General features: G+C 45.3%; 1 protein-coding gene and 1 pseudogene across 1 annotated transcript; both read left to right on the top strand.

Moving 5' to 3' along the window:
* The first annotated feature begins 2,333 nt into the window (after positions 1–2,333).
* Positions 2,334–40,351, top strand: DHX34 (DExH-box helicase 34). The gene is made up of 17 exons (XM_066581144.1): positions 2,334–2,424; positions 10,348–11,068; positions 11,155–11,466; positions 11,542–11,796; positions 13,314–13,416; positions 13,567–13,784; positions 13,864–14,038; positions 14,968–15,161; positions 18,178–18,279; positions 22,292–22,525; positions 28,944–29,117; positions 30,914–31,025; positions 32,378–32,487; positions 33,417–33,689; positions 36,611–36,787; positions 38,199–38,331; positions 40,018–40,351. Exons 2-17 carry the CDS (start codon positions 10,397–10,399, stop codon positions 40,155–40,157), a joined length of 3,384 nt encoding a protein of 1,127 aa, XP_066437241.1. The 5' UTR covers positions 2,334–2,424; positions 10,348–10,396; the 3' UTR covers positions 40,158–40,351.
* Positions 40,347–40,745, top strand: LOC136581072 (syncollin pseudogene; annotated as a pseudogene).
* The last annotated feature ends 31,344 nt before the right edge of the window (positions 40,746–72,089 follow it).

Genomic DNA, 72,089 nt, shown 5'->3' on the forward strand with positions numbered 1-72,089 from the left:
AGACCTCTGGAGGTCAGTCACATGGTCTTTTTTCTTTTATTAAACACTTTTCCACTTTAGCTGGGGCATCACAATAGTCACTGGCAGAGCTGGTCAGGGTCTGCAAGGACCCTGCAGCTCTGCTCTAACAGGGGACTCCCAGCGGTCATGTGATCGCCGACTCGCGTAGTGAAAGGAAAACTTTCACTTTTTAGTACATGGCACTCATGGCTTGGTCCCTAAGGGGTTAAACACTGTCAAATTTTTTCACCAATTACAGGAACTACAGGAATTTGTCAGTTACTTCCTTTACCATACTTATTCCAAAATGCCCATTTAAAATCCTTAGGGCTTATTCCGACGTGTGTATATCAGCCGGGTTTTCACACCTGGCCGATATACACTGTCTCTCTCTGCAGGAGGAGGAGGCGAGCCGGGAGCAGTGCACTGACCTCCCACCCCCTCTCCGCCCCTCGCCACAATCTGCAATGGTAGGGGGCGGGATAGGGTGGAACTTAGCTTCGCCCCGTCCCACCCCTCCCATTGCAAACAGTGGCGACAGGCATAGAGGGGGTGGGAGGTCAGTGCACTGCTCCCGGCCTGCCTCCTTCCCCTGCAGAAAGGGACAGCGTATGTCGGCCAGGCGTGAAAATCCGGCTGATATACGCACGTCGGAATAAGCCCTTAAAGGAAACTGTTCGCCAGTATTCCCGAACAGTAAACATGCTCTTCCATTGAGTACCTTTGTGGCCCATGCCTGTTCATCGTGTTTGAACATAACGCGTACAGTCCACCTCGCGGAGAGGCGTGATGGTTCTGTAGAAAAAATGTGAGATTTATGGAAACTGTCTAAAAGAAAAACTGTTTGTTGCCCATAGCACCCAATCACAGGGCAGCTTTCATTCCTTACAGTACTGTGGTAAAATGAAAGCTGCCCTGTGATAGGCTGGTATGGGCAACAAAGACAGGTTGTCTTTGGACAGTGTTCATAAATCTGCTCCATAATCTTCGTGCATCTGTTTTCATAGGGAACTAGTTAAATAAATCAGAGCCAGCGCTTCCTGGAGGTGGGATTTTTGAACCCCCTGACCAGCTAGCGCTGGCCGAAGTCTACGGACAAGTGTGCTGCAGCTGCGGAGGAGAAGTGCGGCGGAGCGGGCAGTGCCTGTAAGGTAGTGTATTGTTTTTTTTAAAAATGCAGCTAGGGGTTATTATAGGGGAAACAGTAGGATTTCCTACTGTATAAGTTGCACCGCTCCGCACAAAAAACGCGTTTTCGTGTGATGGAATACAAGGGAAGGCTCCATAGGGAAACATGGGCTATAAAATATCGCAAATCGCGGCTATACCAAACATGCTACGATTTTTCCCCCCGCAATGTAGCAGCCTACAAAACATCGCTAGTGTGAAGAAACCCGCTGGAATGTATGGGCTTCACATACATGCGATTTGTAGCGCTGTCACATCACGAGAAGATTGCATGATTGTCACCAGTGTGAAAGCGGCCTACAGAAAACTTCATGTTGTTAAGTGTGTTAACTTCTCCGAGCTTGTACTAACCTCACCTAATATGGCTCCCAGAGTATCTCTAATAGCGTAATTGTGGTAACACACAAAACGCAGTGAATAGAACCCATTGATTTCAATGGGTTCATTCACCTCGGTATTTTGTGCACGCATTTCGCTCGCACTAAAAAAAAAAAAGAAAGGCCATAATTAATTTTATGTGCATTTGCACACAAATTAAAATAAATGGGCTTGCGCAAATGTACCACTTATGCGCAGCAAACTTGTGTATTTGCAACATCTATAGGCACAAAATCATTTAGATTTTGTGCCTATATATTTATGTGCAAACGAGCCGCTAACTTGCACACACAAACCCCTCAGCGTCCGAAACACGCAAGCGGAATTGCGCCTTGCAAAATATTCCGCAGGTCTGCAAGGTTGCTTAGTAAGAGAATGACACTGTGTAATAATATGCAGTGCCTCCATAAACTGCAGTCATCTGAAACGACACACAAGCAGCCCACTGCTTCCTGCTGGGCAATGATTATACCGCTGCATGTTGACAGGCTTTCTCTGCTAGCCCAGACCACTGCTCAAACAACAAAAGAACGGAACTAGTTTTCACTATATTTGTTTCTGGTGGGACTGTAATTACCGAACGCAAATGCAGCTGAATGAGTGTGTGACGTCATTATCCAAGCCTCGCTTTGGAAGAATGCTGCATATATTTATATTCCACAACACTTCTGCTCGATTCAACCCAAACAACCAATCATTGTGAATCAACCAACCCAAACAACCAATCATTGTGAAGCAGCCAACCCAAACAACCAATTAGGGTGTGAATCGAGCAGAAGTGCTGGGGAATATAGATATATGCGCACTGGAACGCAAACCCGGAAGTAGGTGAGTTCGTGCAGGATTGTATGTGCACAGGTAAGTAATGTGCTGCTGACAGATCGGGTTAGTGTGTTTACGCCCCTGTGGTGAGGATATTCTGGGGTACAGTAATATAGTGGAGGCATGTTATGTGATTAGCCCAGAAGCTCCCTTCAGATGTCCTTTGCATGAGAGTTGTATGTTAGTATCACAGTAGTTATCACAGTTAGTAGCACAGATAAGACCCCCATCAACAGTAATTCAGGGACCATAAACTTTCACTCCCTTATCAGTATTTAGCCAAAAATGTTTGTGTATCTCTTATAACAATTCAAGCCTGTTGACCTTCCCCCCCCCCCCTCCAACAGTAATTTAGGGACCATAAAACTTTCACTCCGCTATCAGTGCCTAGACAAAAAAAGTTTGTTTTCTGGTTTGCAGAATTCCTTTTAAAGGGGTTGTCCCACGGCAGCAAGTGGGTCTATACACTTCTGTATGGCCATATTAATGCACTTTGTAATATACATTGTGCATTAATTATGAGCCATACAGAAGTTATAAAAAGTTTTATACTTACCTGCTCCGTTGCTGGCGTCCTCGTCTCCATGGTGCCGACTAATTTTCGGCCTCTGATGGCCAAATTAGCCACGCTTGCGCAGTCCGGGTCTTCTGCTTTCTTCTATGGAGCCTCTCGTGCAGGATGCCGGCTCCGTGTAGCTCCGCCCCGTCACGTGCCGATTCCAGCCAATCAGGAGGCTGGAATCGGCAATGGACCGCACAGAAGAGCTGCGGTCCACGGAGGAAGAGGATCCCGGCGGCCATCTTCACCGGTAAGTATAGAAGTCACCGGAGCGCGGGGATTAACCCTTTCCAATCCACTGTCTGACCTCTGAAGACATTATGATTCAAGGCTGTACAGCTCCAATGTTGGAAGACATCCGTTGGGGTTCTCTTACTGTATATTGCCAGCCTCTCTGCTGTTGGTGCCTATCTAATGTCTCACCTCATGCAGTACTGGCTGTAACCAGCATATAGCGCCGTTGTATAACGGTAGAAAAAGAGTAAGCCCCCTAGGAAAACCAGGATACAAATTGGATTGGGAAGGGTTAAGGTAAGCGCTCCGGTAAGCTTTCTTTAGGTCCCTGCATCGGGGTTGTCTCGTGCCGAACGGGGGGGGGTTGAAAAAAAAAAACCAGTTTCGGCGCGGGACAACCCCTTTAAGTGCGAACCAATCACATCCATATCTGTGCCTTGCCATAAGTATGTTATAAGTGTGTATAAATATCCATGCCTCTTCAGATCCAATCCATAAGCCTGAAGAAGTACCCTGCGTTGGTACGAAAGCTCGCTATTATTACATCATGTATTTTTGTTAGCCATTAAAAGGTATCATATCTACAAGATTACGTTGTTTCTCTTGCTGAGAACAATCACATTTTTAGTATCACATATAACATGCAGTTAATTAACCCATTAGCAACCAACTATTGCTATGTACTTAATGCAACATGTTTGTCCACTTGCAGTTATTGCACTTTATTTCTCATATACTGCAGTACTTTTCTTTGTGTTGTGCTGCACCCACTAGAAGCGATGCCTCCAGAGGGATTATATGGATTTATAACATCCGATAGAGCATGCTGGAATTTTTTTTTTACATTCGGACTCAACCGTGTACCTCCATATTGTATATATTGAAACGCACATCGTCTGTGTTCACGAGGCCTAAGTGTGCGGTGGGTTCGGCTCGGACCTCTGATTATCAGGAAGCTCGCTCATACACTTGCCTTTGGCTGAGTGGTCTTTGTATTGAGATTTATGTATTGGGAGAGGAAAAGTGATTTTGCGTGTCTGACCTTTAAAGGAAGTCCACCGCCTCATTATGGCAGTGTAAACTAATTCTACTGTAAAGGCCCCTTTACACTGGACGACTGCCGGGCGCATAAGTGCCCGATAGCCGATCCAGCGACCATCGCTCCTCTATGTCACGCAGTCATGACTATAGTCATTCAAGTGAATGGAGGCAGAGCGGGCCGGGGATTGTTCCAGTCCAATTAGCGCCCTGTCGGGTGCCATGTGTACACAGGCCAACAGTTGCCCAAAATCCCTCATTTTATCGGCCTGTGGAAAGGTCTTATTATCTTAAACAGAAACATGAATGTTGAGGTCGTTCATGCAAATGACCGGTGAACCATCCGATGGGCAGTTCACTTCTAGCTTTGGTCTAGGATCTCTCCGACGTCCTGCCTCAAAATACGCCACCTGGAGTGTTGAATGATATCAGCAGCTCTGGCTGGAGGAGAAGTCTTGCGTTTCAAGTATTCTGCTTCTGAGGGATGTAGCATATGTAGTGACGTCATTCGTGATGTGACCGGCCCAGAGGAAGTCCCTTATTGTGCCGGATCCTTTATTGCGGCGTAGATGCAGAGTACTTGACATGCAAGATGTCACCAGCATGACGTCATGCGTTTGAAGTATTCTGCGCTTGCACAGTATTGAGGTCTGTGCATGCTCGTGACGCCATTCATGATGTGACTACCCGAGAATGTTATTGTGCATGTAAAAGATCTCCGACCCGGACCAGAGCTGGAGGTGAACCATCCATCGGACAGTCCACCAGTTATTCACATACTGTGCGGGAAGGGCGTCAACATTTGTATTTCTGGATTGGAGCTTCTGTTCAAGATAATAAAGGTACCCTTACCATCACCAAGTCCCACATCTAATAATACAATTAGTTGACACTCCCAAAATGAGGTGATGAACTTTCTTTAGGGTTCGTTCACACATCACTGATTTACTGTAAATTTGTTACAGATTCTAGTACAGATCTGCAGCCGATTTCACCTTTTCAATTGAAGTGGTACATTCTGCTGCAGATTTGCACCAAAATCTGCAGGAAATCGGTGACATGTGAACGCAGCCTAAAAGACGCTTTCGCACACTTAACATTTATAACCCCTAGACACAGGGGACCCCCACAAATCACTAGACCGGAAGTACCAAGTCCCCCATTCTTCCTCAATATATAAATGGAGTGAGGAGGAGTTTGAATAGAACGGGGGTCACTCATTCGCCCACTGCCATTCCTTTCATTCCAGTGGGACTGCTGTTAATAGCCAAGTTCAATGCCATCTCTAGCAGTTCCATTGAAATGAGTGGAGCAGTGATGTGCATGTATATACACTGCTCTATTTTTTTGGGAACCTTCGACACCCCCAGTCTCGTGATTAGTGAGGATCCTAGCAGGCGTACCACCTCCGATCAGAGATGGCCCTTATCCTGTCGATAATGGATAACTTCATTTTCTGCGACAATCCCTTTAACCCTCTCTACACAGTTTAAATATATATATTTTTTTTAATAAATCAATATTTATTTGAGTTTTTTGACAAAATCTACTCCTAATACAATACAATACAATGGAGTTCTAGACTCTGAAGACAACGTGCATGACAGCCTTACAAAATATGCCCTGATAACTAAAAGAAACTTTTCAGGCCGACTCTGAACCGTCCAAACAAAATGAACCGGAGCGGTGCTTTCCTACTATAATGCAGGAAGCTACGTATGTTGGTCTCCACTACCTTTTAACAAAATGCAGAACTAACTAACACGGAACGAACAGGGGGGGGGGGTGGAGGGCACGGAAAGGTTGGAAGAAAAAAAGGGGGGGGGGGGGGGGAAGGGGATAAAGGCCCACTCCACCTAGTCACCAGGTTTCCACACCACTGCCCTCCAGGGGGACCATGTCTCGATAAACTAATCGTGTGTGCCCTTGGTCCAGCTCGATAACTCCTCTAAATTGGCAAAGAGGTTCACTCTGTCTCTCCAAAGCTCAATTGAAGGGGGATTTTTCTGTTTCCACAACGTGGGGATAAGAGCCTTAGCTGTATCAATGAGTAAAGCAACCAATTTGTGCTTAAGGGGATGAAAGGCCGGGGACGGCCTCCACAGGAGAACCGCCTCAGGGGAGAGCGTCAGACTCGGCAACATCTGCTTTAGGATCCCCTCTAGTTCCCTCCAAAAGGAAGTAATGAGGGGGCACTCCCACCATATATGTAGGTATGAACCAGTATCCAACTCGCATCTCCAACAACAATCCTGGGCCAGTAGTTTATGGTCAGCCAGCCATTGGGGGGTTCTATACCATCTTGCCAGAAGTTTATAATGCGCTTCCTGGGAGGTGACGCATGGGGAGAGTCCAAAAGCAGTCTTCAATATGAGTTTACTCTCGCTAGGAGTTAGGCATATCCCGAGCTCCCTTTCCCATGAGACAAGGAAGGCAGGTTTCGTCTCCCTCGGGGGGGGGGGGGGGGGGCAATAAAATGTTTGCGTATGTAGGAGACTTTTCTGGTAGCCAGATTAGATCCTTTCAGCGCCGTCTCGAAAGGGGTAGGGGCCTGACATCCCTATGTCTTCTTAAGAATCCGTTTATGATTTTTAACAGGTGTGTGGATAATAGGAGCGGGGTTGAGCGATTAGGGAGGATATCCTCCAGGGAGGATAAGGGAGCCTGATGTGCTATAGAGATCACATCCTGAAAGTTTTTGTTTTCTAGGAGCTTCCATACTCTCACTGAACAGGGATCTAACGTAATAGCCATATATCTGTATAGTGCAGATAGCGGTGTGTATGGTGAGGGGCTAGGAGCCAGAGTGTTCCCCAAAGTAGACCAGGTCTCAAGAGTCCCCCTTAGGAGCGGGTTCCTCCTCCTCTGCCCCCCCCCCGGGAACCAAAGGTCCGCGTCAAGGGTCGGGCCGTAGGCCCCTCCTGGCAAGAAGCTGAATCATGGGGTCCCTGCAGGGGCATGCTAGTTCCATCCAGTGGTCTAGATGGGCAGCCAAGTAGAACTCTCTTGGGCATGGTCGGTCCACTCCCCCCCCTCTGAGCGCCTCCTGATCAACATGCTATGGGCCAGCCTAGGCCTCTTTCCCCTCCAGATGTACCTGGAGAAGATTGAACGGAGAGTTTTGAAAAAACTGGAGGGGATAAAAATTGGTAGAAGCCTGATTTTATAGAGGATGATGGGAATAACATGATTTTAATATATTTTTTCTTCCCAACCAGGATATGAAGGGCTTATCGTAGGCTCTCAACAATTTTTTGATTTTGGGCAGAAGCGGGAGGAAGTTAGTAGAGTATAGGTCCTCGGATTTTTTGGTGAGCTTTATGCCCAAGAAGTCGATTGTTGAATCCGTCCAAATGAAGGGGGAATTATTTTTAATGTCCCTAAAACGGTTAGGGGGGATGGATATGTTTAAGGCAATTGATTTGGCTAGGTTGATTTTAAAATTGGAGAGTGCACCGAAGTCCTCCAGCAGCGAGACTAGGCGGGGGAGGCCCGTCTCCGGGTTAGTAATAAGAAAGATGATGTCGTCAGCGTAGGCAGTAGAAGAGAGCTTCTCCCTACCGACATTCAGGCCTTGTATCAAAGGGTCTACCCTTACTTTCTGTAAGAAAGGTTCAAGTGCCAAGATGAATAAAGTAGGGGAAAGGGGGCAGCCCTGCCTTGTACCGTTATTTATATTGAACGGAGGGGAAAGAGAGTCATTAACTTTGAGTCGAGCGTAGGGCGTCGCATATAAGGAGAAAATTGCTGCTATAAATTTGGGAGGGATGTTGTAGTACTTTAGGACCTGCTCCATGTAGGTCCAGTCGACCCGGTCGAATGCCTTTTCGGCATCTGTGCCGATAAAAGCGAGCGGGATGTTGTAAGTTTGGGAATAACTGGCCGCATGGAGCAGTCTAAGGCAGTTATCTCTACCTTCTCTGCCCTTAACAAATCCGGCTTGTTCGGGATTTATCAGATTCGTGATGTACTTTTCAAGTCGCTTGGTAAGTATTTTGGCCCAAAGTTTTATATGAAAATTGATGAGGGAGATAGGGCGGTAGCTCCCGCAAGATTCAAGATCTTTGTTCTCCTTATATACTAAGGCCTCCTTCCCACGAACGGATTTACGCCGCGTAAATCCGCGGCAAAAATCCGCTGCGTTGCACCATGCTATTAGGTTCTATTGAAGCGTCTTCACGCGATCTTCCGCTGGTAAGTATGGGGTCTCTGGGGGGGCGCCGTGACGGGCTTCACTGCGGAATATTACGCGGCGGAGCCCGTCACGCTCGTGGGAAGGAGGCCTTAGGTGATATGCGCCTCTTGCGCTTGCTTAGGTAGAGGAGTACCGTTCAACAAGGAGTTAAATAGTTTGGTTAGTTTAGGTATAAGTGTGGATTTGAAGGCCTTGTAGTAACTAAGAGGCAGGCCGTCAGGGCCAGGGCTTTTACCCGGTGGGGAGGAGTTTATCAGTTCTTCGACTTCTTGGGCAGTGATAGGGGTTAGCAGGTCAATCGAGTCCTCCTCTTTTATTTTGGGTAGGCTGAGTTCTTCAAGAAAAGAGTCTATCCTTGACTTAAAATCTAGGGTGGACTCTGGAGAGAGAGGGTCTCTTAGGTTATAAAGATTGGAGTAAAAACTTTGAAATTCCCTAGCGATTTTGGGAGTAGCGGAGACCGTCTGACCCGTTGTCGTTTTGATGGACTTTATAAGGTTTCTCGTACGTGCTTTCTTTAGGAGCGCGGAGGTATATTTGCTTCCCCTGTTCCCCTGAGCATAATTGACATGTCTAAGGTACAGATGCTTCTTATTGTATTTCGCCTCAAGGATGAGTTTAAGTTCTCTTCTGCGGGAAGCTAGTTCCTCAGAGGAGGACTTACTAAGAGTTTGTTTCGTCGCGCGTTCGAGTTTAGAGATTTGGGCCAGTTTATTGTCAATTTCTATTTGCTGTTTTCTCTTTGCTCTTGTCCCTGCTGCGATCAAGAGCCCCCTCATAAAGGCCTTGTGGGTCTCCCATATAAGTGGGACAGACAGGTCGTCCGACTTGTTTAACTGGAATAATTCTTCCATCATAATTTTTAGTCGCGTTCTTTCCTCCTCTTGATCGAGAAGGGAGGGGTTGAGTCTCCACCTCCACTCCCTGGGGGAGGCAGTTGGCAGGCGAAGGTCTAGGTGTATCGGGGCATGGTCAGTGACTAATATTGAGTCAATCAGGGCTCTCTCTACCTGCTGGAGGAGGGAGGATGATACGAAGACATATCAAGGCGCTGGAAGGAGGAGTGGACCTGCGAGAGGAAGGTGTAGTCCCTTTTAGTCGGGTTCCAGTATCTCCAGCTATCTATCAAATTCATCTCCGCTAGGGTACGAATCAGTGTTGCTAATTTCTTTTGGGGTATACGTGACTTTCCTGTTGAGGAGTCCACTATAGGGGAGAGAGTGAGATTAAAATCTCCCCCTAGGATGATCTGGCCATCCGCAAAGAGTTTGAGGACCTCTAACTGTTTGACAAGCCAGGTCACCTGATCAGTATTCGGAGTGTATAAATTCGCGAGGGTTACCTTGGTATTATTTAAAAGACCTCTCAAGAGGAGAACCCTGCCCTCCTCGTCTGAGTGGCGTGCCTCACCAGTTTAAATATTTTTAATGCTATTTAATATAAGAAGAACCCAAAGCTTCCCTGACGTATTCGTTTTAGGAAATACTCTGCATTGTTTAATTCCTTTGCTATTCCTCTTGGAAATGTAGGAATAAATTGACAATTGGCTGTAACCATTCGCTTTCTCAAAGCCCTGTGTCCCTCTATTCTGACATTGTATAATTAGTGTTCACAGTATGCAGGGACGCACTCTTTTGACAAGGATGGTAACGCCCAGTTGTCAGTTTAATCATACATTTCCAGGAGCAAGAAGAGAGGAATTCTTCAATACAGAATTTATGAAAGGATGCTCCAGAATTGTTATTTCATGAGGAATGCAAATATTTACTACAACAGAAAAATCAGGGAATATGGTGGGTCCTATTAAAGAAAAGCTGAGTATTGTGTATTAGTAAGGCAATAGAGCTGTATTCCAATGTCTGTGTATAAGAACACTGGATACCTCCTTTGTATGCCATTAAAAAATGACAATTAAGTTTCATTTATTTTTCAGGTTCGGCCTAGTGTTTGGTTTCATATCCTGGAAGAGATGAGTTGGTAACATGGAGAGTGACCATTGGGACTGGAATAACCTCCATACTCGCGCACGCCTTGAAGAGCTATTCTTTGATTCTCATGGCTACATCAAAGCTAATTCAGAAGAAAGTAAAGAGTTTTGGACATTTTTTGAACGTTTCCAAAGATTTCAAAATCTTCAAAAACATAACCGTAAAACAAATGAGGAAGGCCATCAGGAAAGACAAAAACATGAGCTCATGGACCTTCCCAAGGAGTATGATGCAAGATATCGGATCAACCAGACCATTGTTCTTAGCAGAGACGTTGAAAAACTTCTGCATGGACATCAAAGCAAGGGAGGTAAATCCAGAGATGTCCTTGGTGTACCTAAGGAGAAGCTGAATGAATTTAAGAAAGCTGTTCTTCATTATTTAGACTTCAGCCAGAGGCAGAGTTTTGGTAAATTGGCCAAGTTGCGTAAGGAGAGGTCAAGCTTGCCCATCTTTCAGTACAGAGAGAAAATTGTCCGTATGGTTAGAGATCATCAGGTCGTGGTGGTCGCAGGAGACACTGGATGTGGAAAGTCTACGCAGGTTCCTCAGTACCTGTTGGCAGCAGGTTTTGGGCATATAGCTTGCACACAGCCCCGTCGAATTGCTTGTATTTCATTAGCAAAGCGAGTTGGGTTTGAGAGCCTCAACCAGTACGGATCAAAGGTAGGTGGTTGTTTTTAGATGACAAAGCCAAGAGTAAAGCAATTGTATAACACAATTCTGACATGTACTTTTTTATCGTCTATTAGGTTGGCTTCCAGATCCGCTTTGAGAGCAGCCGTTCACCAGCTACAAAAATTGTGTTTCTGACAGAAGGCCTGTTACTGCGTCAGATCCAGAGAGACCTTGAGGTTCCTCAGTACCAGGTTCTTATAGTAGATGAAGTTCATGAAAGACATCTACACAGTGACTTTCTGCTCGGAGTGTTACGTCAACTGCTCGCTTTGCGGAAAGATCTGAAGGTCATTCTCATGTCGGCCACCATAAACATCAAGCTCTTCTCTGGATACTTTGACCAAGCTCCAGTCCTCCAAGTTCCAGGGAGACTTTTTCCTATACAGGTAGGAGAGTTTAACAAAATGTTTGTTCCGCTAAACTCTGCAATTGCAGCGATTTCACTGATTTTCATATCTTAGGTGATCTACCAACCGATCCCCCAGGAGGAAACCACAGCAAAATCAGAGAAGCTGGACCCCAGACCTTACCTCCGTGTACTACAAGCCATCGATCACAAGTATCCAGTAGATGAGCGGGGAGATTTGCTTATTTTTCTCAGTGGAATGACTGAAATCGGGACTGTTCAGGAAGCTGTACAAGTATATGCCACTCATACTCAGCGCTGGATTGTCCTCCCATTACACAGTACCCTGTCCATTGCAGAACAGGATAAGGTATGTTTGGAAAGGATCTCTTGTAGTATTCCTCTGCTACCTATGTGGAAAGAATGGGGGTTATTTACTTGGATAGGAATGATCCCCCAACTGCTTTGCCTCTATTCACTTGAACGACTATCGCTCTTGTGTAGGAGTGATAGGCAGGCAGTAGTCTATGGGATGGCTGACAGGCGCTTATGCACCTGACAGTCATCCCATGTAAAGGTACCTTAAGTAAAAGCAGTACCCGGCTAGAAGCGACAAATGTATTAAGAGGCGGAAGTCTCTTAAATGGCCGGATCAGGATTGAAATATCCCAATGAGATCGTGGGTGCCATGCGGTTGTCATGGTAGTCTGTAGCCATCTAAAGGCCCCCAGAGCCACCATACATGTTTAGTTATTAATACATGCTTGTGTCTTAATAGAATGCCTGTCAAAATAAGGCATAATGCAGTACTATAGCATTACAATATGCTATAGACATCAATAGTAGTTCGGTGAGGGTCCGCCACTTTTGTACTCCCACTGATCAGCTGGTGCATCCATTCACTGAGCGGATTTCTGCAGAAAGTTGGCAGCTCCATTTCCACCACAGTGGGCAGGCTTGATGTTTCATGTAAAGTTACCATTCTCTTCAAGGGAAACTTTGCCTGTAATACCAAGCCTGGCAATTGCAGTGGGAATGGAGCTGTCTGCTGCCTGCAGAAATCTGCTCAGTAAATTTTGGTTCCCTGCCATTCCTTTTTTGCCCACTTTCAAACCCGCCACAATGCTTTCTGTGGACTATATGGTGCATGATCTGTAGTCTCCTTGTTCTATGTGCACGCCATATAGTCCAGCGTTTAGCAGGTTTGACACCAGGGAAACGGGAAGGTAAGTATAAAACTTACATCCTCAGACTCGGCGTGTCAGCTACTTTGAGCTCATAAGCTTAGCTTATAGAGCTCAAAGCGTCTGACAGATTCCCTCTAAAGGGGTTGTCCGAGTATTACCTTTTTTTTTAAATGTAAGAAATGTGATAACATAAAAAATACTCTATACTTACCAGTTCAATTCCCGATTGCTGCAGCGCCGGCAATTTGGTCTGGTCCTTACATGGCTACCGAAGTGACGTGCCCATGTACCCATATGTGACCACTGTAGCCAAGCACTGGCCTCACGAGCCTCATGCCGTACACAACTAAGGCTGGTGATTGGTTGCAGCGACCATGTCGGTATAAGGGCAGATCACTCCTACAGCCATGTAAGCAAAGTCCGGCAGAGAGGACCAGAGCTGTGGTGAATCAAACTGTTGACTGTAGCATCTCACTTGATCACATTTCCTACATTTAGAAAAAAAATTTCGTCTTCAGTCCTAATGATTGTGAGGGTCATGTCTCCAGTCATATTGTACCAGATGCATTGGTCGTGCACCAAGCAACACAACTAGATCTATTCTGGACTTCTTTGCTTGGCATCTCACTGCAGTCCAGTAATTTTGCCCATTTCTGACATAACCAGGGTTGATTGCTTCCTTTTTCTATCCACAATACAGGTGTTTGACTTGGCTCCTCCTGGTGTCCGAAAATGTATAATCTCCACCAACATTGCTGAGACCTCTGTGACTATTGATGGAGTGCGATTTGTACTCGACTCTGGTAAGGACTTCGCCTGCCAAGTATCTACAAGTTTTCCTATGAAGGAAACACTTACTGTAAAGTACAGATGCTTCCATTGTGCTTGTCTTCAGCTGTTTACACCATCACCGCCAATGTTGTCCATGATCAATATTCTGCCTTCCACTTTAGGGAAAGTCAAGGAGATGAGTTTCGACCCCAAAGCAAAGATGCAGCGACTGCAGGAGTTCTGGATCAGCCGTGCAAGTGCTGAGCAGCGGAAAGGGCGAGCTGGCAGGACTGGACCAGGTGTGTGCTATCGCCTCTACGCAGAGTCCGACTATGATGCTTTTGCACCATATCCTGTGCCGGAAATTCAGCGTGTCGCCCTGGATGCATTAGTCTTGCAAGTAAGTTACGGCAGATCTTAATTGCATCTGTAATTACAAGATGATACGGGACTAACCTGTATATTTGTCTTACTGTCAGATGAAGAGTATGGGGCTGGGAGATCCGCGCACCTTTCCGTTCATTGAACAGCCTCCCATGTCGAGCATTGAGACGGCCATTTTCTACTTGCGTGACCAAGGGGCATTAGATGCCGCTGAAGAGCTCACCCCCATTGGGATTCTGCTGGCTCAGCTACCAGTGGACGTTGTTATTGGTAAGTCCTAAAGTTAACCCCTTTGTGGGAGGGTAAGGCAAAATGCTGTATATTCACGACATGTAGATGGCACCGGCTCATGTCATCCTCTGCAGGAGCCAGGTGTAACTGACAGCTGGGATCCTGCAGCAACGGCAGGGATCGTTGAGAACACTGACCCCCTATGTTACTCCTTATATGCTACGATCAATGTTGACTGTAGCATGTAGGAGGTTAACAGAGAGAGGGTTAAATCACAGTTGCTGATGCATAGGAGTCCAAACCTTTTTGGGGTATTAGTTTCTAATGTATTCCAAACACAGAAAAAAACAAAACACAAATACACTAACGATCAACCAAAAGCTTTCGGTGGGGCAGGTGCAACGCATTTTGGGGTACTGGCACCCCTTTTTCAAGCTTGCTCTTGTTGTAGATTCACTCATTTGTTTCAATTTTGCAAAATTACCTTGTTCTATAAATTTCCAGGGGTGTAATCCTTAATCCTGTCACTTGGTGCCCGGTGGATTACGCCCTTGGAAATTATAGAACAAGGTGATTTTGCAAAATTAAAACAAAAGGTACTGTGCTGGATTTATAGGATGAGTAGTTTGGTGCCAGGTGGATTAAATGAGGTTTTACAAAAAAATTTATTTTTCAGTGTTTGGAATAAATGAGTGCATACTGCAGCTCACCATTGTTCCTCTGGTTAAAGGGAGAGAGTTGGAGGGACGTTTCTCGAGGTGCAGCAGTCTGTTCCCAAATGGGGGGCTAGACCGCAGACACCAGGTGAGTCCCCTCCTCTTGAATGAATATATATATATAGATAGATAGATAGATAGAAATACCTTGAGCGCTGTTCCTGATTGATAGCTTTCTGAACTGCAACTGTCTTGATGTATTCTTTACACAAACCTTCAGTTACTTACTCAGTTACTTGTGTCCCCCTGTAGGAAAGATGCTCATATTAGGGTCATTATACAGCCTGGTGGAGCCCATCTTGACCATTGCTGCAGCCCTCAGTGTACAATCTCCCTTTGTCCGAAGTGCTACTAGCAATCCAGAATGTTCGACGGCGAGGAAACCTTTAGAGAGCGACCATGGAGACCCCTTCACTTTGCTCAATGTCTTCAATGAGTGGATACAGGTGAGTGGGCGGTTAATAAACTGCTGATGGTCCTTTTAAGTGGTTTAGAGAATGGGAGCTTTTATTATAGACTACATTTACATGTGACTTTATGTTGTTTTTTTAGTTTGCTCTCTCAAATGATTCAGAATAATTAAAGTTATCAGAACTTTTCATTTGGTCCAATAAGTTATGTTAAAAATTGTGCTTGGATAACCCACCGGCCTTATGGCACATAATGGGGTGGTCCTGCTAAAGGAAGGTATCCCCTATTCATAGGATAGATGATAATAAAATGATTAGTGGGGTCTCATTGCTAGAACCCACACCAATCAAGAGAACAGGGGTCCCTAGAGTTTTCCGTATGAATGAAGTAGCTGTTACATATGCATACTATTGCACTTGGCTATCCCCAGCAGTTTCGTAGAGCAGCGTGTTTGTTTGACATCTGCTCCATTTATATAGAGGGACATGGGACACCTTTTCTCATGATTGGTGGGATCTCAGTGGTTAAACCCCTCCCCCAAATAAGACATATAAACTATGCTGTGGGTAGGGAATAAGTTATTTTCTAGTCTGTTGTACAGCTGAAGACCGTGGGTATAACTGCTGCCACTAGGAGGTGGGCACTAAGCAAAAAAAGTGTTAGCTCTTCCTGCCAGTTATATTCCTCCTGCAGGCACCAAGCTAACCAGTTTTAGCTTAGTGTCTGTAGCAGGCAGACCTCTTCCTTTAACCGGTCTTCAGTTGTTTTCCTTCTGGATTCTTGAGAAACAGGGCAGGCATTAGACTCACCCCGTTTACCCCAAAGAAGAGGGCGAACAGACTGGAATTAACCAGTCTGTTGTGGTCTGACTCTCAGAAGAAAAGAAGGCAGAGTCAAGATTACTTTGACTTGATTAGCGGGGTTCCCAGCGGTTGGACCTCCAATGATCACGTAGGGGATAACTTCTTTTGATGGGACAACTTCTTTAAGGGGGCGTTATAGCTAAAAACTTGAATTGTTGTGGATTTGACTGTTGGGAAACCCATGGATCGGTAAAAGGTAAGGCACTCTTATCAACCACAGAATTAAGGAGCCTGAGTGGAGCAGCACTCAGGCATTCTGGTAATTCTGCAATCCATTTCCAGTTACAGCGGTACCACCCTGACTTGTCTATTCTGATAAGCATGTACGCAGGAAACTGGAAATGATAGTAATTAATATAATGAGATAGTGGTATTCTCGCACTGGAAACACACCAGCAGATTGCATATGATATGCTTATTTTTACTATTGTATATCAAGACTGTAACCTGTGCAGGACACCGATCGGCCAGATATACTGCCCCGTAGTAAGAATGCCACACCATGAAGAAATGCTCGAAATGAAATAAAAATGAGCACAAAGATAAAGGGTTATGAAATTAAAGGGGTTTTTCAATGATGGTGCATTTATTTCCAGTTTTTACCCATCCACTGGGTCCCGCTATTTCCCAAATCACCATTTATTCTCCCATTTCTGTAGTGTAGTTGGGAATGGGCCGCTAGTCGAACACGCACGGCAGGGGCTTTATTCCTCTCAATGGCACAGTCAGATAGCCAAGCGCTGCCCTCGGTTATTTTTCGTCAGCCCCATTGAAATGAATGAAGTGGTGTCACTCCATTACAATGAGACAAATGGAAATGACCAAGGCTTGGCTTTGTCTGTTTGCCCCACTGAAATAAATGGAGAGGTCAGGACACAAGTGCTGCCACGACTCTCTTCATTTCGTTGGGGCAGTTCATCTCCATTATGAGGCAGTAGGACAGCGTCCACTCCACGTCCAATCATGTCCTACAGATGCTAGATTGGAATGAGATCTGGGAACTGTGCTGGCCAAGGAATTACCTGGACATCTTGTAAAGCATGTCTGCTATGTTGGGGGCAGGTTATCCGGCTGGAAAGTGGTGGTGGGTATGTCCTGAAGATATGGTAGTGTCAGCGCCTCATCAATATAACCACTTTCCCTCAATGTGCCCCTAATGAGTACTAGAGGTGATCAGCTGCGGATGCTGACGGTACCCCAAGCCATGACTCCATGTTGATGAGCAGCTGCATGGCATTCCAGAATTGCGTAAGGATCAGTGCGATTGCCTTGCCGCTTCTAGACTCTCGCTCTGCGATCATCATTGCTGCCACAGAATCTCCATTGATTGCTGGACATGACACTGTACTATTCATCATGCAGATAGCTCTGGAGCGGCACTACTGCAAGTGTCAGGGGAAGTCTTCACAATGGCCAGCTTAATTGCAAAATTGCCTCAGCTAATCAATGACAAACTGTCATCGCCGATATTGGAGCATCCAACTCTGTCCGTACGCTCCGCAGAACGTCGCCAGCTGTAGATTGTGCAGCCGCTACTGTATGATGCTGGGTGCATCCATCTGTGCTTTGTGGCATTCAGCTCTGGCTCCAGTCCCACTCCGACAATGCGCATTTTGTTCTGCTGACCACCATCTCCAAATTTGTCCCGCTGTTGTGGCATCGCTTTGAGTTTCTGCTGCGATATGACGAACAACTGGCTATACATAACCCTATGATGGAACCTTTAGGAAACTTGTCCGTTTGCTGAAATGGTTCTAAATGGCGTCTTGGAGACATCTTCTCATCTTAACCCTTAAGGCCCCAGGTGTTTCGGTCCTAGAGGACCGGATACTTTTTTGGGGATTTTACCCGTGTGGTGGTTTTACTGCCCTTATTTTCTTCAGCTATCAAAATGATTTTTGCTGCATTTTTTTCTGTGACATATAGAGCTGTGTTTTTTTTGTATCATTTTTCACTGACTTTTTTTTTTTTCCTTTTTTTAGTTATATTGCAGGAAACCCAGGGTCTATATGTTGATGAGCCATGGCACTATTCACTGCTCATGTGTGTATTATACAGATATGCTAACATTATAGTAACATGCTTCCATTGCCGCTGTGCTGCATGTACTATCTCTCTCTGTAGTTTGTTACGCTTCCATCCTTTTGACTTAACAGTTTTATGTCTTTCCTTCCACATTGTGCATCAGATTAAATCCAGTCGCTCCAGTAACTCCAGGAAGTGGTGTCGCCGGCGAGGACTGGAAGAGCAAAGATTGTACGAGATGACAAATCTCCGGCGGCAGTTCAAAGTGAGTTCTAAGAAGATCTGATTACATGTCCTCACAACATCTTGTTCTGCAGATCTTGTTAAATGGGGGAGGGTGGTTTGGATAGTACAGTGTTTCCCTGAAAATAAGATCCATAAGAGGTAAAACAGGTCTTATTTTCAGGGGACGTCCTATTATACTTACCTAGCAGGCTCAGTCCAGGTCCCTCCCGCCGTTCTCCGGAGCTCCAACGCTTTTCTTGCAGTCCTTGGTCGCCAGCACAAGATCACTTCCTGGTTACTTGAATCAGGAAGCGATGGCTGTGATTGGTTCATTGAATGCTGCATTTATTGGCTCAGCAGTGGTCAAAGAACCAATCATAGCCATCGTGTTGTAGAGGCGGGATGTATATATTTGCTGAGCCGCAGCATTTGCCCATTCATAAATCCCGCCTCCACAACGTGATGGCTGTGATTAGTTCTTCGACCGCTACTCAGCCAATCAATGCAGCTCTCAATGAACGAACCGCAGCCATCGCTTCCTGGAGGCGGGATTTATGAATTCCGTAACTAGTAAGTGATATACTGTGGGCGACAGAGGCCTGCAAGAAGCATGTGGGAGGGACCTGGACCGAGCCTGCTAGGCAATATATTCCTTTTTTTTAATGTAATGCAGCTAGGGCTTATTTTCCAGAGTAGGAATTATTTCCAGCCTCCCTGAAAATTTTGTAAAATCAGGGTAGGGCTTATTTTCAGGGAAACCGGGTATGTATCTGGATCTCCTATGCATTTACCATTTTGAGGAGGTCTTCAGCAGTGGTGTACATAGAAAAGAGGGAGCACAATGGCAAAGATCTAAATGGGTCTCCTGGTATGGTACCTGTCTTGCCAGACAGGAGAGAAGGGCCGTTTGCTAACAATACAGTTCCCATTCCCCTGGAGGGAGTTATGGAAGGATTCATGCAAGCTAGTATTAAGATGATGGGACCAACCAGGACTGGGCCTCCTCTTTCCAAGGGCCCCATAGTAGTCATAGAATCAACCTTTATGATACACTGAATGGCCACTTTATTAGAGCTACCCTCTAATTACCCCTATCTACTAGTGCGTTGGATCTCCTTGGATCTCCTTTGTCCTCAAAACCATAGCAATTCATTATGGCATCCATCCGTAGGTATCGGAGCACTAGGATGTGCCAAAAAAAAAGCTTCCCCACACCGTTATTCCACCTCCACCCTCCTGACAGGAAGGGGTCATCGATTCATGCTGCTTGCACTAAATTCTGATCTCCCATCAGCATTGTGCAATAAAAATCTGGATTCATCTGACCAGGTGATGATTTTCCATTGCTCACTGATCTACTTTTCTGTGCTCTGTTGCCCGCTGGAGTCTCGTCTTTGTGATTCTCTCAGTCCAGGCCTGCACAACCTGGCAGTAGATGGGGGCCAAAATTATCATCAGCAAACCTCTTGGGCCCACATATAGGCTTTTAGCAGCTTACCTACAAAGTGAGCCACTAAAAACCTATCTATTCTATGGTTTACTGAATAAACTAAACATTTGAAATACTAACAATTTATATTTATAATAGACTAGCTTACCCATCGCGTGTTGCTGCGAAGACAGACAGACATACATTCATTCGTTTTTATATATCTAGATAACAACCAATCACAGCGCAGCTTTCATGTTACCTTAGCAGTAAGAGAAATAACAACCAATCACAGCGCAACTTTTATTCTGCCTCAGCAATATAAAAAATAGCAACCAATCACAGCGCAGCTTTCATGTTACCTCTGCGGAATTTATATATAGCAACCAATCACAGCGCAGCTTTCATGTTACCTCAGTGGTATAATATATAACAACGAATCGCAGCGCAGCTTTCATGCAACCTCAGTAGTACAAGAAGTAGCCACCAATCACAGCACAGCTTTCATGTTACCTCAGCAGTATAAGAAATAGCAACCAATTACAGCACAGCTTTCATTTTACCTCAGCATTCTCAATATCCAGCAATTGTCTTGCGAAAGGTTCGGCGGATGCATCATTTTCTGGTTGAACACTCATCCCGTTGCTCGTAAGGCCTTTTGCTTTCGTGCTTGACATGGAAATCAAACGATCTTTGTCTGGGGGGCATAACTGTCGACGATGCTCGCATGCGCGGCACCTATCGTAGGATAGTTGTGCTATGCCAGTAATCTTGCCAGGAGTGTACTCAGCAACTTCCCAAAGTCTCATGGCAATTGGATGAATGGTGTAGTAATGCATAAAGGACAGACAGACAGACAGACATTCATTTATATATATCAGGAAGTGAGAAAATTACATTCCATACGTAAAATTTGGACGCTAATTCTTTTGCGCTAGAATTGAATAATCGAGTTGGGACCCATTAGCTTTTCCTATTTATGACATATTCAATGCCCGTGTCAAATTTCAAGTTTCTATATGAGAAAATTACATTCCGTACGTAAAATTTGGACGCTAATTCTTTGGCGCATAGAATTGAATAATCGAGTTGGGACCCATTAGCTTTTCCTATTTATGACATAATCAATGCTCGTGCAAAATTTCAAGTTTCTATGACATTGGGAAGTGAGAGAATTAGATTCCGTATGTAAAATTTGGACGCTAATTCTTTGGCGCTTAGAATTGAATAATCGAGTTGGGACCCATTAATTTTTCCTATTTATGACATAATCAGTGCTCATGCCAAATTTCAAGTTTCTATGACATCGCGAAGTGAGAGAATTAGTGGCAGTGATGGAAATCAAACGATCTACGTGGGGGGGCGTAACTGTCGACGACGCTCGCACGCGCGCCATTTATCGTAGGATAGTTGTACTATGCCTATAATCTTCCCAGGAGTGTACTCAACAACTTCCCAAAGTTTCATGGCGATCGGATGAATGGTGTAGTGGCGCATAAAGGACAAACAAACAGACAGACAGACACGCATACATTCAATTTTATATATATAGATTTGGGAAACTAAGAAAAAGCCCGAGCAGAATCACTTATAAGTTTTAACCCTGCAATGCACTTACGGCAGCATATACACATGGCTCCAAATACTGTTGGTTGAAAGACTCTGCCGCGCCGCCACTTCTATAGGACCTTCCCTGAGTTGAATCACAGTCATGTGAACGGCCGCACTTCGCTGCGTGTGGCTGGTCATAGAGTCATAGAATGTTAGAGATGGAAGGGACCTCCAGGGTCATCGGATCCAACCCCCTGCTCAGTGCAGGAGTCACATGACTGTCACTCACTGAAGGTCCTTTATCTTGCACAGTCATGTCATGCTAGCTGCTAGTGATAAAGTTTAGGCTTTACTACAAGCGACTAGCGTGAAATGACTGTGCCACGAACTATAACCTAACTATGACGTCAAGAGGCTAGTGACTAGTCTCAAGACATCATAGTCATGTCACAGGCCATAGGCCACTAGAAATCCCCTGGTGGGCAACATGTGGCCCACGTGCCATGTGTTGTGCAGGCCTGTCTTACACAGTAAGGTTGCCACAGTTGGTCATCTGCTATTATATACCATCCGTGGTAAGGAACAATGAGTTGTGCTTTCAGATACATTAATTAGAGCTGCAGATTTCTTGACTGTGCATCGCCTGTTCATCAGAATGACTCTTGACATCCTCCTTTGATCCCTTTTGGTGATGAGTTTTTTCCGTCCACAGGATCCCCTTTCATTGGATGTTTTTCCTTGATCCGTTCTCTATATATTGAGGGCTGGGGTCTCTAATAATGTGGCTGCCCAGTGTGTGTAAGTTCTTGTCTCCAGTCTTATTGTATAATCAGAGTGATAGGTTCATGGTTTCCCATTGCTTTGAAAAGGGTACAAATGCACCATAAATTACCTGCTGCCTGCATTCCCTTGTTCTTCATTTTTCCAGGCCCAGGTTTTTTTTCGGCAAGTCTTGGCAGTTTCTGACTTTTCACCTGATCACTATTGTGTCCCTTTAGATGAGTGAGCGGTCTCTATCCATGCTCTCCCTCTGACTAACTGTCTGTATTTTTTGCTTTGCCGGTCTTCTCAGGGTCTATTGAAGGACCATGGTATGCTGAGTGAGACACAGACCCGAGTAGAGGACAGGTACAGCCGCCAGCAGCAGCACAAGGAGCGCAAAGAGCTTCACCAGCTGAAGAGGGAACATGAACGATCCGAAAAGCGCAAACGAAAAGTGCTCAAGCTCCACGACCAAGATGCAGGGTCTTCCAGCAATGAAGATGAAAGAGCTAATAAAGACAAGAGGGACAATGTAGACATCCAGGTGTGTCAGTCTCATCTCCGCACTTAGGTTCTCAACCTTGACTGCAGTCAAAGTTGACCACAAAATCCTGACCTAGTGGTCCTGAGACCATACCGACTCATTCAGCCCTCCATCCGTGTCAGATTTAAATCGCATTTGCACCGATCAGCTATTTAAAGGGGCCACAATGCTCAGGTGAATGCTGCGGCCCCTTCATTGTATACAGGGACAGTGCTGTGCATTGCGAAGCAGCTCTGTTAGGTATTGTACCTAATTTCCATTCACTTGAATTCGTCTGAGCTGCAGAAATGTCATGTGACTGATGAACATGATATCATAGGTCGAAGAAGAGTCCGCAGCTGTCACCCTAGTGCCGTGGCACAGTCAAACAGCTAATCCTGGGAGTATTGGGAGTCGAATCCCCATCGTTCTGATATTTATGACCTATTGTAAGGATAGATCATCCGTATTTCTCGCTCGTGTCATTGGGGTACACAGCAAAGACCGTGGGATATAGCTTCTGCCACTAGGAGGCGACACTAAGCACAAAAAGTTAGCTCCGCCCTCTGGCTATATCCCTCCTGCCGACACCCGGCTAATCCGTTTCTAGCTTAGTGTCTCGTAGGTGGGCGGTCATGCCCGTTAGGGCTAGTTTTAAGGGCCAGGGTTAGATGGAGAGGCAGGACGCTCCCCATCAAACCCAAACGGAGAGGAGGGCGGACAACCTCGGGTTTGTCCAGGTTGCTTCTTGCCCGGCCCGCCTCAGAAGAAAAGCTGGCACATCTGGATCATATACATCTGCATGTGGCCCGCCAGCGAGAGCCCCCCGTTTGGTGCAAAGGTCCACATCCCTTACCCGTTGGGCAGGCGATGTTACAGGGGTAGGCTGCTGGAACTGGGGAGCCGCTATTTCCACCAGCAAGGACGCAAGAGGTGAGTATGCTCTGGCGACCTTCCCTTCCCCCCTCCCTTGGCTCTCCCCGTATGTTGCGCTGTGTGTGTATTTGTTGTTTCGGGCAGCATGGCGTAGGGTAAGCGCTAGCGTGCCCATATTATAGTGCAGCGGCTGGCAGGTTAATCTCCTCCTCTGCTCCCTTTGAGCTCGCGGGCAGCGCGTGGGGGGGTGGGCTGTTTCTGGTTGATGACTTACCTAGTGGTGTTCTGGTGCCGGTATCAGGGCACGAGCACGTTGAGTGGGCATGGCTACACGCAGTAGTGTCCCGGCGTGGCACCTTAGTAGCACAGCGCGTTGACATGGTGCCGCTCGGGTCTTGGGCTCCTGGCAGGGGGCACTCTTGCAGCATATGGGGCACAATAGGGAACCTCTGTGCAGCCCTGGGCGCGGCAGCAACACTCTGGGCCTGAAGGGGGCGTGGCTCCGGCTTGGCCACGCCCTAGTGATGCATGGGACGTGGCTTCGTGGGGGTGTGGCCTCGCTGCTGGGGGCGTGGCCTCATTGTGATGCACGCCGCCCCTCTCTGTCCCCTCCCTTCCTCCCTCCTTCCCTTCCTCCCTTCCTCTCTTAGGATTGTGAGGAGGGATGATATAGTGAAGCAGCATATCGGGAGACAGTGCGCCAAAGATTGAGACCGCCCTGCGCCTCCACTCCTTGCTGCTGTGCTTGCTCAGGCTGGAAGCTCCAGGAGGCCTCTTCAGCATCTGCAGGCTCTCGATCCAGCGGCTCCCCGGACCTCTTCGGACCTCGACAAGGACCCAGGGTAAGCTGCCTGGCGGCTATCTCTCCCCTCTTGCTGCTCATCCCTCCTGCCGGCGGTTGGCTTAGTGGAGGATAGTTGGCAGCTTTTTGCCAGGTCGAAATCCCAGCACCATGCCGATCCCAGAGTTCTGGAGGCTGGACCAGGGACAGCAAGAGTAACGCACTTTGCTTGCTCACGCTGTACCCTAGAGTTCGCATGCGGACAGGCTGAGACGTTTCGTAGAGACTGTTCCCCAGCGAAACAAGTAACAGTGCAAAGCACCCCTTCCCCGTTCAGCCCCCATTTATGGCTGAGCCGGAGTGGGCCCGCTCCTTGTCCCTTGCGGTGTCGATCCTCACTCGGGCGTCTGGTGCGATTTTGGAGAAGTTGGAACAGGATGCTTCCGGTTCACGTGAGAGAAATAGAGATGGATCGCAGCGCGGCCGTCGGCGAAGACGGGACAGGCCCCCGGACTCACGGCGGTCCTCCCGATCTCCATCCTCCTCGTCGTTTTTGCGCTCCTCAGGTACCAGTTCGCATCGATTGTCGGCAGAGAAGGTCTGTTCGGACGAGGATTGGTCTGAATCCTCCTCAGACTTTGTCATGGAGGAGGATCAGGTCCTTAGATTTTCGGCGATGATGGAGAGCTTAGGGGATACGTTTCAGCTCACCGAGCAAGAGCCACAGGCATCTGGGATATTGTTTTCTTTTAGGCAGCCCAGACGCTTCCCGAAGACCTTTCCTGCCCATGACGCCTTTGACTAGGTCCTATCTAAGGAGTGGAAGGCACCGGGATAAGCGTCTTTTTCCAAGTTTGGTTACTTGGACGGGAAATACCTCTTCTCACAAGAGTTAGGAGAGGTGGTCGATCCCACCGCTAGTTGATCCGCCTATCTCTCGCCTGGCTAAGCCTATTATGCTGCCTACGGCGGAGTCCTCCGATCTCAGGGATTCCAAGGATCGAAAGGTCAAGGCGTTGGCGAAGACCGTTTTTGAGGCGGCTAGGTCGGCTCTTAAGTCTGTGTTTGCCTCTACCCGGGTCAGTAAGGCTATTACTGACTGGGCAAAACGGTTACGAGGGGGAGTCCTTGAAGGGGCTTTTCCTGGGAATTTGCCCAGCACAGCAGATGCAGCCAAACGGGTGGCTCGGGCCTCTGCAGCATCAATGGCAACTCGCCGGAGCCTATGGTTAAATTCATGGTATGCAGATGCTTCTTCAAAAGGGTCGTTAAGCAATATGCCCTTTGGAGGATCTCGCCTTTTTGGCGCCGAGCTAGTCGGGCTCATCTCGGAGGGTCAACGGGCATTCTAAGCTGAATGTTCCTGCTCTCATCAGATGGCGGACCCCAGCCAGCATGTCCGCCTGGGAAGCCCAGGTCCCGTTGACTTCTACGGGTGAAAAGAGCTTGCTTTTGCTGCAGAATCGTCCAAAGCGGTCATCCCCGCAGCAGAGACGTTCGCTCCTGTCGCCGGACGAGTCCTCGCAGGATGGAGAGGAAAGGTCCGCAGGAGCGGGAATAAAGGAAGAGGCCTCCCTTTAAACCAAGGTCTCTTGGCGTGGGCCTCAGCCTACGAACAGATCCAAAAGCCCTCTGCATGAGAGACTGCCCCCACCTGTTTCGGATAGGGTGGGGGGGGTCGGCTTCTCCAGTTCAGCCAGGTCTGGTTGACTCATGTCTCAGATACCTGGGTGCAGGAGGTCGTGGCCAGGGGCTATGCGATAGAGTTCCTGACGCAACCACGCGTCCACCCCTTTTTTCGGTCCAGAACCCCGGGGTACCCAGGGAAAGTGGCAGCTTTCCTCAAGGCGGTCCACACTCTCTATTTTGCAGGGGGTGGTGGTGCAATCTCTCCCCGAGCATCACTTTGCGGGGTTCTACACTAATCCTTTCGCGGTCCCCGAAAAGGATGGCTGTCTGTCCGATTGTGGATCTAAAGAAGTTGAACAAGTTGGTGGCGGTTCGTCATTTCCGCATGGAATCTGTACGACCGGTCATCGCATCCTTGGAGGCAGGGGAGTTCCTTTCCTTGATAGATATCCAGGATGCATATTTACAAATCCCCATTCGTCAGCATAGGGAACCTGGTGCAGGCAGGAATCCGGTCTCCATATAAATGTATTGGAGCTGCAAGCAGTATTCCGGACCTTGCAGTTCTTTGCACATCGGCTGGAGGGAATGCCAGTGCGACCGCGGTGGCTTACATAAGCCATCAGGGCTGGACCTGCAGCAGAGGAGTCACTTGATCGGATGGCATCCCGCTTCAAACAGAAGCTTCCAGCCTAGTTGGCCAGGTCAAGGGACCCCAGAGCACTTGCAGCGGATGCGCTAATGGCTCCCCGGACGGGTTGTCATTACCCCTAGGTCTTCCCACAAACTCCTCTCATTTCCCGGCTGCTCAGGAGAATCAGGAAGGAGGGCTACCTGTGATTCTCTTAGTCCCAGATTGACCATGAAGAACATGGTATGCTGAACTCATGGACCTGGTAGCAGTCGCGCCCTGGTGCTTACCCCTGCAAAAAGATCTTCTCTCTCAGGGTCCCCTTTACCACCAGAATGTGGCTACGCTGCGTTGGACGGCGTGGCGGTTGAGGCCACGGTACTGAGGGCACGGGTTTCTCAGACCCAGTTATTCAAACAATGATTAGGGCTAGAAAGCCGTCGTCATTGAGAGTATATCACCGGGTAATTCCAAAGAACAAACACGAGAATATGGTATGCTGCGCTGTCAGCTTGCTTCACTACTACTTCACTACCACTGACAAGGGCTCTGTGCAGCCAATACGTGTCTGGTTAGAGATGGGTACACCTGACAATTTTAAATATGACTAAATAGAGAGGATTACAAATTTTGCTCTGCAGGCAAGCGTGGATTACACTTTTTCCTGCATGGAATTTTTTGCTATATCACCGGGTGTGGAAAACATTCCTTCGCTGGTGCGAGCAGAGGGGGGCACACCCGAGGCATTTCTCGTTGGCCCGTCTTTTCTCCAGGACGGGTTGGACTTGGGCCTGAGCCTCAGCTCCCTTAAGGGATAGGTTCCGGCCTTTTCGGTCTCCGCTGCCACCCTGGGACCTAAAATTGGTTCTGGATGCCATACAGGCCCATCCGTTTGAACCATTAGCGGAGATACTGCGGCGGCTGATGTCCTGGGAGGTCGCCTTCCTGGTGGCGGTTACCTCCTTTCGCAGGGTGTCGGAGATTGCGGCGCTGTCGGCAAAGCCACCCTTTATGTTTTTTCACCAGGATAGGGTGGTGCTGCGACCGGTGCGGTCGTTTCTCCCAAAGGTGGTGTCAACCTTCCACATTAATGAAGACATTGTACTACCATCGTGTCCAGAGGCTGTCCCCCCCCCCCCCCCCCAGGGGACGGGCTCTACATACCTTAGACCTAGTCCGCGCCTGAGGACGTATTTGGACCAGATCGCATCCTCCCGGCGCTCGGGTTCCCTGTTTGTGATACCGGATGGTCCAAGACGTGGTCTTGCAGCATCAAGGGTGACAATTGCTTGCTGGTTTCGTTCGGCAGTGGTGAAGACCTACCCGGTTAGAGGTAAGACACTGCCATTCCAGGTGACGGCACACTCCGCCAGAGCAGTGGGGGCTTCGTGGGCGGTAAATCACAGGGCCTCAGTGTCACAAGTGTAAACAAATTGTAAGGAGGCGCCTTGATGATATAAAAATTGTTATATACTTATAACAATAATAGAAAAAATGAGAGTTAACTCACCTGGTGTCAAACGAGGATACCTTTCCCAAGGCACCTCGCTGACACCGTAATCCAAGTTCACTTATAGTAAAGCCTTTAGTTCCATCCGACCTCATTCGGAGAGCTGCAGGACCGTTTTAGTTTAAGCTCCACCGGATGACCGGGGCTTAGGTAGAGTATGCAGAGTAGATAAAATAAACTATCCGCGCTCCAAGGGAATAAAACAGCTTCAAAGTAGGGAACCAATGTCCTTCTTTATTAATATTCTTTGAGCAACGCGTTGCTCAAAGAATATTAATAAAGAAGGACATTGGTTCCCTACTTTGAAGCCGTTTTATTCCCTTGGAGCGCGGATAGTTTATTTTATCTACTCTGCAGTGTCACAAGTGTGTAGGGCGGCTTCCTGGGTATCCCTGCACGCCTTTTTCTAAGTTTATCAGATGCATACGTTTGCATCAGCCGACGCTTCGCTGGGTCAAAAGGTTTTACAGACGACTGTAAACTGACCGCATGCGTTTATGATTTATTTGTACCCACCCTTGGGGACGGCTGTGGGACGTCCCACGGTCTTTGCTGTGTACCCCAATGACACGAGCGAGAAAAGAGGATTTTTTACTCACCATAAAATCTCTTTCTCGTCTCGTCATTGGGGGACACAGCACCCACCCCTCTTTCATTTTATATGACACAGTTGGTGGTCCTGATCGGGCTCCGGATTCTGTAAGTTGCACAGGGTGCTGCGTGTTTCATTACAGTTATGATTTGTTGGTGTGTCATAATACTAACTATTGTTGTCTCTCTGTTCCTGCATGGCTACTCCAACTGCTGGCATGACAAACTGATTAGCCGGGTGTCGGCAGGAGGGATATAGCCAGAGGGCAGAGCTAACTTTTTGTGCGTAGTGTCGCCTCCTAGTGGCAGAAGCTATATCCCACGGTCTTTGCTGTGTCCCCCAATGACGAGACGAGAAAGAGATTTTACGGTGAGTAAAAAATCCTCTTTTAAGTCCCGGTTATCAATATTATTTTTGCAGGATGTGAAGTTCAAACTCCGTCACAATGTCAATGAGTTGCGAGAAGTATCTGGTGCAGGGGAGACGTTGTCAAGTAAACAGTTGAACTTGCTAAAACTTATTGTGTGCCATGGCCTGTACCCGCAGCTGGCACTGCCAGACAACTTCAACAGCTGCCGCAAAGATTCTGATCAGGTAGGTTCTTGTACTTCAGAAGTGATGAGAGCCACAAAATACATTTCTACAGATTCCTACTCAAGCCGCGTTCAGACAGCTGGGTGCGAGTTGCACCCGATATTCTTGGGTGTAAGTTGCATCGGACAGCACATAGACACCCTGTCTGTGTGCGGGAGAGCGGACATTGCATGTCCTACTCTCGTCTGTGGATCGGACCAGAATAGGACATGCTGTGATTTTATTTTTAACATGATCATTGCGCCATGAAAAAAATAATTTTAATGGGTCTGAGTTCTGTCCAAGTTTGCTCACTTACAGACTCTAATGTAAAACTTGCCTGTATGAATAGGGCCTTACGCTTCCTGTCTGCTAGTAGACTTCTATACAGTGATACACAAATTCTCCCATCTCAGGTGTAATTTGCAAGCAGCTAATCCTTACTTACACCTATTAATCAATAATATAGGCATATATCAAATTAAAGTGGCTTTCAGTGTATAGCCATAGTGGCCTATACTTAGGGTAGCCCGTCAGTTTGTGATTGGTGGGTGTCTGATCCCTGTTACGTCCACTGATCAATAGAAATTGACTGACACTGTGACATCTCCTCCGTGTAACTGTCTGGTAACTGCAGCTTAGCCCCAGGCTTGCTCTTTTCTAGTTAAAGAGCTATAGTAATAGACTCATAGGCACATAGTTGGTACTGTTTCATTTAATGCAACTATAACTGGGTTTTGAACGCAGGCAGAATTGAGCTCAATGCAAATTAATGGGACTGAATTGCAATACTATACATAACCACATGGGCGTAAACGGCACTGTGTTGGGTAATGCATGAAGGAGCTTTGTCTTCTTTGTTCTGTTGGTCATTGGGAGTATCAGGAGGTATAGTCAGTCATTAAAAAAGGCTATTGATGCACTAAATGCAGTTTTTAAAGGGACTCAGGGCAACATGAATCTAGTGACAATCTGAGGGCAGCATAGTGCCTGAATGCAGTTGGGTGGGGGTCACTTCCTTTTTATAGTTGCCACATTTTTTTATGCATTCAACCTTTATCTCCTATAGTAAACATTCTGGGATTTGCATGAGCTCTAGCTGCCCCCTTCATGGATAATTGACGACTTTCTTGCGTTTTGTTTTACCGTGTACAGGAAGAAAGCTGTCAATCAGTGGGGCTGGAGGTGGGGGCAGTGGAAGCCCATGAAAATTCTGTACTGCATAGTGCAAGCACAGTATTTTACACAGGATGATAATCTTTCAGAATTGTCGTTTCCTCGGGAATCTGAGCGGTGGTAGTTCGGTGTAAATGCATGCAGAGACTGAACAACTGAGTGAGAGTTGTTCAGTCATTCAGTTTCTGCATGCATAATACTGAATGATGCGCCGTTCAGTGTGAACTGCAGTCAGTCACTTCTGAACGGCTGTCTGCTTACTGTGAATGGAGGCAGGTGGGGGAGGACGCTCCCCAGCCGCTATGACTCCATTCTGGCACCGCTGTGAGCCATACCAAAGATACTCGCTCCTGTGTAACAGCACAACATCACTGGGACGAGTGTCTGGCATCGCTTGCCGACAGCTTGTCCTGTGTAAAAGGACCATAACTGCTCATGCTGCAGGAGATACAAGCTGATTGTGTGAACAGTGCTCCAGCTAACAAAGTAAGTGAACCCCTGCTACCCTAAAGGCTTATGTCACTACCTTTTGCTGCCCTCAGATAGGTTAGCCTAAATATGGCCATAGATGCACTTTCAAATTCAAAATTTAGTCATAATGCCTTTACATGTGTGCATTCGGCTTCTGTTTCCCCTGGTAGGTTTTCCACACCAGGACTAAGCAGGGTATTGTCCTCCACCCAACCTCTGTCTTCGCCAGTAATCCGGAGCTGCTGCAAGTAGAGGACGACAGAGAAGAGGCTGCGCCAGCAGGTGACTTATTTTGGTTCCTATACATTGTGCCTAAAATGTGACCGAGAGCAAAAGAATTCTGTAGGTGACCGAGACAGAACAAACACGATGTTAGTGAAAGGAGGATGATGATGAAATGTCGGCTCGACGTTTGGTCCCTCAAACTCAATATTTCTCCATGATTGAAAAGTTGTACAATAATCTTACGACTCCTTTATAGAGACACATTGAAATTAGTCAGTAAAACCATCCTCAATAATGAAAATTGTACGCATTTTGGATGCGTCCTTACTCATAGCATGAAAAGGTAAGAAGTGTGCCTCGTATATTCTATCAATAAGTAAATGGAAGGTGAATGTTAACTCACCTGGTGTATGGTGGGTTAACCCTGTCCTAGGTAATCCTACCTGCAGCTCACGTCCAAGTCAGCGTTGAATCAGATAACCTTTGTCCACAATCCGGTATTAGCTGGAGAGACGTCTGGAGATGGGGATAAACCAGGGATAATGGAAAAATCCACTCCGCGTTCCTTAGGACTCCGGTGCACTTAAAACAGGGATTGTGTTGACTGTGGTGATGATGACCGTCACTGTTGCACCTGATGGTAGGCCAGACAATTGGCTGATCTCTGGTGATCCTGAGCGGCAGATCCCTGGCGATCAACTATTTAAGGATAGGTCATCAATAGAATTTGCTCAGAAAAACCCTTTTAATAGTAAGGATGTAAAAGTGAGGACATAAAGAACTTTGACAGTCTAAAGGCACATTTACACGCAACAGTTATCGCTCAAAAGCCATCGTTTAATCGATAATCATTGTGTGTAAATTCTCCCATCTTTCACTCTTTGGCTGAACGATGATTTTTAGGTGAGCAAAAACAAACAAACCTTCAGACGGAGAGAAGATAACACAGACGCATGCTGTGTTTGCTGTCCATGGTGCTGTATTCTCCACATGAGTGCTGATTACATTGTAAGAACAAAGGAGCTGAATGAAGAGAACAGACAACCTGCTGTTCTCTGCAAACAGCTTCCGGAGGCTCATTTAGTGTCCATTTTTTTGCAAAACAATTGCTCAAAACCTATCTTTTGAATTATTATTTTAGCTTGTAAATGGGCCTTAAGGATTGTTGAAGTTTCCTAAGGACTGCTCCAGACATTGTGTGGACATACGAGTAGATGTATGGGATGCAGGCAGACGGTAGACAGATGATAAGTAGATGAATAGAAGAGTTAAAGGAATTGATTGGTTTATATCCTTTATGAGGACTGGGAGAGATCAGCCATGTTTCTTGTGTTCCAAGAAAGATTCATCCTCCATCTGGAATGTTATAATGTGTGAGTTATTAACGCTTATTTGTCTTCTTCCCATAGATGCAAAGAACAAGGGGCGCAGCAGCAAGCATCAAATTGTGGGTTTTGTCTCCCTTCTGGAGACAAACAAACCATATTTGGTGAACTGTGTGAGACTGTCAGCTCTGCAGGTGAGCTCCTGCTGGTCATGGAAGCTCTTACTATGTGATCACCTATGGTAGCAGACTGTGTAGTGTGGTCCTGTGGTCATACTCTATTTGTACTTTTATTTCTTGCTAACCCCTATTAGGACCTATGGACATCATACAGGAAGGCACCTGACATGGGATCCTCTATAAACCTTCTAAAATGTGGCATCTCTCGTAAACTTGGGCTGTTCATGTATTACGTGACAGCAGTTTATCTAAATGGCCACCATGGCATAGTATGTTTACGCTGCAGAAACCATCATGGCGATCAGTTGATTGCTGCAGTAGATCTCATAATAAAGGCGTTGTCTGTATTGAAGTCATTTTATGGTTGGTTGTCTAATTTGCATTCGACAATTGGAAACAATGTAGCAAGTGAGCAGATGAGTGGAGCGGAGGGACTACATCTGTGCTTATGGCTCTAAAGGTGACCATGCACATTTTGGCCAACTCTCTTTTGTTTATGGGGATGCGCACACCCCAATGTCAAAGAGGAACGAGTATGTTTGGTTTCAGCACACTTACACTTTGTTCTCACAGGAGATAAGCTCCTACCAGAGGTGTCTGACAGTGGCTTATTCCCTCGCACCATTGACACATGTACACTCGGTCAAACTGAGTGTGTATGTATGAATATGGAGGGAAGGGGAGTTTGACCGAAACCTGTTGAAACCGTGTGAGCTGTTATAATTGTTATAGCTGTTTACATAGAAATCAATGCAAGTGGCTGCATCCTTCAAGGTGCAAGCATGGATAGATACAGTAGGACTGATGACTCAAATGTCACATCAGAGAAGACCACCCTGAGAGGGGTTTAGCATACAATCATAGTTTTCAATTTTCTTCTATTTGAGAGAGAAGTATTAAAATACATCTGAACATTTTCATGGCCTTCTCCTATTGGCCTGCAGGGTCTCCTCCTATTGGCCCGCTCCTTGGACACAAACGCCGACTGTTGCCGCATCGTGTGTGACGGATGGATAGAGGTGAATGTGGAAGACCCTGAAGTAGCCCTTCGTCTCATCTCTGAAGCTGTACGTGTGCGACTGACCTGGGAGAAAGTACTGCGCTCACAGCTGGAGAACAAATCTAGTAGGCGAGACCCCGGTGAGGTGGACAGTCGGAGGAGGAGACGGGAGATTGATGAATTAGGCCGAAAGCTTGTGGATTTTGTGTGCACACAGGTGAGGTCTGATCTGATGACTTCCTCTTACTATGTCAGTAGATTTCTTGTCTTTGAGTCATCTAAAGACTGTTAAAAGGGTTGTATCAAAATTGACTTCTATCACCTCCTGTCTGTAGCATAGATATTAAAAGTCTGATCGGTGGGGGTCTCACACCGATTCTGAGAACAAGAGTCTCATGTCTCCCCTCCTCCCCACTGCTGGCTCATTGCGACCCCCACAGTGAGGAGGAGATTGAATGGAGCAGCGGTTGCACATTCGTGGTGCCGCTCCAGTTTCAGTTGGGCTGATGGAGGTAGTTGAGTATCTTGGCTATCTACGGAAGTGCCATTGAAGATGAATGGAGCAGCACTGCACATGCCTAACTGCCACTCCAGTCACTCTCCTCCATATGGAGCCCCCGTTCTTGGGATCGTGGTGGTTTCAGCAGTGAGACCCCCACTGATCAGACTTTTATCCTATGGATAGGTCACCTTTGGAAATAACCCTCTGAGGTTCAAGTCTTGGTGCAGACTAGTTAAAGTAGTTGTCCGCTCACAGGAAAAATAATTGTCTACAGGTTGGATTTCAACCCTTCACCCATAGGAGTCAGTTTTTAATTTGGGTAGAAACACTGCTCTGTCCCCCGGTCACATGAGAAATGCTATCGGGTGCTGTTTGTAATGGCATAACATTCCATTGCAGAACACATGGACTAATCTGCAGGTACCCCCACCCCATATGATAGGAGTGCACATTATGGGTAAGAGACACAATGGGCCTGTGGTTGTAGAAATTGCTGTCTAGCTTGTTCTATCTAAAGGGCCGGGCTACCTGCAGAGCAGCTTATGTTATCAGTAAATGGAACGTTATGCCATTGCAAAGGGCGCTGAATAGTATTTCTCACATGTCCGACGGAGAGAGCAGTGTTTCTATCCAAATTGAAAACTGAGTCCTACGGGTTCAACCCAGCCAAACACATTTAGACTTCTTTATCTATAAGTGAACAATCCCTTTAAGTCCTTGCAAACAAAATGTGTCCATCAGACTGTTGGATACTTCAGTAGGATTATGATGAGGCAAAACCCCAAAACGTGCATTATCTGATTCCAGAGCTGTATTTTCTCATTAAAGGCAAAGACTTAAAACAACCCTCCGGTTCGCGACAAAACTGTGTTCTGGGACCAGAGGGGACGGGGGGTAACATTATCTGCACTTGTTATTCTATGCTGTCCGTCCAGTATGCTCGTTTCAAGTCCCATTTTCAGTCCTCTAAGATGGCTAATGTTTTCTTCTGACTACCTAATCCCCATAGTGCAGTGGTAGTGTTAGACTACCAATGCACTCGACCTGCTCTCTGATTGGCCAGAGCTGCTCATGTGATCAACACTGGCCATCCAGAGAGCAGTGTATGTGCCTTATCTGGATAGAAAATTGCAATCTTGTGTGGTGGAAAACTGAGGCCAGAACCAGAGGATTGGACGGCAGAGAAAAACAAGTACGGGTAATAAACCCCCAACGCCCTCTATTCGCAGGGCAGAATTTTATGCTGAAACTGGAGGATTGCTTCAAAGGGAACCCATCACATCGCCACAGCACTGTAAACTATCTCAAGTGCTTTCTATACTCACCTGCTCCTGGGATCCAGCTATGTCCTTCCCTGACATTTTGGTGGCATACAAAAATCTGATTCCCATTTCTGCGCTCCCAATAGACCTGTATTGGGAGAACCACGTACGAGACTCGGAAAAGTCAGATTTTTGTGCACCGCCGGGACTACAGAGGAGAACAGCGCTGGATCGGAGGAGCTGGTGAGTATAAAAAATACATGACCCAGCTCCCTGTCACGTCCGCTATAGTTTATGGTGCTGTGGGGATGTGACCGGTTCCCTTTAAAGGGTAGCTAAACGTTTTTCAAAACTTCTGAGATACCATAGTGGTGTGTCAGAAGTTTTGATCGTTGGGGGGGGGGGGGGGGGGGGGGGGGGGGGACGGGACGACTGTGTGCTGAGAACCCTGCCGATCATTAAAATGAACTGCCAGAAGCTTTCAGCTGGGCGGTATGCCCATTCAACTCTTTCCACCACTGCTCAGAGCAGTGTATGTCTTCCACAGAAAGCCTGTGGAGTCCTTACGCCACTTACAACGACTGCCAAATGGGCAAAGCACTCAACTGAGCTTCTGCCAGTTCATTTTAAGAATTGGTGAGGGTCTCAGCACCCGAACCCTCACAAATCAAAACTTCTGATGTGTTCAGTTTTTAAAAAGTTTAGTTACCCTTTAAAGTAAAATTCCAGTTCAAGACATTTATGGCATAATTGTCTGATTGCTGGGAGTCCGACAGCTGCTGCCCCTCTGATCAGGGGAATGGTGGTCCGGTGTCCTCCATTGCTACTTGAAGCGAGAGCAAGAGAGATTTGTGTATGGGGGATGCAGAAATATCCGCTATAGACTCTGCTAATCTCCTCCCACTTTTATCCAGGAGAGAGAGAATGAAAGGCATGGGACCCTCATTCTCTCAATCAGCGGAAGTACCAGAAGTCAGACTCCTATTTAGCAAACCCCTATGGCATCAGTTTCTTTAGTTGGACTGCCCCTTTTGAAGAAAAGTTCCTTTCTTAGCTTACATTATACTTATAAGACACCAAATAGGAATGGGATATCATAGGAGGCGAAATTGCTGGTAGGTGACCCCACAAAAAGCAGGATACATCACGGCAGAGATGCAGTTCCACTGCATGCTCACACCACTCCACTACTAATGGGACAGGGCTATATTTCATTAAATGTCCTTTTACTAAAGGAGGAAGGCTGAATTCAGCTCTGCTGCATTGTGTAGAAGGATTGCTGAGTGGAATTCTATTACTGTAGTTCTTGCATTATACTTCCGCTTGTGGGTTGAACCCTGTACTTTACGGTGACCCTTTGTGATTGTTCGGCAGGTAATGTACAGTATGAGGAGACTTGCAGTTTTGGAAGCCCAGAACCTTTATGTCGGGCCTCAGATGGTTACTGACAGCCACTGCGTAAAGGGCTTATTCAGCACGGAGGATATGAAGCCGGATCCTGTAAAAGGAGGATACAGCATAACGAGCTTCCTGACATATAATTGTTTGCGGGTAAGTGGGAAAACGTTTCCAGCTGCAGTCATAGCCTGCAACAAAATTTGTAGAATTCAAAGAGCCTATAATGCTGCTGGTGCAAAAGAACAATGGTGTTATACCTAATGTGGGGCGTAGGGGGCGGTGCAGGACATAGAGATCCTCACTTCTTCACAGTACAGGTTACAAGATGAGAAAAATGCTTACTGGACTGCAGGCCGTACAGAGGTGCCGTTATGCACAGGTTCCCAGTAACGTATGAGACTGACTTGCTATAAGTGGCTGGAGGAGATACAGTATATACCTACATGCAGGGATGTCATTACTCTAGAAGGATCTAGCTCATATACACTGACCTGCCAAAAGTCATGGGATAGCAGTATGTAAATTGATAATGAAGTGATGTTACTTCAGGTGACGGCTTTGGAACTCCGACACCTGTATAAGTTATGGGATGGTATATTGTGAGTGAGAATGAACACTGGTTAGAGTGCTCATGGCAAGGCAACATGAAATATCAGAGTTTAAACAAGGCATGATAGTGGGTGCCTGATGGATGCGACACTCCACTTCTGAAGTTGTACAGGCATTTAACATTCCCCGAACCGCAGTGTCACATGTGTACCAGGAATATATTGTGCAAGGCATTACCACCCACAGTGGGGAGTACAGTGGCTGCCCATGGGTGGTTAATGATTGCAGCCAGCAGCATCTGATAGAGCTGACCATACAAATTGACAAGCGACTGCGACAGAAATCACATCCACGTCCAATGCAGAAGGCCCCAAATACACATCCCATCAGTGGAGCGCTCTGCAGCTTGCATGGTATACGGAAGAAAAAATCCACTTGAGTGCCTCTGTTAACATCACAACACTAGACGCAGCACCTCACCTTGGCTCGTGTGGTTGCTAACTGGATGCCAACATATGGCATGGTCTGATGAGTCACAGTACCAATTGTTTCGGGTTGATGGTACAATTTGTGTGTGATGCAGACCCCATGAAGCCATGGACCCCAGTTGTCAACAATGCACTGTGCAGGCGGTCATGATTCCATACTGGTGTGAGGTGTCTTCATTGCATGGGTTGAGTCCACTGGTCTGCCTAAACCCATTATTCACCTGACATGAGCCCAATCGAGCATTTATGAGATGTGGTGGAGAGGTCCATTTGCACCGAGATCGTGTACCTACAAATACCACAGAGCTGTGGGTAGGTATCCAGACAACATGGCTGAACATCCCTCCAGATGTCTCCTGTCCACTTGTAGAATCAATGTCACGCCGAGTTGCTGCACTTCTGCAGGCTACACAATATTATTTCCCGTCCCATGACATATGATACCTACAAAAATATACATATGCTGTTGTGCTAAAAGTAGTGAGTGTAACTGTTACGATATATCTTAGCATGTTTTTTGTCATCAGAGCGACACGGATTTCTACAGCGACTGTTTGCGCACGTTTTGGACCTGTCCTCACTGCGGTCTGTACATGCCGTTCACCCCACTGGAACGTATGGCTCATGAGAACAGCTGCACAGAGGAGGGGACTTCTCAGGGTATGTTTATAGGCTGCAGCCAGCAGTATATAGGAATATACATGACACAATGACACATCATTTCTTCTTGAAGGGGATTTCTGGGACATATTTTTTGAGTAGGCCATCCATATCAGATACATGGGGGTTCACCGCTGAGCAGCTCTTGGAAGGGGCAGTGGCGTTCAGGTGAGAGCTGCAGCTTCTTCACAATGCCCAGCGTTGTGTCATGGTCGTACCTGATATTCTAGCTCGGTCTCATTGACTTGAATGGTATTGAGTGTCAGGAAAGCGCTGTGATGGATGGATGGATGTGATGTCACAGGATGAAGAATAGACTGCAGCGCTCACCCGAGGCTCCTTCAAGCAGCTCATCGGCGGGTATGCAAGGAATCTGTCCTCACTGATCTGATATTGGTATTCTATCCTAATGTTAGATCATCAGTATTTAAGTCATGGAAAACACCTTTAGCCCCTATAAAGTCATCAAGTTAAAGGTGTTTTCTGCAACTGAAGTATTGATGACCTGTACTCCGGATTGGTCATGACGATCAGATGAGTAGGGTTTTGCCTTTTATCACACCCGCTGATCAGCTGATTAAAGTGGCTGTGGTGCTCGGTGTCTCCGTGGCTTTTTCCCAGGCCTGTGATGTCACATTCATCTGTCACATGACCTGAGAGCAGCTCATTCAAGTGATTGGGACTGAGCTGTTATACCAGGCACTGCTGCTATGAAATGTATGGCGCTGTGCCTGCTATGCAGCTAAGTGGTAGTGGAGATCAGCTGAGCGCCACAGCCACTTTAGACAGCTGAACACACGGCAGACCCCACAGGTCTGATATTGCTAGCCTATCCTGAGGATAAATTATCAATACTAAAATCCTGAAAAATCCCATAAAATGATAAAATTCCAGCATTGACCAATAGGAAGAATTTAAGTGCCTGGTATATACTAGGAGGATATATACTACCAACTGAGGATCTTACACCAGTCCTTAGCCACAGAGATGCATCAAAGTTATTAAGAGCCGGTTTGTGGCATAAATTATAGCAAATATTTTTGGCTGCTGGAGGCCACAAGCTTCACCCACTTTTTTTTGGTGTGCGCCATGGTTTACAACATTTGTATGCCACGGTTATGGCATACCCGTAACAGCCTGTAATAAATTACCCCATGCTTGGGGGGGTTTCTGGGAATCTACTATTGATTAGTGAGGGTCCACTACTTGGGATCCCTGATAATCAGCTGATTTCGGGCCAGTTGTCATTAAGAACAGAGTCAGAAGCAGGCAGCTCTGGCCGTAGTGCAGCCACCCGGGTTGGTAATGCATTGAAGTCAATGGGAGCTACACCTGCAATACCAACCTTTACACTATGGACAGAGCTTTCTGCTTTTGGCTCCGTCCACAATGACAGCTGACTCGATATCAGTTCATTGTCGGGAACCTTGAGCAGCAAACCTCTGCAATCAATTATTGATGACCTATCCTAAAGATAAGTTGTTAATAGGAAATGCCTGGACAATCCCTTTAGGTGCAATGTATAAACAGTATGAGCTCCCTCTAGTGGTGGCAGCTGGCAACCCGAATTTTATCATTTTAGATTTTTTTTTTGGCACTGATATTTTAAGAAATTAACTTGCACAAAATATTTAATATACTTAGATTATTCTAATGAAACATGTATTGTTTTTTCTTGTCTAACAGAAGCTGAAGACCCAGAAACTAAGGTGTCGTCAGTGACCTCTCTACATAGGACCTATCGCTGTGATGTATGTGACAAGGACTTGGTACTGACGCCCACCGAGATCCTCAAGCACAAGAGACAGCACATGGTGAATTCGTAGGTTAAGCACAATGTGGGAATGAACACATGTGAACCCCTCTCAGCTGCATATGTACTCTTTCCCAGCCTTATCACGTAATGTGAGCACATCATCCATATCACCCGCAGCCTTCACCAGCTGCACAAACACATGGGAAGTATATAAAAGCCATAGACATTGCATGGGCTGTCGTATTCATCTGCCACAACCATGAAGCTGCTCTGCTCGGTGCTCCTGCTGCCTTTCTGCTTTGGAAGGCTTCTGGCTCAGTGCCCCTTACCATCCAACCTCATGAATGAAGCAGGGGAGAAGCTCTGTGCCCGTATGTTTGAACACAGCAATATGTACTTTGACCAGTCTTGTAGTGGTGACCACCTGGATTCCAAGAATGGCGATGATTTCCCTTACATGCCTCTTGGATGGGGAAAGAAGATTTCATCCTTGGTAGTTGCAAATCGTTGCAGCTTGAAAGTGTGGAGTAAATCTGGCAAGTTGGGCAACAACCGCACCTTTAATGCTGGAGTCTTCTACCAGTTAAAGGACTACGCCAATGGACTTTTCGGAAACTGGAATGATGCCATCCAGTCTTATTTCTGTACATGCACATAACAAGATGCCATTGACTGCCGGGCAGGGCCAAACTGATGGTGGTGACTCAATAAAGGTCCCTTTACTATTTCTTGTAGTTGTATTTTTGATTCGCCACCATGGGGGCCTGGAAGGGGGTGGATAGTCAGCTCTTATTTGGTATCACAGAAGAGGAGTCAGGTCGGAAATATCAAACATTGATCCAGGGATTATTCTGACTGCCATTATGGAGTCGGGAAGGAATTTTTTTTACCCCAAATGGGCTAAATTGGCTTCTGGTTATTGTTTTTTGCCCTCCTTTGGATCAACAAGTTGGGTTGGAAACAGGCGTAACTTAATGGACGTTGTCTCCTAACCTACTATGTTACTATGTTTATATAACAAGGAAAGATTAGCTTAACCCCTTCAAGACTAGAGATTTTTTTTGCTTTTCATTTTTTCATCCCTGCTTTCTAAGATCCATAACTTTATTTTTCCATCGACATGGCTGTCTGGGGGCTTTTTGTAGCAGGACAAGTTATCTATTTTCAGTTGTACTATTTAATGTACCATGTAATGTACTGAAAACCGTAAACATTTTAAATGGGGTGGAATGAAAAAAAAAATACAACTGCACCAGTTTTTAGGCGGTTTAGTTTTTTAGGGCATTCATAGTACAATAAAAATGACAAACTTTATTCTGTGGATCAGGACAATTACAGTGATAGCAAATCTATATACATTTATGTTTCACTACATACAAAAAATTAAAGAAAACTTTTTTAAAAATAGAAATTGCTTTCCGTTTTGATATTCTGAGGCTTTTTTTTTCATTGATTGGGCTGTTTGAGCTCATTTTTTTGCGAGGTGAACTGTAGTTTTCCTTGGTACTATTTTGATGTACATAGATCTTTTTGATCTCTTTTTATTCCCTTTTTGGGGGGAGCCAGGATAACAAATAATACTCTGTCATTTCTTTGCATTTTGTTCAATTTTTTTTTTCACCGCGCGGGTTAAGTACTGTTATTATCATCGTGCAGACTTTTATGAACGCGGCAATGTCAAATATGTGTTGTGTTTTTTTAACTGTTTAGATTTTTATGGGCAAAGATTTTATTTTTTTAACTTTTTTAATCATTTTTTACAGGCTATAAAATAAGACAACATGAACTCGCCTCTTCGTTTGCAGCAAAACTCCTTTCTCGGATGCTCAATAAAGATAATAGCCTTACAATGACTGGAGTGTTAGTCCACTGACTTCACTGATTATTATAACCCACTATATCCGTTTAATGGTGGGACCCACCAGAATTCACATAAGAGATCCCTACCTTCCAAGTATATGTCAAATAAGAGGTGTTTGACCTATACTTGGAAGGTCGGGATCTCTTATGTGAATTCTGGTGGGTCCCACCAATAAACGGATATAGTGGGTTATAATAGTGATTTTGTCACCTACTTTATGTTGTTAGTCTTGAAGCCTTCTGATTTTAAGTATTATAATTAATAAAAGGTATATTTTAAGGGATCGATTCAGTGAAGGCATGTTTCACTCTCCTCTGATTCCTCTGCCGCGGTGACATGAGTATTAGTCCAAGAACTCCTTTCAGCACCATTTATAGTTTATATGTACATATTGATGCATGTTTATAGTGATGAGAGAACTTTTGAAAAGTTTGGTTTGGCCGGTTCGCTGAGCTTTTGCAAAAAGTTTGGTCCAAATTAATTTAAACCGAAGTGGAAATTCACCAAACCCCCTAAAACTGGTGTTTTATACGGACTAAGAGCCATATTAGTCCTGTATGAAGAGGGCTCTTTCACACAAGCGTATATCGGCCGCTTTTTCACTATCTTCTGGCTGGAATGCGGTGGCGGCTCCCATAAATTCCTATTAGCAGTGTGTCTGCTAAACTCCCACCCCCTTCCTTCCTTCTCTCCACTCCTTTCTGGCTGTCTGCAATGGGAGCTGGTGGGACAAGGCCGGAGCTAGTTGCTGAGCTCCTGCCTCCTCCCATTGCTGGCAGCCGACAAGGGGCGGAGAGGGGAGTTTAGCACACTAGTAGAGATGAGCGAACGTACTCGGTAAAGCCGATTTCGCAATCGAGTACCGCGATTTTCGAGTACTTCACTACTCAGGTGAAAAGTACTCGGTGCTGTGGGTGAGCGGGGGGTTGCAGAGGGGAGTGGGGGGGAGAGGGAGAGAGAGAGAGCTCCCACCTGTTCTGTGCTGCTACCTCCCTCCCCACAGCGCCCCCGAGTACTTTTCACCCGAGTAGTGAAGTACTCGAAAATCGAGGTGCTTGATTGCGAAATCGGCCTTACCGAGTACGTTCGCTCATCTCTACACACTAGCTCTCGCCCCATCCCCTTGCCGACATCCAGGTAGAACTTTGCTAAAAGCTCGGTTTGAGTTTATGCAAGTTCGACCCAAAATAGGGTTCAACTCGTTCAGTCAAAACTACATATTTACTTAGACCATATGCTAGTCCAAGTAAAGCCTGCGTATTTCACTTGCAAATATGTCTGTGTTAAGTTGGCCTAAGGCCTCATTCATCCAGACATAGCTATGCAGACATTTTCGGTCGCCGATTTTTCATGCTGCGTCAGAAGATAAATCTTTACCTATCTTTTGACATAAAATGCTGGAGGCTCCCTTTGACTCCTAGCGGAGCTAAAAAAAAGGGAGATGGAGAGCGTCCGGCGCTTGGCAACTAAAACAGCTAGCTGTATTTAAGCATTAGACGTCATTCTGAGGATTTCTGCCGATCACGGGGATTCCACACTGCAGTGTACTTTTTTGTTGATACGCAGCAGTCGCCTGCGTAAATGTCCCAGAATACGTTAATTAAGATCGGGCCTTGATTGCGGCTATTCCTCATTTATGAGATTTAATGACGTGTACGTGCGACTGCACAAACGCATACAGTCGTGTAAAAGACCCCTAATGCTGTATTCACAATTTTCGGCGTGAAATAATTGGACGAAAATTGTACAAAAATAGAAAACGTTGATTTTAATGGGGATATTTACATGGATGGACTTTTTATTTAGCCGGACAGTCCTTATAGAAAAAAAAGCAATCTGTTGCATGGGAAAATCGCATGAAAATTGAAGAAAATCACACACAAATCTCAGATCGTTTTTACGGATCACAATTTCCTGTGTGACTTTAGCCTTTTTCAGGCAGTCTCACATAAGTGTATTTGTAAAGGTCTGTAATATGGATCCACAATACGGACGTTGTACAGATGAAACTGCATCAATATTTGCATCCGTATTCGCATTCATTGGTAGATTTTCTACAGATCTGATTTTTACCCAACAGAAAATAATAGCAATAAATGCAAATACAGCTGCAGTACTGATACATCCCCATTGTAATCACTCTCCATAGGTTTCCGCGCACAGATTACATTTGTTAGCAGATGAAAATATGCGCATATGTGCATATTTTATACACGCATGTAAGTATTCATAAAGTAACATTAGCTCCGGATTATGAACAGAAAGTACGGTTTCACATCTGCACTGGGAATTCCGTTTTTCGGCCCCATTTAGGGAGCAGGAAGGGGGAATCCCTGGGGCCGACCGTCTGTCTTTGGATGGAACTGAACGGTGCGGGATGCACCTCATTGACTAATATGGGGTCACCTGCTTTCCGCCCAGCGCACCAGCTTCTGGTATTTTCAGCCGCATCTGTGAAGGAACCTCCGGCCGGAGGTCCTGAAACAGATATGAAACCGGCCTAAAGGTATGGCTGGAACTTACACGGTGTATTAACAAGCTAAGCTATGACCATCCGATAATCCAGCACGATCAGGTGCATAATGTTACTAATCATACATCTGTACCTCACGTTACCGCTAGGTGGCGGTATTACACCAACTACAGTACTCGTTTATTATACGGCTCAGTATAAAAAGAGCCATAATTGTAAGTAAACTGTAAAATGCTAAGTGTGTTTTCACAAGCGCTCATATTACAAATGCCGTGGTTTTATTACTTTCCACTTGCCTTATTCTCCTGGTGCTTTTAAATCCGCATCATCTTTGTGCCAGAAGCTTCTTTTTCCCCCCTCTTTTTAGTTAATTTTATTGTCCATTATTTTCATCATATATATGGCCTGGACGGAAGAAGCTGCTTCGTGCTGCAAAAAGCAAATTAAATAGATTTTAGTAATGTGAATTAACGATGGGTCTGGTTTTATGGCATGGAAAATGTGATAATCGGACACCGGCCGTAATGAAAACTTCCAGTAGGAAGACAGCGGCTACTGCTGCCCCCCTAAGGACTGAACAGCCAATGTTAGCTATCAGCTCCTGTGTAGTCCTGAAGCTGACAAGACATCATCAAGTCCCATCACCAACGCTTCTGTAGGGACGGTGCTGGTCACTGGGGAATAAATAGAACCGGCGCTGTCATCTGATTGGCAAGGAGCCTTGTTATTCAACAGTGCTGCCTGTCAAATAATGCATAGTAATTTATTGCTGCTCTATATGGAAGTATGGCACTGCTACATGCATAGAACTCTCAGGCCGGTCGCTTAAGAAAGGGAATGCACCTTGCGGTAAAAATGGTAACTGTACTTGGGTGTCAAAGTGGTAACATAGTCACAGTCTTGTTGGATCAAGTTACAGTCTCTTTAAACACACTCAGCAGGCCTGGCAAGACTTCGGGTTAACAATTGGAAATATGCACTCACAGTCTTGTAGTGGCCCGAATCATGTATGTCTGGCCCCTCCATAATGTCATACATATCATGTCTTCAATGTGAAGGCACTGTGCAAAGTGTCTGGTCTGCTGTTATGTGTATTGCACAGCTGCAGCATGTAAGAGGTTAATGTCTGCGAATGGCTGGCATATGTTTGGAAATGTAACAAGTTTGTCTAGTCATGTGGTATTGAATGATATAAATATGAGTGATTGAGAGTTAGGTGTGGCCTTCTATCTTTTTCAATGGTTGAGAGTGGAGTGAGAGCGCCAGCCACATGGAGGTACCTTTAACCTTCATGTAATGAAGGGATGTAAGCGAAAGAGAGGTATCTTGAGGTCCCCAATTCCAGAAACTACCTGTGAGGAGTGGAAGAGAGAGAGAGAGAAAAAAAGGAGTCTGCCGTGCAGTGTTCATGTTACAGCATAGAAGTGAGTGTCAGTGGAGTTTTCCCTTCCCTCATCCTCCTCCAGAATGTTCCTTTTTCAGGAGCGGAACCTTACAGATAACTTGGCCTGTAGGTTTTGTGTCATCCTGTGTTCTCCTCCCTGACCTTGCCTAACTGTCATTCCTGCACTGGCGTGTGAAGTTTGGTATTACAAGAAGTAAAGTTCCAGTCACTGCCCGTTCCCAGTGATTGAGGTATTAAAGCATAACCGTGTGTGGACTCTATTATTTTCTACTGCCGGAGAATCAACGGTGTGAGGGAATGGTGGCGTCACGAGTGACAACTTCTATGGTCCACCACACATCCCTATACACGTAACTGCTGTCCCATGGTTGCCTGGAAGAGGCCTAGCGGTGTCTTGGCTGAGGTTCCATGCGTCCCTCTGGGAAGGAGTGTGGTAGAGCCACCATGACAAGTGCCATCTGTACCCCTGCCAGCTCCTCAGTGTGGGCCTTGTGGCTCGGTTGCTGCGGGACACCATAGTCTGTATGGTCACAATGTTTCCAGCCTCTCAACAGTACAGCAGGTAACTGGAGCGTCATGAACTTTACAGACAGGAGATAGCATAAATTTCCACAGCTCAGAGTCATCTGCTGCACCCAACCTCTTTCACAGACCGCTGTAGTTCACTTGATAACAGCAGCTCACTTGAACAAGCCAGCATGCTACATCCTGCCATTTGTACCAACAACAGGCACCTCCTAGTGGGTCAGCGGTGCCCTGCCATTCATTCGCTAGTCTCACATGCCCCACCTAGTACAGTCTATGGTTATACAAACCATAGAAGTAGTCATTAAACTGAGACCAAACACAGTCTCCCCAAAGCACAACAGGGTCGATAACATAAACTGGATGACAACCGTTGCACAAAAACACTGGTGACTATTTAATTTCCCCTATCTAAATTATTATTTGTACCCCTATAGCCAGATCTTGTCCCCACAGCTTCGTACAATGTTTGCCATCATATGCTGCATTCAGGGTCGTTCTTCATTGGTGTATGTCCTACTTCTGTAAGATTCTGATAGATGAAACCTCTATATGAAACTTGAGGCTATAGGGCACTACTGTAGGGCCCCATAATAGTCTATGAGAGCCCTCTTAGGGTTTCATCATAGGGTTCTATATTCTGCCTTTTTGTGCATTCAAATACAGTCATGGGAATCTTAGAAAGCCGTTGCAATTGCAAATCTATTTCACCTGTTTTAGTGCAAATGAAAGTGTAGTCACCCAGTATATCCATTTCTGGCCCCCTCCATAATGTCATAAATGTCATGTCTTTTGTAAATGCGCTGTGCAAATTGTCTACTCATTCTGTTATGTATATTGCACAGCTGCAGCAAGTGAGTTAAAGGAGATGTCTCGAGGAAGCAGTGAATTTTTTTTTTTGCCCAGTCCCCCCCATTAAGCATACATTACTAAGCCCCCCTGTAAATGACTTTTCTAGCTGGTTTGTACTTACCGTTCCAGCGTTTCAGCAACTTATAAAAGTTTCCCCAAGATGGCCGCCGGCTCTTTTCCCGTCGCTTGCTGCAGCCCGACGTGCGCGCTCCCGAGACGCTACCAGCTGTGTCTCCATGGCAACCAGACGCCCCGCAGCCGCCGACCGGACCCACCGCAGCCGCCGACCAGTCACCCACCGCCAGGCAGCAGGTAACCGGCGCTAGCTCCCGGCTCCCCAGCGCTACGCTCCCGGCTCCCCAGCGCTAGACCCTCAGCCCAGGTGAAGGCCCCGGAGCCCAGCGCTAGGTTCCGGAGCCCAGGTGAAGGCCCCGGAGCCCAGCGCTAGGTTCCGGAGCCCAGGTGAAGGCCCCGGAGCCCAGCGCTAGGTTCCGGAGCCCAGGTGAAGGCCCCGGAGCCCAGCGCTAGGTTCCGGAGCCCAGGTGAAGGCCCCGGAGCCCAGCGCTAGGTTCCGGAGCCCAGGTGAAGGCCCCGGAGCCCAGCGCTAGGTTCCGGAGCCCAGCGCTGGGCTCCGGGGCCTTCACCTGTCAGTGAACATCACCCCCGACCCATCACTTACCTGGGCGGCTTCTCGGGACAGCTGGACACCTGGGCGGCTTCTCGGGACGGCAGCTCCAGTTTCTGCACCTTCCTCTAACAGAGGATGGTACAGAATGGCCGCTCCAGCGCGCTCCCGAGCAGTGACAGCTCGTCTGCGCATGCGCAGAAGAGCTGTAGCGGGGAGCACACTGAAGCGGCTCGTGCTGAAAGGAGAAGACCGGACTGCGCAAGCGCGTCTAAAAAAGCAAGCTGCCAGCGAATTTAGACGGAACCATGGAGACGGGGACGCTAGCAACGGAGCAGGTAAGTGGAATAACTTCTGTATGGCTCATATTTAATGCACGATGTACATTACAAAGTGCATTAATATGGCCATACGGAAGTGTATACCCCCACTTGGTTTCGCGAGACAACCCCTTTAAGTGTTTTAAAAGCTTGGGAGATTGCAAAATATCTGTTTATGTCCTGCCATGTGGTAGGAGTGAGAGACTATAAGTATGAGTATTTTAGATGTGTCTGAGAGACTTCATTGCTTCTGGGTTCTTGAGAGCACCAGCCACATAGGGGTACCTTCAATTCCCATGTGGTGAAGAATGGAGAAGAAATAGCGGTTCCTGATGATCTGTGTAATTGAGAGTCCCAAAAGAGAGAGAGTGTGAGCGTGTTGGAGGTGAATCAAAGCCAATTCCGTATGCAGAGGTACTTCCCTACTGCTTTTCCTACGCGGCCGTCCTGTGCCTTGGGATCACCGCGTAGAGGTACTATCCTATTGTTGTCTGCATGTACATTAATTTTGTGTAAATTGTACCTTCCACCCAGTGTTTATCGCAAATAAAGTTTTGCCAGGCCCTGACCGTTCCCAGGGACCTGAGGTACGTTATACAATTCTGCAGCTCATTTATTTACCACCGAGGGTTTTTCCGGTGGGTAACGGAACGGTGGCGTCACCCGTGACAACCCCTACACCTGTTTGCAAGGTTATTGGGCATCCCTCTCCGAGGAGTATCCGGAAGAGGCCTAGTGCTGCCCTGGTCGAGGCCACGTGTATCCCTCCGGGAGGGAGTGTGGTAAGTGCTGCCATGACAAGCCGCCATCTTGCCCTCCCAGGTCCTCAATGTATGTCCTGTGTCCGGGGTCACTCTATGGGACACTGCAAAAGTGACAACAGGAACACCAGTGAGGCGACAGCAAGAAACCCCTAAGAAGAGAATGGAGACAATTCCCCTATATTTCATGCAGCTGCATACATACATTATTGCATTATTTATTACTTAAGGGCATTATGGGCATTACTACTATATGCACCAAGAAGGGGTATTATTTATTACTTAAAGGGACAATAAGGGGCTTTATTTACTACTTAAGGGGACAATGAAGGGCATTATTATTTAATGGAGGCTATGAGTGGTATTATTACTTAAAGTAGGCCATGAGGTGCATTATTAATTAATGGAGGCCATGAGAGGCATTATTACTGTGGCTAGGAAATTGAGGAGTTAAATATGTCTGTGTGTCAAATTCTGCGCAGACAAGTATTGACTAAGAGAAATCATCAAGATGGTCTGGGCCAGGAGGAGAAGAAAAGAGAACGTGAATAATCCAGTCAGAGGGGACGTCACCTGTGATCACTGGATATAAGGGTACTGTAATTAGTTATACGGTCTGCAGGGCATCTGTATAGAACTGGTATCTACTGCTATAAGGTCACTATATGGGGGCTAATATTGTTTTTTGTATAGTTTAATTTTTTTTAGTAACAGTATAGTGGTATTTTATGAAATGTAAACTCAACTTCCTTATGCCCCCCAATGTCTGTGTCTTACCACCAGGATGTTCTATAAATCCTCTTCCAGCTCCTGCTGCTGTCCCCAGTGATGCACTATGTCAGGAGAAGCCATTTTATTCTCCACATGGCTTCTTCTCATGGCGCGCCCACTCACCTCTGGACCCAATGCACTGTCAGGGGCTTGGTGCATTGGGTTGTGACATGCACTACTGCACACCCGATGCACTGACATCGTGACAGTGCATTGGATCTGGCAGTAAGCAGGTGCGCTGTGAGGAGGAGAAGCTGTTTGCAGCATGTAATGGCTTCTCCTGACACAATGTGCCTCCACAGACAGCGACAGAAACAAGGGGGCTTATGGAACACCGGGTTGTGGAACACTTTGAAGTGCACAGGAGAGTTGGGATTACATTACATAAAACACAGTTAGTAATAAAATGAAACTGTACATTGGCAACAGTGTGTCTACAACCATTCTAGAGAGAACAGCAGCAGATACAGCTAGATGGAGTGACCTCTACTGTTATGCAGTGAGGTGAAGACTGATTTCTCAACCCCTTCTTCACCTAGCTGTACAGCTGAAGAGGGGTTTTGTAAGTAAAATGTACTGATATAATCTACTTATTCTATACATTTAAAAGGGAAAAAAATTGCAACTACTCTTTAATCTAAAGACTTCCTTACATCCTCCAACTCTCACTTCCCCCAAAAGGGGAAAAAATATTAAAAAAAACATCTTTTCTGTTTGCTGGTGCCGCCCCCTGGCAAGGAGTCACCCTAGGCACTGGACCTCCATTGCAGTGGAAAATATGGCCCTGTTCCTCTCTCCTTCCTAATTCTTCTCTAGTTCTGCATTTTGCTGCTGTTTTTGTTACTACTGGTATACTAGGCGCTACCTGCACCCCAATCATGTTGCACAGACAATCCTGCTCCTCCAGGATGGCCCATACATACGTGCAGGAGCAAGAAGGTTTTACTATGTCTCCAGCTCAGTCTATGGAGCATAGCGCAGATCCCAGGACATGGACCATTACAGGGGGAGAACTGGTTCGGGAGGAGTATCATCTCTCCTTAAGGAGAGCACCTAGAAGGTGTGTGGAGACTCCTAGGAGGTGATTGATGAGGCTTATAAGGCCATGCATGCTGCTCTGGGAAATATATGCAAATAAGGAAGATGGAACAATACTTGTGCAGCACCACCTATTGAATGGCAGCATTCCTTCAAATCAATGTCAGACAGTTAAAAAAAAGTCTTTAAAACAATGATTGGGAATTAAAAACCAGGAGGATAGCTGGATATGACTGTAGAAGGTCATCAACCAGCATCAGGACTGGAGGAGCGCTGCTAGAGCCCTACAAAATGACCTCCAGCAGCGTACTAGTCTGCATGTTCTTGACACTGTCAGGCACAGACTTCATGAGGGTGGAATTAGGGCCTGACGTCCTGTAGTCTTGCAGCCCAGCACCGTGCAGCTCAATTGGCATGTGCAGAGAACACCAGAATTGACAGGTCTACCATTAGTGCCCCATTCTCTTCACAGAGGAGAGCAGATTCACACTGAGCACGTCTTTCATTCATCGAGACCCATTGTGTGATTTGAGCATTCCCTTAATTTTTTTGAGCAGTGTATGTCATAAGCATTATGTCTGTGTCAGTATAACACTTTGGCACCCTAATATATACAGCCTGACATAAGGGGGCGATAGAATGACACAAAAAAAGATGTATACACAGGATCTGGAAGGCGGGACAAGAATGTAAGATATTGGCAGAAAATCCCTGCTGGAGTCCATGTGGGTCAATACATGACTCAGTCATACTGATTGCAACAATCCGGATAATACACAACGCTGAGGGGTCTCTGATTGATCTAGGGGGACGGAAGATTTCTGCTGTTTGTTTGTCTCGTAACTGCTGCTGTCATTAACCCTGTAATATTACACTGCTGGGTATTCTAACTGTTTTCTCATACTATAAAGATGCTAATAATAGGAGTAATATAATAATATTCCGGATTGGGTCTTATTCACTTCGCCTCGGCGCACATAAATCACCAGGGTGAATCTGTGTCATTTTCAGAGGTAATTTCTTCCAAGAAGAATGATTTGTGCTATGATCTGCAAAATGCTGATGCGAGCTGTTGATGCATCAATGGAGATGAGCATGTCTGCATATCATACCGTATCCCTGAGGACTCGCCTTTTTATTTCCAGCATATTAATTAATGATTCGTTATATTGCTACCTACTCGATGTGGAAGTAAGGGACGGCCTTTGGCACACTACTGTATTTTGCATCCTAGCAATTGATGTTTTTGTAGTAAAATAACTTATCCATAATGGAAGTCATAAAATACCGTAGTAGAAAACAGTGACTGTCAGCCAAATATGAAAGGGGTCGTACAGGGTTACAGAAACATGGCTGCTCTCTTCCAGAAACAGCGCCACATCATTCCTGGGATTGTGTCTGGTATTATAGTTTAGCTCCATTGAGGTGAATAGGGCTGAGCTCCAATACCTAATATCAGAGGCATAACCTGAAGCTTCTGGGTCCCAATGAAAAACCTGTAACAAGGCCCCCCACTATAATGCTTTAGTCATAGTACTGGGCTCCCTATATAGAGAAGAAATTCCCCTTAAGTCTCCTGGGCCCGGGTGCAACCGCATCCCCTATAGTTACGCCAGTGCCTAATATAACCCATGGACAGGTGTAGCACCATGATTAAAGCAGCCATGTTTTTCTAATCCTGGACAATGTGTTATGTCTGCCTATTAAAAATACTGGAAGTTGGATGAATGGCTGAATATAATTCAGTTACTAATTGATTGAGATCATGCTGGGATTTCCTGCTGGGATAGAGGAAGAAAGAGTTGCATGTCTTACAGTCAGGACTTACATGATTGCAGAGTCCATTCACATTGAAATACTGGTGAATAAACAAGACAAAACTGATGATTTCACAGGTCGCTGAGAGTTGTTCTCGGGTATATTACACTCATGAGTATCTTACTTTTCTCTGAAGGGACTGTGTTTGTTACAACTCCTTTAACATTTGGGTATATTTCCAGGTTTTGTGTTTGTTTTTAAGCTTGTCATTGCTGTCTGTGGTAGTGAAGCATTCACTTTTTAGGCTTCATATCAGTGTTTCACTTTCTGTTATTGAATTCCATCATAGTAATAGAAGAACAAAAAGCTGGATCTGTCTTATTGGTGGACTCCATAGACTTAAATCTGGTTCCTGTTACCTCCGGCATTGTCCCAGAGAAAATAGTCTCTGACACAGGTGTGAACCTAGTCTTACCTTTTGGCTGAAAGCTAACAAGCCGGTGGTAAATGAGCTTTCTTGAGGTGATAGCGCTGCTGTATTGCAGCAGCCTGGTTTAGTACTGCAGGCATAGCTCCCAATGAATTGAATGCACCAGCCCCTATCCTGTTGCCGTGTAGCCCTAGCCTTCCTCCTTATTACCCTAGAGTCTAGTTTAATAAGAAGTTAATGTCAGTTTACAGGGTAGTCTAGGACAGTAAGGAGTTAATATCAGCATGCCTGTTGGTTTAGACATTAGACCACCAGTGGTGTTGACATTAACCCCTTACGACCCTAGACCATCAGGGATGCTAGTATTAATCCAGTGATTGCAATAGAACACTGTGGATGTTGCTGTGAACCCTTTCCATATCCTTGACAAGATCACACCTCTTTATATATGACTGGTATTTTTGATGAAAAAGGTTGCAATCCTATCTGCTTTATAAAAAGTGACTTCGATAGCGTGCTCTCCTGCCAACTGGATGATTCGAGGGGCTTTGCTTTGACTTTGGTGATTATGAACATGATTGATAGCCATAAGAAACCATTTAAAGCACTGGATAAATAGCTGAATAAATACAAAATCCAATCCTAGCTCCATTAACAGATTAATTTGCTTTCTGATAATTAGACCCCATATTGTGTCAACAATTTGTTCCAGCAGGTAAATATGTGCACAGGAGGTGTTCGCTTCCATGAAAAAGACAAATATCGCTACCTTTTGCTTATTTCAACATTTCTTCATTTGGAAGTTGTACACTTGTCTTCTTTTAGGCTGTTAATACTTGCAGAACATGTAATGTGCACCTAGAGACCCCCATACAAGTTAGAGTTTAGCCAAAAACCACTGGTTTGGACAACTCTTTAATGTGCATGGAGGTGACTCAACATTTCCCCGACAGATGATGTCAGGAGAAAGAAGATGTTGAATTTCTATGCCCAATCCTTTTGTTTCTAGAGAGATAAGCACAAGGGCTGTCTGGTTGTGGCTTAACTCCCTAAACACATAAATGTTTGCCCCAACCGAATGTTCATGTGTATGGGGGAGCCGGTGGAAGAAGGCTTTTGACCGAACAGTCATGTGTATGAGAAAGCCAGTAGACACTGCCGTTGGATGAATGACAATTGTTGAAGATATATAAGGGCCTTAAAGGGGTGTTCTGGGCCTTTTACTATTAATGACTTATCCTCAGGATAGGTCATCAATAGAGATGAGGGAGCATACTCGCTAAGGGCAATTACTCGATCAAGCATTGCCCTTAGCGAGTACCTGCCCGCTCGGAAGACAAGGTTCAGCTGCCCGGCGGTGGGCGGGGAGCGGCGGGGGAGAGCGGGGAGGAACGGAGGGGAGATCTCTCTCGCCCTCTCTCCCCCCCGCTCCCTCCTGCTCACTGCCGCAACTCACCTCTCACCCGCGCCGGCAGCCGAACCTTTTCTTCTGAACGGGCAGGTACTCGCTAAGGGCAATGCTCGATTGAGCAATTGTCCTTAGCGAGTATGCTCGCTCATCTCTAGTCATCAATAGTTGTTCAGTGGCGTCTACTGCTCAGGATTCCCACTGATTCTTCAGCTTGCTGTCATTGCAGTTGGCTAGATGTCGTCATCAGTGGTCAGGGCCAAAACTGTCATAGATGTCTATATTCCCATTGAAATCAATATGAGAAATGCCTTCTATTACTCTTCCAACTCCTCATAACGGTCAGAGACGGAAGTGTAATAAAATTGATTTCAATGCGAGTGAAGCCTTTCTATTACACTTCTGGCCCTGTCCACCAATGACAACGTCTAGATCACTGTACTGACAGTGGGTCAAACAATCAACTGATTGGCAGGAATCCTGATTGGCGGACCCCAGTCAATCAACTATTAATGTTCTATCCTGAGGATAAATAAATAGTAAAAGTCCTGAAATACACCTTTCGTGCTACTTTAACATGACGTTTTCTGCTCCAATGTGGGTTGCATCTCAAGTTTCCATTCTCTTTACAGAAAACTGGATGGAGACCTAGACGGACATAGGATGAAACCATGGGTTTTAATATGTAAGATGGAGAACTGTTTGGGCTCTGTGACATGGTTTCTTTCCCTGTCAGTCTTTTTAAATGGATAGAAAATCACCAAGGACCGATGAAACCCATCAGTTGTAAGATTGTGCAAAAATTGTTTTTTATGTAGCATTACCCAAATAATTTTGCAGACTCCATTGTTAAAAGGTTGCAAAATTTCTATGGTATTTGTAAAAAGTGCATAGTTTGGTTGACAACTTTCTAAATTTCCTGAAACTTTCCAAAGTCCGTAAGTCTTAAGATGGCTTTACAAGGGTCAACTGTTATCTAAATAGTTGCTTAAAATATCCACTAATGTGTACGAATGACTGTTATTTGTGTGCTTTTACATAGAACCATTGTTGTTCAGTTTTGTGGTAGCTAAAAGAATTATTGGGAGCATTTACATGGGCTGAAATATTGCTCATCAGCTAGTTAGGGGGTGTGAGGTTCTTTGGCAGGCATGTATATGGAATTTCAACCCTTCCCCCACACACTAATTGGTTGTCGAGTCCACTGAACGCACATAAATAACGTTCTAGTGGTCTTCAAATGACAGCAGTCTTCAAGGATGCTGCATCGATTGTTTTATCAAAGGCCAAACCAGTCAGAGACCACGGAAGTGAGTGGTTTTCGAAGACCAGCAGGGACTGTTCAGTTGAGGATCACTTGTATTTATGTGTTTTGGGGAACCAACGAGTATTAAGTGGGAAGGCAAAATGTTCATAAAAAGTCAAGAGACAATCAGCATTTTGTGGTAGAAGCACGCCGAACAAGTGCACACCTCCCTGCAAAGTTGTCAGCTAGTTGTTGAAGGACAACAATTACCTATTTATACCAGAGAATACATAAGCAACCAGTGACTACTTTTAGGTAAGCTGAAATAAAGTGCCTAGTGAACAAAGTCTCACTCATCACCTGGTTGGTGGTTGTGTTTACACAAAACAACTATTGCTTACATCGACCCTATCGAGCGAATATTCGAACAATGCTTATCCCATGTTAAGCCACCCTTAATTCATGAACAAGCCAGCTTGCCATCCTAGTCTTTGGTTGACTCAATTCCTGGCATGCAGCAGAGAATGCAGATATAGCATTTATCATATAGGCACAAGCTCTGTATCCAGTCAGTGGAGGGGCATTTCTTAAATAGATGTACAGGATAAGGGCATTAAACCTTCCAACAATTAATATCTTCCCCATGGTGTTCCTCTTTACACTCAATGTGGACTATGGTGCTTTGAAAAGGAATGATGTATTTTCTTCTTTGGTATGACTGCTCTGCACTGAATATGGACAATGAGAGTTATCTACAGTAGTGTTCAAAAAATAGCAATATCATTCGTAGAAATATCTCTACATAGCAAATAATCTACTTGTAAGCGTAGTAGAGTAACAAAAAACCCCCCAACAATTAGGACGTGCTGCTTATTCTGAGTAATTGAATCATTAATTGAAAGGGGTGTTTTCAAAATAATAGCAGTGAAGAGTTAAATTGGTGAAGTCATTCATTCTGTGGAATAACAGGTGTTAACATGTTGGATATAGAGCATTTTCTCTAAAATACTGGGTCGTTCCAGACATTTTTCTGATGAAAGGCGTGCTTAAAAAGTTGATTGGAGAGGGAAAAACCTATAGAGAAGTGCAGCAAATTATAGGCTGCTCAGCTAAAATGATCTCAATGCCTTGAAGTGCCAACCCAAATCTGAAAGATGCGGAAGGCTGCAGGTAACTACTGTTTAAATGTATTGAAGAATAGCCAAAATGGCAAAGACTCAGCCAATAGTCACCTCCAGAAAGATCAAAGCAGATCTGAGCTTACTGGTGAGTATTGCTACAATCAGGAGATGATTACAGGAAGCCAAGTTACCAGCAAGAGCTCTCCGCAAAGTCCCTTTGTTGAAAAAAAGACGTGTCCTGAATAGGTTAACATTTGCTAAGGTACACGTTGACTGGCCCAAATAGAAAGGGCTCAACATTTTGTGGACTGGTGAAAGCAAAATTGTTCTTTTTGTTTCTCTTGGCTGCAGACAGTATGTCAGATGATCCCCAAGCACTGAACTGGAGCCACAGTACACTGTGAAGGGAGTGAAGCACGGTGGTGCAAAAATCATGATATGGGGATGTTTCTCCTACCATTGGGGTGGGGCCTATTTATCGCATACGAAGGATCATGGATCAGTTTGAATGTATCAAAATACTTCAGGAAATCATGATGCCCTATGCCGAAGATGAAATGCCCTTGAAATGGGTGTTTCAACACAACAGCGACCCAAAGCACACCAGCAAGCAAGCAACATCTTGTTTACAAACTGGATTGAGGTGATGGAGTGGCCAGCCCAATCTCCTCACCTCAATCCCATAGAGAACTTGTGGGGTGACATAAAAGTGTGGTTAATGAGGCAAAACCAAAAAATGCTGAAGAACTGTGGAATATAGCCCAATCTTCCTGAACTGTTTAGAGGTGCCAGAAGCTGGTAGGCTCCATGCAACACAGATGTCAAGCCGTTCTCAAACAATGGTCATGTCACTAAATATTAGCTCAGTAATTCAAAGTAAAGTGAAATCTTAGATATTTTTCAGTTTATTACATTTTTGAGTTTCATAGACGAATGCTCCAGAGCTATTTTTTGGGAGCAGCCAAAAATTCCTTTTTCATTACTTTCTGTAAAGGATTAACATAAACTGGATACATTTTGTTGTTGTTTTCATTCGGAATGGAGTGTGCAGTATTTCCAGCACATTTGCATTCATGAAAATAAACATTATTAGAATGTTTTTGGGCTTTATTTGCTTTTTGAAACTTAGTACTATTTTTGTACACTACTGTATATGCTAGTTATTACATTTTGGTAGTGAGGACTGTACAAAATCACTCAGCGTCCCTTTTATAGTTATGATAGGACAATTCTGAGTGGAATTAGAACTGATCATGGATGTAAAGCTATGTTCACATCTGCATCACAGGCTCTATTTGGAGCCTCCAGCTGAGATTCGGCATGAAATCACTGACAAAATAGCATAGTATATCACACTATTTCCAGGCGAAATGTTGTAAGCCAGATGGACCCCAATATAGTGAATGCGGTCCGCGCCAGGACCAAGGGCGGTGAAGGCAGCGTAGAGCTAAGTACATTTTTTGGTCTGGTCTGAATTCAGGGGTCTGTATAAACTATGGGGCCTGAGCTGGAGTCTGTATAACTTATGGGGATGATCTGGAGTCCATAGAGGGTGGGTGATGGGCTGCAGAAGCAATGAGACAAGTCAGTATGTAACCTGAATGTCCTGGCGCTCAATTCAAAATCTGTAACAGAGCCCTCTGCTAACATATGCAAGGGCCAGGGTGCAATGGCTACTTTTGCACTTCCCATAGCTTTGACCCCGGCTAGAGATGTCTCAGTAGCAAACTCTGCAGTCCCTGGGAGAAGTTGTCATGGCTGTCTAGGCTGAATGGAGAAGAAAAGGAAAGTGAACAACTCCAGAAACTTCATCAGAGATTCTGTCACCTGTGAATTACTGCATTAAATATTTATCTATTCTGCTGCATTTGCATCTTTTAAAATGTGTCTGAATCTTTTTTGACACATCACAAATTGAATTGACTCACAGGTTATGTGAAAGGGGAGGGGGACACAATTTAGCTGACCGGCTTAGAGCACCAAATTACCTTGTTCAGCTCCTGCCCTAGTGTCCTCCTCCCTCTCACTGTAAGTACCTAATTGGCATATAAATACATGCAATTTCCATATTAATACATATTACTTTGTGTATTTATATGTAATTGTCCCCTTGAGCGTTTCCCCAGGGCCTCCTATAGGCACAGGTCTACTGTGCCTATATGTAAATACAGCCCTAGTTATGGGCATAAGAAATCTTTAAAAAGCAACAGCTAGAGACATTTTTAGCAAGGAGACACATGTTTATGTTGCTTTGATCTGGGAAGATTTTCAAGAACATAAGATATTTGCATCTAGGGGAAGCGGAGAAGCGTCCCTGCACATGTCCCTGGAGAATGGAAGATGAGAGGCTGCATCTTGTAAATAATATAGAGATTCATTGCTCTGTTTATGCTGGGCCAGAGAGCAAAAATTTAATTTACTAGTGTGACAACGTAAACCGTGGGAGCCGAGAATGACTTATGTCTTGTGTGGAGCTGATCTCTATAATAATGATGCTTTAGGAGAGAGGGAACGTGAGATGGAGAGAGTAAGAGAGGGAGATTGATAGAGGAATGGAGGGAAATCCAGGGGGAAGAGCACAGTGCTGAGGGTGTGATGGAAGACTGAGGGTACAACGCTCATGCCAAGCTCCGTGGAGCCTATCAATATCCACGTGTCATGGGTTACTTAGATGCAGCAAATTTGTGCAGATGTTTGCCGAGTTGCATAAATATGAGCCTTATGTTGTCAGCATGCAGAGAAATTATAACTGATGTATTCTACAATCATAATGGGCTTTAAAGAAACAGGAAAACCTATTCAAGAAACATAAAAGTAACCAGAAGACGAGAAAAACTTGCCAGAGGGTTCGACATTCTGCAGGATTTTTGGCGTACTCTTGAAACAGTCTAGTAGAAATCTTTCTTTGTAGATGTGGCTTCCTATAGCAGCCAAAGGCTTCTGCTATAGGTTCCTTACAGCCACACGGATCTGCTCTTAGGTTTGTGTGTAGGTTCTTGCAACTTTTTCCCCCATATGGTAACACTGAAGTTGCCCATGAGTTCTGAGGGTAACCTGATTTTACAGGCAAACTTAAAGTTGAATGTCATGCTGCTTGCGCCAAATTCTGACCTGCCATCAGCACGGAAATCTGGATTCATCTGACCAGATGTTTTTCCACTGATCAGTGATACAATTTTTGCACTCTTTTGCCCATTGGAGTCTCGCCCTTCTATATCTCTTAGACAGAATGGCATTGTAACTGGTTGTATGCTGTTATAGCTCATTTGTGCTAAGGAGCAACAAGTTATGTGATTGGACACGTTAGTTAGACCACCAGCATTGTATTCAGCTGTAATTTCCTTGACTGTGCCATGCCAATGTGGTGACCAAGAATGCAAATGACTGGATGGAAAGCTGGTGTCATGTGTGACGTTAGTTGCTTTTCTACCATTGTGGCCAAGCACAGGGTGTCACTCTTCAAGCCAGTTAATCACTCAATTAAAATAGTATGGGGTATGATGGTGATGAGCACTGGGGCTGGTCTCTGCTTCCTGATGTGTAGATGTTGATGGGCAGTCCATATCTCAAAATGAGTCCAGAGAGGCAGGGGAGGGAACAGTTAAATCTCATGTTTACTTGTTCCAAAAGCTTGACAGTTCAATATCCATAAGATGAAGCCACAATTAATCCCTGTCCAGTCCTGATGGTGGTAGCTATAACCTTTCACGTGTCATCTTTGCTGCTCCGCACTGCACTATTGTGATTTGTTTCACCACAGCCTTAGAGCCCGTAGCTTTTTCTGGATGCCTTTTATCCATCATTTTCCAAATCCTGTGTTAGCTGGAGTCCTCCATGGAGTGATTCAAGGACAGAATAAGGCCTCATGTCCACGGGGAAAATCAGGCCCGCTACGGATTCTCCATGGAGAATCCGTAGCGGGTCCCTCCTGCCCTGCGGACATGAGCGCTTAAAATAAGAATAAACTCACCTCTCACCCGCTCCGGATCTTCCCTTTGCCGCGGCGTCATCTTCTCTGCGTCGCGGCCGGATCTTCTTTCTTCGGCCCGGCGGATGCGCAGGGTGACGTCGATGACGTGCTCCGCGCATGCGCCGGCCCGAAGAAAAAAGATCCGGCTGCAACGGAGAGAAGATGGAGCCGCGGCGCAGGGAAGAACTGGAGCGGGTGAGTAAATTCCGATTTTTGTCTCCCGCGGATCTGGACGGCTTCCATAGGCTTCAATAGAAGCCCGCGGGAGCCGTCCCCGCGGGAGACCCGCACAAAAATGGAGCATGGTCCAGATTTTTTCATGCTCCATTTTTAAAAAAATCACTTTTATTGACCATCTGCGGGTATTTATCTACCCGCGGGTGGTCAATGCATCCCTATGGGATGCGGATCCGCGTGCAGGAGAAGAGTTAAAATCCGCTGCAGATTTTAATTCTTCTTTTGACCATGGACATGAGGCCTAACAATGACAAATATCCACTCAATAGTGGGCCTCCACAAACTTGCTTTATTTCGGCTATGAGTAAAACTGAACCCTAAACCAGACAATTCTTACTGTCTTACTTGTCCTGTTCTATCTAGTCTGTTTGAATATTCTAGACGAGTTTTTAAACTTTTAAAGACTTCACTTCTCCCACTGCTGTTAATTGGATGTGATGTCTGCAGCTACAATACTGGCCTATTTAAACCTTTCTTAACTATATTCTACCTAAGCCACCAACCGCAAGACACAAAGCAATGATTAAAGGGGTTTTCTGGCTTTAATTTTTTTAAAAACTGGGCATAGCACAAAAGAGACAATATTCACCTCTCTTCAACCCCCTGGGAAATGGCTGAGTGGCTCCAGCTCCCAGTACGTACGTCCGGTGGAAGTCAGGTGACCTCTGCAGCTAATCGGAGGCCACAGCGTTACCACCTGTTCTCCTGGCATCAGCACACACACCCCGAGTACCATGATGCCAGGAGTCCAGGATAATGAGGCTGTGGCTTCTGATTGGCTGCAGCAGTCACCTGACTTCTGCCGGACATGTTTCAGGGGGTGAGTGGCAATACAGAAAGTTGAGTATTGCCTTTTTTGCTATTTTATGCCATGCCAAATGTAAGTGAGAAACCCCCTTTAAGCACATTCCCAGGCATGTACACATTCTAAAACTTAAGTGCATAACATGAAACATTATAAGAACACATTTTGTGGAGCTGGAGTCCTATTCTGGTGTACCCCACCAGGGATCCCGTCTCCTGGAGCCGCATCGCAGTCAGCCAGTGTCGTAGCCAAGTATTAAAGTTATGATCCTGTCACATTGAAATGCACCAAAGAATTACGCTGGGGATTCTGTCAAACTTCATTGTATTGAGGAATTACTCCAATGATTCTGACACAATCATACCAAGTTGCAGCTCTTCTGTCACACTGCAGTTCTGAAGCTATTAATCCCTACATATTCCTACTTTTTTGCACAGAGGCTGCACGCCAGTGATTGTTTCCTGCTGCCGTGTAGACTAAAAGTTATTAGTACTGGTTTTGATCATTTTTAATCGGTTTGGTCCAAGATCTAACTGAAATGCATTTTCCCTCAATGCTGATACTAACACCAACTGTACAGTAAAAATGTCTCAATTAAATGGAAATGACATTTTAATAAATACATTTAGCTAAATACCATTTTTCTCGTTTTGACTGCTACTCACATCGGATTTCATATATTTTATAGTGCTGTGCTCATTGTCGCCCCCTGGTGAGTAATGTGGGTAGCTGTTTGGGTGATTGCAGAGAAAAGATGCAGGCAAATAAAATTGCTTGTGCTGTACAGAAACTGTCATCACTTATGTTGGATCCTGGCACAGCCTAAATTCGAAATGACCATGCTTTTGGAGTGTGGCAGGAAACCTATACAAACGCCATGCGGATGTTGCCATTGGTTGGATTAGAACCCTGGACCCCAGCATTGTGAGGTCACCCTGCTGCCATTGGTTAGTGGTAAACCAAACGTCTAGACAGCACTTACATGCTGTCCGTGCACTGATGCAGAAAAAAAGAATTGAGCCTATTTCATGTTTTTTTTTTTGCATATATGAAAAACAGATGACACACAAAAATACAAAAATGGACATATGCTGGAAAAACGTCAATTTTTTGTATATGCAACATGGACGAGTTGGATAAGTTTTAAGGCTTCTTCACACTTCTGTGAGTCTTCTCTTTGTGCATTCCATGTTTGCAACCAGCTGCGCATGGACCCATTGACTTTAATGGGACTTTTCAGTGATGCAATTATTTCACGGGCCCATATATAATGCATAAAAGTTGCAGCATGTCCTATTTTCATCCATATCATGGCCGAGAGTAGGACATCCAATGCCCAGTGTCTGTGGGGATTGGACAACAAACAGATGTGCATTTGTATGCTGTCTGATCCAGGTTGCACTTGAGTATCTCCGGCACAACGCAGGATCCGGGTTGCATTCGAGTATCTCTGGCCCAACGCATGATCCGGGTTGCAATCTCAACGCACATATGAAGTGTGAGCTTGTTATTGTCTTATTCAGATGAGCGCGTTCTATTCCGGTTCATGAAAAATGGCCCAATGTTAATGCGTGTGTATGGCCATTTTGCATCGATCGGTTGCATATGTCAGTTTTTTACGTCCACGAGTCAACCACTTTTACTCTTGCATGCTATAAAGAGAGAAGGTGGTCCAACTGCTAAGCAATGCTAAAAGAAATTGCTTAGCAGTGATCAGCGAAAAATGGAGTGCACACGAATGACCTCTTTGTTTTTTTTTCTTTGCCCACCCATTGACTTAAGTAGGTGATTGTCATCCGAAGAGTTGGACCAGACTAGGACATGTTGCGATTTCTTGCAGTCTATGTAAAAAACGCATGTTGGATAGCTCCAATAACTGTAATGGGTCAGTATATGGACAGTGCACGGACATGAAAGTCACTCGTGTGAATAAGCCCTTAGTGTTATTATACCTCTTAACCAGTGATTGTCTCTTAGGAAGAGTTTTGCAGAGACATTGACTGCGTTGAGCTGAGATAATAAAGCACAGATGGTTTAGGTCATGCTGCATTGTGCACTGTGTAATTCATCCAGTGAGTCTCCTGACTACACTGCAACGTACTGCGTTGTTGATCCAGTGCTTCCCTGTATTGCACCAACAGCACATACAGTAATTGCTGTAATCCATTCCCGTACTACCACCATATTGTATCTCGGTATTAACCCCGCGCCCCCGTCTGTCACACTGCATTGTGCCTGAATATTAATCCAGACGTTCGCTGTGTCACGTTGTCTCGTTCTGAGCCTTTAATCCAGTGATTCAGCCTCTTACACTGCATTGTATTAAGATTAATTTTGCTCGCTCTGGGTTTGTTCTCCATCCATATTAGTAATTAAAGCAATAAACAATATAATCTTGCTATTTATATAATATACACCCGTAGTAGTCGGGAGACTAAGGCACGCTGCAGGCAGCATTTGGCTGGCATTTAGCAGTGCCCCCTAGTGAATTAACGGGTCGTAATAAGGAGCGGTTTCTATTTACTGCAGTTTAATGTGTTAAATATGAACAGGCGGATGAGAATGCGGGCAATGGAGATGCGGAATCATACAGATGCATATAGTGACAGTGACGTATAGCGTTTACATTGACTTAATGGCTGCTCTTTGCTGCGTGAGGCTATCTATTGTGTGACAGATCCCAGAATGTCATCTCTTTTATACTCTTCTTTAATGTCACTGCACATAATCCACAGAAGACAAATTGTGACCTGTCACACACCTCTCCCAGGTCTGTTTTTATCCCCGTGTGTTGACAAAGAACTCAAAGACCAAAAAAAACCAAAAAACCTCTTATTCATCTGTGCGAGAGGATGGGAGTGAGGACTATTCAACTCAATGTCTGACAGCAGACGGTGCGAGGTAACACATTAACACTCAAACTTCCCTCCTGAAAAAAAATAGAATTTACTCTTAATTGCCTCGGAATAATCGGAAATGTTTCCATTGTTGCAGGAATTATCCACATGGCTGCAATTCTATGATTGGAGTAATTGCTGCAGTCAACCATGTTGGACCGCAATCTATGCAAAGCATCTATGTCATCTATGTATGGAAGGGTACATTAGGTAGTGCATTAGTGGTTACTGTTGGAGTTTCCGCTGTTTGCACAGTGCTATTCTTGCCATTAAAATTGACAAAACCACCAGAATAAAAGGCGTTGTCCAGGACTTTTACTATAGATGACCTATATGGAAGATAGTACCATAGGTCTATTACCCCCCATGTTGATCCAGAGGAAGGCAAAAAAATACAATAAGGAAGAAGCCAATTTTCTCCATTTAAGGGAAAAAAATTCCTTCTTGATTCCAATCTGATAATCGGAATAATCACTGGATCAACAACCCTTCTAAAACTATTAGGGACTATAACATATGATATTGTAATGCTTAACAAAGGCGTCCAGACCCCTATTGAGCTCTTTTATCGAGTTCGGCATCGCCACCTCCTCAGCAGAGAGTTCCATAGTCTCACTGCTCTAGGACAGAATAGGTCATCAATAGTTGATTGCCAGGCCTCCTATCAGTGCGGACAGCACTGCAACTTTGCAGGTTGGAACTACATTGAATGAAATAGGAGCTGTGCCAGCAGTACCAACCCAGGCCACTGCAATACAGACAGCGCTATCTCCTTCCAATACTATCCACACTGACAAAAGGCTGGTCAGCATGGGATCCCGAACAGTGAACCCCGCCAATCAACTATTAGTAAATAATATGGACTGAATACAGACAAAAAATTCACTAGTATGAATAGACCCTTAGGGTTCATTCACACGGGTGTATGCAATTTTGGTCAGTGAAAAATGGACCAATTTCACTGCGTGTGTATGTGCATGTTGCATGCGTTCCTATTGCATATGTGTATTTTTTTAACGTCCGTGCGCCATCTTTGTGTCATTGGGTTCCCAGTGAGAGAAACCAAGTAATCTTGTAGAAATGGTATCCTTTAATGGCTAACAAAAATACATGATGTTATAGCGAGCTTTCGGGTCTTCTGTCGATCCTTCTTCAGGCTAAATGAAACTGGTTTGGATGGGGTACATATATAATATACAAATGCAAAGAGGACAGTCTTCTTGATTGCAATACAAATGTTCACACACAGAAATTTGAGACTGTTTTGCACTCAAAACTTAAAACAGTAGACAGCTTTCATTTCTTTTCCTGCTGAGGTAACATGAAAGCTGCGCTGTGATTGGTTGCTGTGGGCACCACACTCCTATGAAAGCTGTGTAGAAGAAAATCTGTTGCCCACAGCAACTAATCACAGCATAGCTTTCATTTTTCCCCAGAAATGAGCGCTGTGCTGTGATTGGTTGCTATGGACAACAAAGATTTCCTTTCATAAGAGTATGGGACCGGCCTACTCTTCCATGGCCACCCTGTATTTAGCAGAGGCCTATATTGGGTGGAAGATTTGCAACTCGTGATAAGAGAGTAACCCAATAAACGCGTCACCGCCATTAGATCCCTTTTATTCCTGGACACAGTTGACCCTATAAGCCGTCCCGCCCTGTCATGAGATCTCTGTGTCTCTTTGTATTCATTATTTCGCTATTCTTCGGATTAAGCCCTGATCGCAGCCGCCTCTCCATGGCTAATTCATGCATTATTATCTCTGGTATATTCCGCACCTCTTGTCTCTCAATTCCACTTTCCAAAGTGTGACCTTCAGCTCGCCGTGTGAATTTTAAGAGCCAACCATTAATTTAGCCTGTCAGCCTCACTAGTTTTAGCCGGCGCGGCTCGTTATTCATCCTGTAGAGCTCGCTGTCACCGGCTGGACATGTTGCATATGGATACACCCGAGATCGGAATATTGTTCCCAATCATCACCCGGCACACACACGTTCATTCCCTGCAGTGAAGGTCACACACTACGTGGTGGCGGCAAATGCTACTTCAATCTGACAGGGATAAACACAATCAATAGAGGATGAAAAATAAAGTGGTCCAAACAGCAACTGCTTCTTATTTATGTACATACGTATACGCTATCCTACCAGAAGTAGTTGCGCACCTGAGCAAGAATCAAAAGTAGTATTTATTTCCATATGTTAATACTTAGTGGGGCTCCTTTGGCTCTAATGACATCGGATACTCTGCATGATACACTTTCTACTAACGTCCGATACACTTCAGCTGATATTTCTCTTCATTCATCCTGCAAACATTTGGCAAGTGTTCTCCTGACTCGATGTCCCAGTTAGTCCCAAAGATGTCCAGTAGGATTCAGGTCTGGCCTCTGTGCAGCCAGTCCTATCGTGGACCATCCATATCTTCAAACCAACGTAAATCAAAAACTGAGGGGGTCAGATAGCGCTCCACATGAGATTAAATGAGTAAAAAAAAACAAATAGTGAATAAATAGTGGGACTTACCCGGTACTCAGTAGGGTCCCAAAGAGGGATACCCCACTCGTACCTCCATGTCCCGAAAGGTTTGTAATAACAAATCGATATTCCTCCGTTTGGTCCTTATTTTCCCTCCTTTATATAAAGGGAGCTGCTTCGGGTGCTTGGATTGCCCAATGACAGGGGATCCAGTAATGAATCAAAGAGAAAAATAAGAAAAAAATACCCAGCGCTTCCAGGGATAAAATACGGAGTTCTTCTTTAAAATATCATATAAGCTTCTTTTATTAAAAATGCTACGCGTTTCAGCTGCTAGAGCCTTTGTCAAGCATAGTTAGTTACATAAATGCAGTCATTTATATACATTTAGCACTTACATGTCACAATGAGGGATCCGATGTAAGGAGGCCGCCATATTGGGGCGGGGTCGGTGACGCAATCGGTATCAAAACGAGGCTGGGCATGGACGTAATGACATGCCCCCGTTTCTGCATTAGACCTAATGGAAAGCGTGGTCAGCATCAGATGCGAGCTGAATGTTAGCGTGATGACATCGGACGTACCCACGCCACCACGCTGAAGAACTCTGTATTTTATCCCTGGAAGCGCTGGGTATTTTTTTCTTATTTTTCTTAAACCAACGTAAAACAGCATTGCATCTGTGTTAAGGCGCGTTGTCTTGTTGGAAGTATGGCTGACCATTCCCAGAGTATTACCACAATGTTGGCAGCACATTATTGTCTAGACTGTCAAGGTATACCTCCATGTTCATGGATCTTGCTACTACAACCAAAAGACTAAGACCATGCCCGTAAAACATCCCCAGAACTTCCGCCGTACTTAACTGTTGGCACAACACACTCAAACAAAAGGCGTTCCCAGCATCCTCCACACCCAGATGTGCATCTTATGTAGCATGGTTTAGGACACATGATATGTTAACTAGAAACAATCCATTCTACTGATAGGGATGTCCAAATACTTTTGGTAAGATGGTGGGAGATGGGGGTGTGGTCGGAGGCCAGGAACATGATCTCTTTGATCTCTTAGAGGGGTGAGTAAGCATATGTTTTATGAAAAAAGTGTAAGTGCTGCAAGACCTATATCAGATATACCTGGGAGCATCAGTCTGGATGGACCAGAGTCCTATTCAAGATGACTGGGGAAAAATTTTACACCGGACAGGAAGGGGGAAGTGTTGTGCAATAATAGAGTGTACAGAGGTGAGAAGTGCAGTTACTAGAAGAGCAGGATCTTGCTGTGTGTGATGGACTAATCTGGCCACCAATGATTGTCTGCAATATATCAGGAGCAGTACCAGAGTTGTGTAGAGAATTGGAAGTTGGTCACTTACTGGAGTGGTGACGCAGGGGTAAGGTCAGCTGCAAAACTGAGCAGCAACTCAAGAAAAAGACTGGAGATATAACAAAGGTTTAGTGAGTGACAGGATGAGCATAACAGAGCAAGGGCACCTGGTGTAAGAAGTGACTGAACCTGAGATGACTGCTTTAGAGCCAAATGGATTTACTAGGAACTTTGCCACATTTGATGTTGCAGTATACAGACACGGTTAATTCTTGCTGCAAAAGAGAGAGAGCAAGCTTTGCATTAGAGTAAATGTTGCACTGCTGTACTTGTTGCTGCCTAATCTACAGCAAAGAAACAGCTGTTGCAGCAACCGCCTCAATTATATTGTCGCCCATCCTCCTGCGCCCATCATACACTCATTGATCTTATACATAATGGTGATGTAATCAATATTAAGAAAAAACTCCAGCCATTACATAACGGTACTTTGAGAGACTAATTACTCAGTCTGATGTTCGTTATCCAGCTTTATCTGATTCCATTTTTGAAATTGTTTTTGCTGGTATATGACTTGTAGAAAATCTATTTTTAAGCAAATAGGTGAAACTTCTGGACCCCAATGCAAAAGCTGGAACCCCACCCCCACCTATCAGGTGACATTTATAAGACGGGTGTGTCTGATTTGGGCCCCCTCAAGCAAGAGGGCAGGTGTATCAGCTACCTCTGCGACCCTTATTGTTATGCCCATGTCAAAGCATTAGAGTATAACACTAAGGGTGGACACCCACTGGCATGTTATTTTCTGAAAAATTTTTTGAAAACATAGGGAGAATACCGCAGACTTCTGTGACAGCTGTGCCAGAAGTCCGCGGTATTCTCCCTATGTTTTCAATGGGGCTATCGCTGCTGCCACTGGCCCCACTGAAAACACTGGCGATATTCCAGCGTTTTTCTTGCGCTGCGAGGCGAATGTTTTCACTTGCTCTTGCAGCGCAAGAGAGAGAATAAAACGCCCGTGGCTGTCCACCCTAACTGGCCACCTTATTACAGCTTCTGTCCCTCTTAGGATTGGCGCTTCCCTGTATGGAAATTAGACCCGTGTAGCATAAAATCACATGACAAGTTTCGGAGTGAATCCACATTAGAATGGGAAAATCCATCAATCTAAGCAACTTACAACAAGGCCTGGTCATCAGTGCTAGACTAGCGAGCCAGGATTTCACTGCCAACCACATGGGGTTTCCTTGTGCAGTGGTGTGCAGAGTATGCCAAGAATGACATGATCAAGGAAAACAACCCCTAGAGAAACAAAAAGTTGAGGCTGCAGTGGGCAAAAAATCACAAAAATTGGATCACTAAGCAGTGGAAAAACGAAAATTGAATCCAGATTTCCATTGCATCATGGTGATGGAAGGGTCAGAATTTTGTACAAGCAGCATGAATCGATGAACCCTTTCTGTCAGCTAGTGGAGCTGGAGTAATGGTGTGGGGGATGTTTTTTTGGCACACTCTGGGTCCTATTAAACCTGTGGAAGGACGCCAATATGAAGTGCTTTGGTTCTGAAGGCCAAAGAAGGTTAAAAGTCCTACTGGATGGGGCGCTCTAATAAAATGACCAATCAGTGTATATTACATATGATATTTCATGGGCATAATGTACAGTTCATTTTGGAACAAAGGTACACTTTATAGTACAGTGTAAATATATATTGCTGTTGCAAAGATTACACAGAAAAACTAGGTTTTAGGGTATTGACTAAGGGCTCCCACACACTTGCGTTTGCGTTTTTTGTTAACGCGATTGTTAATGGTAAATTTCTAATGTTAAAAACGCAATGCACCAAAAACGCAATTGCGTTGTGTTTTTAACATTGGAAAGTCCCATTGACAATCGCGTTTACAAAAAACGCAAACGCAAGTGTGTGGGAGCCCTTAGCCTATCCACCACTTCAAAAATGGATCGAGGTGTCATGGTGAAGGGGTAGCATTTATTTCCCAGTTGACCCAGGCTCTGATATGCTAATGGCACACAGTCACAACATGGTGGTTGAAGACCAGCCGAAGACCATCCTACCTGATTCTTATTTTTCTGTTATTCGCTTGCTGCTAGGCTCTGTGACTTATTTGACTTAGTTGATATATAACCTATTAGGTCATATTGATGGTATGAACCCTGTGTCTTATAATAACAGCAATTTTACAATGCAATTACCGAACATGCACATATATGGATTTCCTCCGGTGAACCCAATGGACCTCGGTTCAGTATTGCCCTTTATAATTGTTGAAAAAGAGGTCTAGACTTGTATGTTAGAAGGACCGCAATAAAATTTTCCCCAACTTTAAATTATTTCTATCTTGTGAAGGAGCCTTCATGGAGACCCTTAGTATATGTAACTAAGCGGAGATTTAACAATGGAGATGAGGATGGATGGACTGGGCTTAGTCCTACTCTGCTCCTGCATTAAATATACATAAAACAGTAACTGCTTCTCTCAAAGACAAATGCTATAATATTAGAGAAGAGGACTTAACACGAGAAGCTATAAATTACATGTGCTACAGGAAACCTGAGGGGACAGATATGTTAATGCTAGACTTGTTCGCTAAGTTTGTTAACCAGTAAATTGGAGTTCCCGTCATATGTCACACTGATTACTGGAGGCGGATGCCTGTGGATTCCTGCCGCTGTTCAACCCATGTTAGAAACTGTATAGTTATAGACCTTAGAGAAGTCTAGAATGTGTTGTGAACCTGTGGTCAAAAATGGTGTGCAAAGGTAGCAGTCGCACTAGGGCCCTCTATCATATAAGACCCACGTTTTATAAATAGGACATGGCAGGTGGCAAGTTTTGCATTGGAGCCCATGAGCTGGTATATGTAAAGCAGAGAGAGCAGTACAGCAAAACCCAGAATGGGGCCCTCTGGTGCTGCTTCATGCTGTTACACTTTTTAGGTACAGGGGACACACAGCTTGTTACTGTAGTGGTTTAGAGTTAACCCTCTGTAGTGTACAGAAATTGATATGCACGTGTTCTGGGAATTTCTGAATGGTCTATGTAGACTTGTGTTTCTGTGTTTTTCCGCTGTCTTCTATGTGTATGAATATAATGTGTATTGCACCTTTGCAGCACTGAATGGGTTACTGTCTGGGTTATGTCTGGGAAGGTATCTATTTGTATGTCATGTGACCTCGTTGTATATACTAGATTGACCCGATGTTCACTACATAAAATGTTTCAAAAGTGGTGGTTGTAAACTTCTAAATCGGCTTGCTAAGGTGATTATTTAGAGCGTCACCTTGTATTTGGAGCAGATATCTATAAAAGCCTACAGGTCTCTCTCTGTTTGTCTTTCTCTGTTTGTCTGTATTTCTCTCTGTCAGTCTCTCTTTCTCCCACTCTGTCTGTCTCTTTCTCTCTGTTTGTCTGTCTCTCTGTCTCTCTCTCTGTCTGCCTCTCTCTATCAGTCTCTTTCATTCTCTCTCTCTCTTTCTGTCTCGGTATTGCTATGTCTCTCTGTCTGTCTGAATCTTTTGTTCTCTTTCTGTCTCTCTCTGCCTGTTCCTCTCTGTCTGTCTCTCCCTCTCTATCACTCTCTCTTTCTGTCTCTATTGCTCTCTTTAACGCTTACTTTGGGTCTCTCTATCGCTCTCTCTCTGTTTTTCTATTCCTTTCTCGGTCTGTCTTTCTA

The sequence above is a fragment of the Eleutherodactylus coqui genome, chromosome 10 (genome assembly GCF_035609145.1).
Source record: "Eleutherodactylus coqui strain aEleCoq1 chromosome 10, aEleCoq1.hap1, whole genome shotgun sequence".
Classification (NCBI taxonomy): Eukaryota; Metazoa; Chordata; class Amphibia; order Anura; family Eleutherodactylidae; genus Eleutherodactylus; species Eleutherodactylus coqui.

Coding starts and splice junctions, on each gene's coding strand:
- DHX34 (XM_066581144.1), top strand. CDS start 10,397: ATGGAGAGTGACCATTGGGACTGGAATAACCTCCATACTCGCGCACGC. Junction 13,785..13,863: donor TGGATGCATTAGTCTTGCAA/GTAAGTTACGGC, acceptor TCTTACTGTCAG/ATGAAGAGTATGGGGCTGGG. Junction 29,118..30,913: donor GCCGCAAAGATTCTGATCAG/GTAGGTTCTTGT, acceptor TTCCCCTGGTAG/GTTTTCCACACCAGGACTAA.